Source organism: Zingiber officinale, chromosome 8B (genome assembly GCF_018446385.1).
Source record: "Zingiber officinale cultivar Zhangliang chromosome 8B, Zo_v1.1, whole genome shotgun sequence".
Classification (NCBI taxonomy): domain Eukaryota; kingdom Viridiplantae; phylum Streptophyta; class Magnoliopsida; order Zingiberales; family Zingiberaceae; genus Zingiber; species Zingiber officinale.
In genome coordinates this window covers 2,307,727-2,379,815 of record NC_056001.1, presented here as the reverse complement: position 1 = coordinate 2,379,815, position 72,089 = coordinate 2,307,727, and the positions used below count along the sequence as shown (strand labels likewise).

The following is a 72,089-nucleotide window of genomic DNA, read 5'->3' as shown; positions in this document are numbered from 1 at the left end:
GGGATAGATTTTTATAAGTTTCTAAGTGTCAACCTTTAGACTTTTCTTGCAACCCCAATTTTTTTATGTGATCAAAGGGGGAGAAGAAAAAGTATAAGTCTAGGGGGAGGTAGAAATTGAGAAATTAAAAATGGAATTTAATTTTTTTTTTCTATCTTGTTGCACGTGATTGCAATATTAAAATGTTTAATTTTCATATCTATTTTGTCTCTAGCTTAACTTGGGTTGATCACATCAAAAAGGGGAAGATTGTTGGAACCCCAAGGTTGTTTTGGTGTGATCAACAAGTTAAGTTAGGTCCTGTGTTGTTTTAACCTTGTGTCTAAGTGTGCAGGAGCTTAGGAGCACAGGTACTCGAGCGGAAGACGCAGCTAGCGAGAAGGACGGCACGCGATGCGTCCGAGGGACGAGGTGCTGCGGAAGAGTACCCCGGTGGACGAGAAGGAAGCGTGCGGTGGTTCCGAGACACGAAAGCCGGAGCGGAAGATTGCTCGGGGAGCAAGAGACGCAGCTAGCGAGAAGGTCGGCACGGAGTGCGACAGAGGGACGAAAACTGTGGATGAGTACGTTGGTGGACGAGAATGAAACACGCAGCGATTCCGAGAGACGAGAAGCCGGAGCGGAAGGCTGCTCGAGAAGACCGGAACTTGGGTTCGGGTGAGCCCTTTTTCGGATGGCAGAGATCACCCAAGCGAGCGGATCCGGAGGAGAAGAACCGGACCGAGGCGGGATTGAACCAGAGAAGAGGTCCCGGATGAAAAAGTCAACATCTGTTGACTTTGGGCTCCGGGGCGCCCGAACCGTGAAGTTTGACCAGATTGAGTCAATCTCGCCCGGAGCCCGGAGGGCCCTCCGGGGCGCCCGGACCGTGAAGTTTGACCAGATTGAGTCAATCTCGATCTGGACGTTGGGGGATAAGGTTTTATCCCCCCCCCCCCTCCCCCCAGGCGCCCGGAACCCTTCCAGGCGCCCCGACCAAGGCTATAAATATAGCCTTGGTCCAGAAGCTTTTTCAACGAACTCTGAATTGTAATTCCAACGCTTGTAAGCTTTAGTCTAGAGTTGAGTTTCTGTTTTCTACACTTCAACGATGTACGAGGCTTCTCTGCCAGAAGGAGTTTTTAAGTAAGCTTAATCTTCCTTGGATTAACAACCACATCGATTGTAACCAAGTAAACCTTTTGTGTCTCGTCTTTTTAATGCTTTATTTATTTGCTCTGCTTTATTTATGCAAGTGTTAGCTTAAAGAGTTCGAGAAGGGTTGTTTTGTTTTTTATTTTACAGGATTATAACAACCCCCTTCTAGCCGGCCCAACGGTCCTACAAACTGGACCCAAGCCCAATTTCCTCCCTCTCGTCTCTTTTACTAGGGTCATTCGAAAAATCACGTGCTCCTTCGTGCCTTAGGCATTTAGTAGTGTTTTTTCAAAAACTACTTGTTAGTGGTTAATTGTCCAAGAGTGATTACCGAGGATGCACAGAGAGGTATTTAGATAAAGGAATAATTTGGTTGTCACCTCCATCATAAATGCCTATTTATAGGTGAATGTCACGTGGCACCCCTCCTCATTCTCTAAAACGGCCTCAAACGCACGTCTTCTCGTATGACTCAACAACACATTTCCCCTTGCAAAATCAACGATTCTCTAGGAGCTTGCCATTTTGATCGAACGACTGTGATTAAGATATACTTTATAAAAATAACTCATCCTCTCAGTACTTTGCCTTTCATCTTCTCTGATCTCCTTTCCTGCGACCTCTCGTTCACAGTTTCCTTCTTTCCTTCACCTTAAGTGACTAGTAAGTCATTTGTTCTTCACTCTTTTTATATTTTCTCATGGCTCAAGAATCTTTCGCCCCCTAGTATACTCTAACACATTCAGCTTTTGACACTACTGATAAGGCTTACATATGTTCTTGATATGAAATCCCTATGAATTATCATATCATCATTCCTTCTTCCAATGCTTATCCTCATCACCCTCCTGCTAACCACGTCACCTTCTTTAAGGACCAGTTAGCAGCTGGCCTTCATTTTCCTATCCCCCCATTCTTGTCGGAGGTGAGTCGCTACTTCAACATCCCTTTACAACAGTTCACTCCCAATGTCATCCGCGCCTTGTGTGGCACGTTCATATTATTTCGTCTATACAGTATTCTCTTGACCCCTCAAAATTTCTTTCTATTTTCTTATCTTAAAAAAATCAGAACCAGGGGTCTTCCTTTTCAATTCCCATCTGAAATCAGTTTCCTTTGAAGACATGTCTTCTTCAAACAAGGACTAGAAGTCAAGTTTCTTTTTTCTTGAAATACCTGAACCCGCCACTTGGTCGGCTACATGACAAACTTCCCTTCCTCCCCTTCCTAATTTAGGGAATTATAAGCATAACCCTTCTTTTATCTCATACTTCACCAAACTGAGCAGCTGACGTTTCAAAATCCACAATTGGTTACGTGAAGGCCTTCTGCATTTATTTGGCTTGAGCCCTATCAGAAAGAATCTTCCCGACTCTTTCGGTAAGTTTTGATAACTTGGTTGCTGCATTATCCCTAGCTAAGATATTTTTTATTTTATGCAGTGAATGCCATTTTTTCATCTTTGGTTGACGAGGAGATTAATCTGGAGGAGGAACAACTCTGTGCTAAGGAACAATCACTATTGACCGAGCGAGGTTTACAATTGACCATCCCTTCCGATGGGGCATCCGGCAGTCCTACGACTAAGTCCAGCATGGCCGCTACCTCTGGGGAATTGCCTTCTGCTCCAGTTCTAGTTCTTGAGGGTTCTCCTTTGGAGGGGGAGGCTGCCCCCCAAATGAGACAAAAATTGCGTAAGCTTGTCTACGCCCAAGTCCCCGAAGGACAAGCACCCTCCGTTGATGTACCCTCCAGTGAGGTGCCTTCCACTAAAGTATCTCCCGCCTAGGAAGAGCTCGTCCAGGAGGAGGTACAAGAGCAATCTTCTAAGCAAATCTTGTCCTCTCTTCCGTCCGCTAGGCCAATGTCAGATCCTGCTCAGACACAGGAGGTTATTTCCTTGCCAGACGAGTCAATAGACTCTGCCTTCTTCGTATCTCCCTGTGTGAAAACCCTTCGGCCTCTGCCATGCCGAGACGGCCCCATCAATTTTCAACCGCTTTTGATATGCTATCCACCTAGGCCATAGCTTCTCCCTCGATCGCCCTGACCAGCTAGATACTTCTAAGGGGTCGTTTAACAAAGGCTTAGAAGAATGCTGGAAACCAGCTTAGCGAGCTAACTCTTATGGAGTTAGCAGACAAATACGCTTACGAATAGACTAAGGTAAAGTATTTTAATATACCATTTACTACACTGGATATTTCTAATGTTGTTTGTCTTTTCTTTTAGTGTTGGGAGATCGAGATGAGTGTCGCACAATAATTGTACTCCCTGGACAGGAAAATGAGTTGTTAAAGCAATAAATTTCTGAGGTTGCTCCTGTACCCTCCTCTGAGTGGCTGAGTGGGCTAGAAGCTCAGCTCCAAAAGACTTAAGAATTGGCGAAGGTTGAACTCGAAAAAACGGCTAGCTTAAAGACTACCGTGGAGACTTCTAAAGCTAAACTCCAGTCGGTGATAACCCTTCGGGCGAACATGAAAGTAGAGATGGACGTAAAGACTGCAAAAGTTGATTGCCTCTCTGCTTAGCTAAAGGAGAAAAAAGTCACCTATGACATCGAGCTAGCCGCCAAAGTTTCTGAATTGGTGGCTCAAGATACTGAGATGGATGCCTTACGCTCAGATTTAACGATCACCCATACCTTACTGTCAGCTAAAGAATCTGAACTGGCGAGTCTCTCGGCCGAGCTGATAGTTGTCCGGGTGGAGTGGGAGGCCTACCGAGAAGAAGAAGATGTGCACTTTGTAGCAAGGAAGAAATCCCTTCTCCAAACGTGTGAATTCAACGCACCCATCGCCCGCTCCATCAGCAAAGTGTTGGGTTCGGAGCGCAGCGGAAGACATATATTGAATCATGGATTTTTCGTGGTACATATAGTTTTACACAAAAACAATATAAAACATACCTCGAGTCCTCGATAGGTGTGAATGATATCACAGACAGATAGACAGATAAGAGCCCCACATGTGACTCCTCTAGCGGTATCCACGCGCACTAGATCACGAACTTGATACGATCCGTTAGGTGCTAGCCACTTGGATCGACAAAGTCTTGGAAGCACTACCGATCTCTTCCGGTGGAAGACGAAGTTGACGAAGGAGAAACGGAGAGAATGAAATCCTTTTATTGAATCTTTCCGAGGATGGCTATTTATAGTTTCCAAGGAATACGAAGAGTTAAGCCTTCAATTAATTCATCATTTATGATCTTCATTAATAAGGAAGATGAAGAGTTATAGGCTCCATAAATTCTTCATTTATGACCTTCATTACGATAACTCTTCAAATTCTTCATTAATTATTATTATGATGACTTTTCGAATTCTCCATTAATCATCATGATTATGGCTATTCGAATTCTCTCTTCTTTGTATCAAATAAATCCATATTTGATCTTGATCTCGACTCGCTTCCGATACTCTTGTTCATGTCTACGTGCTATGCGTGCGACCCTCTAGGTTTTATACACGAAGGCAGTGTAAATTCATACACAGACTAAAGTAACCGTCTATCAACAGTTTTTAGCCACCCAACGTGATAAAATTAATATCAGTCATAAACTGTAAACCACTATAAACCGATTACTGTGTAATTCAATCTCTTCATCTAAAGCCTACATCCCAATTAATTCGATACATTATGCATCATTATCAAATTAATTGTTTTACTTGATTTCCAAGATATAATAGACTCCTCTTGAATGATAAATCATTCCTCCCATGGCCATGGATTTTGAGTCACTAATATCTCTATCAAGCGGCCAGGATGTTAACTCCTAATCCAAGAGAGCGATGAATCCTCTATTGACTCAACACTATTCTCTCTACGTTTTGTCATACACCCAACTACCGTATTAATCACAATCCGATTAAAGACTGCTTTTAACGGCGTCAAAGTACATAACTCCACGCATAGAATAAATAAAGGTCTCAAGTCAAAAGATTAGTTACACTCGTTTATAAGAGGAATAACCAATGATGCTTAATATGTGGTCTCCTCTTGAGCGGATTGTGTCCAGTGTACCTCTAAACTCAAGGCACCCCCAAGTACAACTTGGATATCCATCCCTCCGGTCTATCTCGACCTAGTCATACTCAACGTTGATCTAGATATCCATGTCCCCTCTAGATATCTATCCAATCAAGGACTGCTTTCAGATTAATATACCCATTAATCTATGGGACTTTATCATTAATCATATACATACAGAAAAGTAAATAATTAATGATAAATTCTTGCATTTATTAAATAATTATTATTTATCCACAAAATACATAAGTAGTGTCTTGGCACATAAGTGCATACACTAACAATCTCCCACTTGCATTATTGCCAAATACTACGGACTCTCAGTCCTAGGCTCCTCACATGGGTCTCATGTTTCTGTAGAGGTAAGGCCTTTGTGAGTGGGTCTGCGATATTCTCGCTGGTATCTACTCTGCTAACCAACACATCACCTCTCTGAACAATCTCTCTAAAGAGGTGATACTTCCTTAGTACATGCTTGGATCGTTGGTGAGACCTTGGCTCCTTTGCCTGTGCTATGGCCGCATTATTGTCACAGTATAGCACAACTGGATCAACAATGCTAGGAACCACTTCAAGCTCCGCTATGAAGTTCTTGATCCACACAGCTTCCTTTGCTGCCTCTGAAGCTGCTATGTACTCGGACTCAGCTGTTGAATCTGCAATTGTCTCTTGCTTGGAACTCCTCCAGCAAACAGCTGCACCATTCAGACAAAACACATATCCTTGTTGCGACTTTAGATCATCCCGATCTGTCTGAAAACTTGCGTCAATATATCCTCTGACGACTAATTCCTCGTCTCCTCCAAAAACTAAGAACACGTTCTTTGTTCTTCTAAGATACTTGAGGATAGTCTTTACCGCAGTCCAATGACCCTCTCCAGGATCTGACTGATATCTACTCGTCATGCTTAATGCATACGAGACATCTAGTCGAGTGCATATCATAGCATACATTATGGACCCTATAGCCGAAGCATAAGGTATCTTGTCCATTCTACTTCTTTCCTCTTGTGTTCCTGGACACATAGCTTTGGAAAGATGCACACCATGTGACACTGGTAAATATCCTCTTTTGGAGTCCTGCATACAGAATCTATTCAGCATTTTATCAATGTATACACCTTGACTCAACCCTAGTAACCTGCTTTGTCTATCTCGGTATATTCTAATACCTAAGACATAGGTTGCATCTCCAAGATCTTTCATTGAGAAACACTCTCCCAACCAAGTCTTGGTAGATTCTAGGCTAGGGATGTCATTGCCTATAAGAAGTATATCATCAACATACAACACTTAGGAACGTAATCTTGCTCCCACTAACCTTCTTGTAAACGCAAGGTTCTTCTGGATTCTTGACGAAAGAAAAATCTTTAATGGCTTCGTCAAATCGCAGATTCCAACTCCGAGATGCTTGCTTTAGTCCATAAATGGACTTCTTGAGCTTACATACTTTATTGGCGTTCTCAGATTTTATAAAACCAGGAGGTTGTACCATATATACTTCCTCCTGTAACCTTCCATTCAGGAAAGCAGTTTTAACATCCATTTGCCAAATCTCGTAGTCCTTGTAAGCTGCTATAGCTAGCAAAATTCTAATGGACTTAAGCATTGCAACGGGCGAAAATGTTTCATCATAGTCAATTCCATGACGTTGATTGAAACCCTTTGCCACAAGCCTAGCTTTATAGGTACTTATGTTCCCATCCATGTCAATATTTTTCTTGAAAATCCATTTGCACCCTATGAGTTTTACCCCAACTGGCACATCAACCAACTCCCAAACTTGGTTGGTGTACATGGAGTCCATTTCAGATTTCATGGCTTCCAGCCATTTCTCAGAATCATTTGAAGCAACTGCTTCCTCGTAAGTCGACGGTTCATCATCTTCGATGAGTAGCACTTCCTCATCTTGGGTTACCAGCCAACCATATCTGTTTGGCTCTCGATGTATTCTTGTAGACTTACGTTGATCTCGCGTTTCTTGAGCAGCCCCGGATGAAGGAGACACTTGTGCTTGTGGCACTATCTCATTGTCCAACTGTTCATCTTCCAACCTGTTTGTAGAGTCTATAATTTCTTCAAGACTTACTTTACTCCCACTATTTTCTTTAGAAATAAATTCTTTTTCCAAGAAAGTAGCATATCGAGCAACAATAACTTTGTGCTCACTTGGGAGATAAAAATAATATCCCATTGTAGCTTTGGGATAACCTACAAACATACATTTTATGGATCTTGCTGCAAGCTTATTAGAATTTTCATTCTTCACATAAGCATCACAACCTCATATCTTTAGATAAGACAAATTTGATTTCTTTCCAAACCATGACTCATAAGGAGTCTTATCTACTGTCTTAGTTGGAACTCGGTTAAGTGTGTATGCTGCTGTTTCTAAGGCATAGCCCCAAAATGACATTGGAAGACTTGCATGACTCATCATTGATCTAACCATATCCATGAGTGTGCGATTCCTCCTTTCCGAAACACTATTCCACTCTGGCGTCCTAGGAGGTGTAAGTTGAGAAATTATCCCACACTCCTTTAGGTAATCAATGAACTCTTGGCTTAGATACTCGCCACCTCGATCACTCCGAAGGGCCTTAATCTTCTTACCAAGTTGTTTTTCTACCTCATTCTTGAACTCCTTAAACTTGTCTAGAGTTTTAGACTTATGTCTCATTAAGTAGACATATCCATATCTACTTAAATCGTCAGTAAAAGTCACGAAGTAGGTATACGCTCCTCTAGCTTGAACTTGTAATGGTCCACAAACATCACTATGTATGAGTTCTAGTGGTTCCTTTGCCCGTTCACCTATCTTGGTGTATGGCTTCTTGGTCATTTTTCCTTGTAAACACGCTTCGCATGTATCTATGGGCTCTAATTCAAAGGAGTCCAAATACCCATTATTGAGTAGTCTAGCGATGTGTTTCTGGGTTATATGACCAAGTCTACAGTGCCAGAGGTATGTTAAGTTTGAGTCATGTAATTTCTGTTTCTTACTTTCAATACAATAGATCGGTTCATCTAAGTTAAGAACATAAAGACCATTATTCAATGAACCATTCCCATAGAATATATTATTCAAATAAAAGGAACATAACTTGTCCTTGAATTGAAATACAAATCCCTTGGTGTCTAAACTTGACACCGAAATGATATTCTTTGAGAAACTAGGAACAAAATAAAAATTTTCTAAGTTCAAAACAAGTCCGCTAGGCAAATTTATTGAATATGTTCCTACAGCTAACGCAGCAACTCTCGCTCCATTAGCTACTCGTAGGTCCATTTCGCCCTTGGACAACCGTCTGTAGTCACTTAGACCCTGCATGTTAGCACAAATGTGAGAACTACTTCCAGAATCTATGACCCATGATGAAGAAACAGAAAGATTGCACTCTATCATAAAGATACCTGAAGCATCCGCTCCACTGGCATTCTTCTTCATGAAAATATAGCAGTTTTTCTTCCAGTGGCCTTTCTTGCCACAATGGAAGCATATTGCCTCCTTCTCATCAGATTGGGGTACCTGCATCCCTTTCTTAAGCTTCTTCTGAGCTTGATATTTAGGATTCTTCACTGTATTAGCCTTGGGATTGAACTTCCCGGTGCTTGGACGCTTGTTGATCTTTCTGACCATCATTGCATGCAGTGAAGGATTTACCTTCATATCCTTCTCAGCAGTTTTCAACATTATCATCAAATCAGTCAAACTCTTGTCCATGTTGTTCATGTTGAAGTTCAACACAAACTGAGAAAATGATGGAAGTAGTGACGATAAGACTAGGTCAACAGCCAAGTCCTGGTCTAACTTGGAACCTAAGCTCTCGAGCCTCTCTATGTACCCGATCATCTTGAGTACATGAGGCCCAACTTGGTTTCCTTCCTCCAGCATGGTACGAAACAGTGCTCGAGAGGTTTCATACATCTCTACTCTCGCACTCTCTTGGAAGAGCTCACTCGAGTGATGATCAATCTCCCTAGCACTCATGTTCTCATGCTGTCTCTGTAACTCGGGAGACATAGAAGACAGCATGATGCATTGCACATCCAGTGCATCTTCCATATACTGAGAATAATATGACTGATCTTCCTCTGAAGCATCGGGTGTAGGCTCTTTCAGTGGTTCGTCTTCAAGCACATAAATTTTTCTCTCATGTCTTAAGACGATTTTTAGTTTCCTATACCAATCTAGGTAGTTGGAACCGAGGAGGATATTCTCTTTCTCGAGAATGCTTCGCAACGATAAGGTACTTGTGTTTGCCATCTAAAATTTAAAGCAGAGTTTTAGTATCTGTGGAATTATTTAATAAAGGTCTTTTATAACTCCTATTATTTTATTCAAGTCCAACAGCCCTCACTGTCAGAATCGGGAATTAGTTGGTAATAATTCCTAATAGGACCGAAACCCTGAATCATATAGAATGCACACAGCTGAGCTGTACCTACATGCTACATTCATCAAGTAGGCCTTAACTTGCCAATCACAAATCTATGTGACTTTCGATATATTCTTGTCGAGCCTTATATTCTCAACTCTCGCCCCTCAAATCAGTTAACCTTAGCTGAGCTAAACAAGTCAATGAATTTGAGTTAAGTCGACCCACTAATAATTATGATAAATTATAGATGTTGTGACACAAGCCCACAACTGAGCTGTACCGACTTATGTAAAAAAACTCTAACTATCATCATAGTTATTAGTGGAGGGCATTTAACAAATCTTGACTTTAATATATTTAAGGGATTTTTGTAATTATTAAAATGTCTCACCATAATTAACTACTTGTGCATTTGCACAATCTCATTACGAGATTTATCTCCATTAATCCTTATAGTCTTTTAAGACAATAGGTCTCGGAGATTTTTAGCATGTTAATCTACTTATGCCATAAGGAATTTATATCTAAATTACAACATGAATTACTTCACATGTTTTTAGATAAAATTAATTTCTATCATGAAATGCTACGGCATATAACTTGAAATAAAGAAATTAAGATTTCTTTGAAATCTCTTGAAACACTGATTCTTCAAATAAATTTTGAAGAATCGGCTTCGTACTATAAGATCCAACCACGAAACTGCTCTGATACCACTGTTGGGTTCGGAGCGCAGCGGAAGACATATATTGAATCATGGATCTTTCGTGGTACATATAGTTTTACACAAAAATAATATAAAACATACCTCGAGTCCTCGATAGGTGTGAATGATATCACAGACAGATAGACAGATAAGAGCCCCACATGTGACTCCTCTAGCGGTATCCACGCGCACTAGATCACAAACTTGATACGATCCATTAGGTGCTAGCCACTTGGATCGACAAAGTCTTGGAAGCACTACCGATCTCTTCCGGTGGAAGACGAAGTTGACGAAGGAGAAACGGAGAGAATGAAATCCTTTTATTGAATCTTTCCGAGGATGGCTATTTATAGTTTCCAAGGAATACGAAGAGTTAAGCCTTCAATTAATTCATCATTTATGATCTTCATTAATAAGGAAGATGAAGAGTTATAGGCTCCATAAATTCTTCATTTATGACCTTCATTACGATAACTCTTCAAATTCTTCATTAATTATTATTATGATGACTTTTCGAATTCTCCATTAATCATCATGATTATGGCTATTCGAATTCTCTCTTCTTTGTATCAAATAAATCCATATTTGATCTTGATCTCGACTCGCTTCCGATACTCTTGTTCATGTCTACGTGCTATGCGTGCGACCCTCTAGGTTTTATACACGAAGGCAGTGTAAATCCATACACAGACTAAGGTAACCGTCTAGCAACAGTTTTTAGCCACCCAACGTGATAAAATTAATATCAGTCATAAACTGTAAACCACTATAAACCGATTACTGTGTAATTCAATCTCTTCATCTAAAGCCTACATCCCAATTAATTCGATACATTATGCATCATTATCAAATTAATTGTTTTACTTGATTTCCAAGATATAATAGACTCCTCTTGAATGATAAATCATTCCTCCCATGGCCATGGATTTTGAGTCACTAATATCTCTATCAAGCGGCCAGGATGTTAACTCCTAATCCAAGAGAGCGATGAATCCTCTATTGACTCAACACTATTCTCTCTACGTTTTGTCATACACCCAACTACCGTATTAATCACAATCCGATTAAAGACTGCTTTTAACGGCGTCAAAGTACATAACTCCACGCATAGAATAAATGAAGGTCTCAAGTCAAAAGATTAGTTACACTCGTTCATAAGAGGAATAACCAATGATGCTTAATATGTGGTCTCCTCTTGAGCGGATCGTGTCCAGTGTACCTCTAAACTCAAGGCACCCCCAAGTACAACTTGGATATCCATCTCTCCGGTCTATCTCGACCTAGTCATACTCAGCGTTGATCTAGATATCCATGTCCCCTCTAGATATCTATCCGATCAAGGACTGCTTTCAGATTAATATACCCATTAATCTATGGGACTTTATCATTAATCATATACGTATAGAAAAGTAAATAATTAATGATAAATTCTTGTCTTTATTAAATAATTATTATTTATCCACAAAATACATAAGTAGTGTATTGGCACATAAGTGCATACACTAACACAAAGCACTTCTTATCAAGGCGGAGGGTGTGGTGGAGTAATTAAAGGAGGGTGGTTATTTAACTTCTGATCCCCCGCCCATTTTCTGGACCGCAAGAGGATAATCCATAATCCTCCGCCTGACTTGTTTCCCGAGTTACTATAATTTGATTTGTATTCACCTTGTCTTCTATTAATGAATCAGAACTTCATGTTTGTGTTTGCAACATATATAATCAAATTTTCGTTATGTGTCTTCTCCCAAATGTTTAATCGCATAATAACTCATGTTTTTTTGTTTTTCTTGAGCGTAGGTGATATACTAAGGACAACATAAATCTGTTTGGGCAAAAACCCAACCGGCTACGTTGAAATACAGATTATCCGAGGCAAGGGTATTCTTTAAGACAAGAACCATCTATACAAACTTTAAGGCCGAGCGAACTATAATGATTGGGGTCTTTAGTTTTAGCATAATCACATTAAAAACCATCCAAGACTAAAAATACTTTAAGCTTATTTCCACTTAGGGTTACACTTGTCTGTACTTTATGACTAGACCGGTTATGACTCATAAAGCCTGCAAGTTAAGGACAACAATATTGGGACCAGTAAGGACGAAACCCGTTCGATATTAACTTCGCTCAGAATGAAATCAGTCTAGCACAAATTCAGTCAACTTTTCCTTGATTACTTTATTTGTTATCCTCTCGGGTGGTCCCTAAAAAATCGTTCGAGCGTAGGGCTAGTCGAGCTTTTAAAAGAGTTGCACAAAAAATAAGACTTGCCTCGATAAAAATGCCAACTCTTCAAGATGACTACTCGTCAAATCAGTTATCGATGCAAGCTTTTCATTGGTGACACATGTGTGTATGTCCTTATGGGTATACGTATTTTCCTATACTCATCGTTTTGTCTCAGCATCTGACGGTCCAAAATTTAGTTCGCCTATTTATTATTATGATCTGATGGCTCTGCTTGAAAAGTAACCTTCGAGAATTTTAACTCCGTCATTTCTTCTTCTTCTTCGTTGCTTCTTATTCGCCGCTCCCTCATTTTCCATTTTTGTCATCTTCTCTCCCAAAAATGGTTGAGGATAGCGCGTGGTATATGTAGGATCGTAAAGACGCTAGAGGGGAGGGGTGGTAAAATAGCGATCATCGAAAATCTTGAATTAAAATGAGTTATGCAGCGTAATAAAGAATATGGAGAAAGAAAAACCAAGCACTAACACAAGTAGTTTTTTACTTGGTTCGGAGGCTTGGATGACTCCTACTCCAAGGCCCGCACTCGTCGAGTGCTCTCGTTGGGCAATCTACTAATAGTTTGAATGATTACAAAATTCAAGTACAAGAACTATATAAAAAGGTTACCGACAACAAAGAAAACAAACAGATCTTGATCACCGGTTGTCGGAGGAGCTTTACAGCGTCGGAGGAGGTTTACAACATCGTAGGAGCTTTTCTGGAGCACTGCGCAGGAATGAAAGTCGGAGCAGATTATGTTTTGAAGCTTCTAGTCGAAGGCTCTTATATAGGTCCATTCCGGGTGTCTGGAATCCCTCCGGGTGCCTAGACCGCTGATGATGTGACTCTTGTCAAAACTTCATCCATAAAGTTTATCCACTTTCGGGCGCCCAAACCCCCTCCAGGTGCCTAAACCGTTGATGTGGGCTCGGCCAGTCGATGCGCTCCAACTCAACTTCGGGATAATTTTTCTAGTCCGAGCGCCTGGACCAACTTCAGGCGTTCGGACAGTCCGAGTGCCTGCGACACTCGACAGGGCCACATTGGTTCGACCTCCCTGTCCAACTCCGGGCGCCCGGACTCCCCTTTGTTCAACCTTTGAATTCCTGCAAAAAGAAGTTAGTCCAGGCAAATAAAAATATATTTAGCATATAAAATAGGATTAGCACAATATGAATAAAATAAGAGTAGCAATTAGATCCTGTTTCCCTGAGAACTGGATCTAGTCAATGTCTCAACTTAAGTTTTTTAAATGGACATAAGTTGTACCGACGCCTACAGTTCCCTCAACCGGGAATACGTTCTCACAGGATCTCTTCTCCAGTTGCTTATCTCCACTTACCAACTGTAGTCGCTTGACTTGTCTTTAACTAACCAGGTCTTCCCGCCAGTTGTCATGTCCACAGACCCAACTAGACTTCGATCGGTTGTCAGATCCCGCGGACCCAACCAAACTTCCTGCCAGATATCAAATCTCATGGACTTATCTAGACTTCCCACCAACTATCATGTCCCCCAGACCTAGCTGAATTTTAGCCTAGTGTCAGATCCTTAAGATCTATCAACTCCTACATACTTGGTAAAACAATTAGCTTACAAAATAACTTTAATCCACTTGTGATTCATCAAAATATCAGTTAGATCATTAGTGCAAATTGCACCAATAGTATACACTCTGTTCCTCAGACTTCACCACCGTGGATGCTCATGATCTTAATTTTAACTACAGACCTCCTTCCTACATAGTTATACGAACCAGTGAAGATCGTCCTCATCTTCCCCTAGTAGAAAGCATTGTTGTCTTTAGGGAGCAGGTCGTAGCAAGGTTTTGTTTCCCGCTTCACGCTTTCTTTGTCGCCGTCAGCCACTATTTTGGTATTTCACTTCATCAACTCCTCCCCAATTCCATTCTCATCCTAAGCAATGTTAAAATTATTTTCCTTCTATTCAATATCCCTCTATCTTCTCGCATGTTTCATCATTACTTCTTCCCTCAACAAGTGACAAATGACCTATTTCATTTTTGTGTCCGTCCTAAGACAACTTTGCTTAATAGAATTCCAGCCTAGGACGAGTGGAGAGATAAATACTTCTTTATTCGACTTTCGCCCCTCTGCCTTGTCTCACAACCTGGCAACAACATCTTCTCCCTATTCTCGATTTGGGAAATATCCACACAAATTCGATCCTTCACAAAGCTTTATTGAAGCTAAGAGGCCTAAAGTTCAGCTTACCCGAGTTAACTATAAAGGGCTTGTTATATATTTTTGGGCTTACTGATTATGACCCAATTTTGTCGTGAAATGGAAATCAAACAATGAAGTACCAAACCCCTCCTACGCTAATGTAGCATAGAAATGACTCAGGCCATCCGCCAACAAAAACAACGATAGGATGGTAGTCTAGGATTGTATGTTATTTCTATTTTTGAGATTTTTAATATGGAATTGGAGGTTTTGGATTCTGATTCTAAATCTAACAAATGAAAAGCACAACAAGTAGGAAACTAATATAATGCTGGAATGAAATCTAACTAAGTGTGAATAATTAATCCACATTGCATTGTCACACTACGCTATGGATTAACTATCAACACAATTAAACTAAGAAACGAAATGACAAAGTATTAAATGAAACCTAATCTAATAAATAAAAGGCAATGTAAGTAATAAAGCTAAATCTAACTTAACTACAATTGCAGAAATTAAGAGGCAACATGAAATAAAGTAAGCATTTAATGAACCCTAAAACATTAAAGAATAAGACAAAGCAAGAATTAAACAAACTAAAATGCATCAAATTAAACCTAACTATTAGTTGAAGCATTTGATTGAACACGTTGCGTGCATGAAACTAATTAAGCATAATACGTGCAATTTAAACATGAGGAATCAAGTTTGATACAAGCATTCAATCAAAAGCATCAACACAAGTAAATTGACAAAATTAACATAATTAAACTAAGCTAATCCATCCACAATTCACACATCAACCTCCAATACCAATGACTACCCTCGTCGTCACACGAAGACCTGACTCCGGAACCCCCAAAGTCGGTGAACAATAAGTAGCTTACTGCCGGGGCTGCTTGCTTCGACACGATGATGGCGAACGAATCTTCCAACAAAGAACCCCTTCGCTGGAAGTTGCTGGAAAATCTGGACTGCCGCACACTTCTCTGCCGCTGCCGCTTGAACCCCAAATGGTGAAACCTTGGAAAAGTGTCGAAAGGTGAAGGATCTCACCGGAGAACCCCTTCGGTGAGGTGGATGATCGGAAATCGCTTCCAAGCTCGCCACTCCCGCCACTTGTGCTCGCTGTCGTCGCCGCTGGAAATCGCAAGGAGAAGGGTGGCTGTGGTTGGCCGACCAACGACAAGGGAAGAGAAGAAAAGCCGTCGGCCGATTACTAAGAGAAAGGAAGGAGGTGTTGTGGCGTCACGATCCCTAAAACGCGAGGAAGAAAGTCGCAAGCGGAGAGATGGATTATGTGTTGTGCCATCGCATGAGTGATGAAGGGGAGGGTTAGTTTTCTTAGTGGATCGGGTTTGGGTTAAGGGTATCCGTTAGAGCTTAGATCCGAATTCAATAAGAAACTGAAATTGGGTTTTTGGAATTGGGCTTGAAGAGTGGCCTTTAAGAGTTGAATTGTTGGCTTAAATTGGGCTCTTCTCTTGATCCAAACTGGAGATGAATTGGACTTGGATGAGGATGATCTCTATGGACGGTCCAGATCTCTTTAAATCAGGATGGAAGGCTGGATCACTTGATCTAACTAAAGGGGCAAGATTTCTCCTGATCTGGATCAACGGTTCACACTGATTCAGCTCGATCTCCTCCGTCTGACCACCAAATCAGGTCAAATTCGATCCGGATCGACCTTAATCCATGACTCTTTGAATTTCCTATAAAATCACATAAAATATGAAATTAAATTTCATAATTTGTAGAAAAGTTATAATTAAGTCCAAAATAGATTCTCCTCACAAAATGTAATATAACCATAAAATTATGCATTTGAGAAAGTAAAAAATGTTAATAATAAGAGCCAAAATAATCAATAAAAATGCTAGTTATCACTTACCCTTGTTGACCTTGGGCTAAGCACCATCTTTGGTAAGAAATCTTCATCTCTCCCTTAGTTATTTGTAAAGGTTTCTAATACTCACTTATTTTTGTAGCAGAGACTATTATCCTAGCCTTCCTTTTCAAGAATACTTGGTTAAAGAAAGATGTTTTAAAGCAATGGGGGAGACTCTACTAAAGGACCTTGAGGTCGGGCAAGCTTCATCCTCTACCGGCCATCTTCTTCCCCTAGATCCTTCATAAGAAAACTCCTTTTCCAATTCTTATGATTCGGATGCTCTCCTCATGTTTAAGCGTAAAAGACCTCGATCAGAGACTAGTGTTACCTACGCAACCTATGGCTGAACAGGCTTCCTTTGATGTAACCGAGGTTTTTTCTGCTGGGGAAAGGAGCTTATGTCGCCCAAGTGTCGTCAATATAAATTTGGTAGACCGATCGCTACCATACTTGCACCCGCTGAGGCTATGCAGGCTTCCGGGTTAATCGAGCTAATATCAGAAACTTTGCCTGCCCGTCAGGCCTCACCACCAAAGGTTACGGGCTCATCTTCTATCACATTAGGAAGTTCGAGGTTTACACCTGCCCTGAAGCAGGTCGACCCTTTGCTTGCGCCTTCCAAGATTGTACAAGATGTTGAGCTGGTTGAGACGATACTTTCTTCGTTCGTTCGTTCAGCATCACTATGGGTTTCGGGCACCCATCCTTCAAGGCCCAGCTCTCCGACCGACCCTCATTGCTATTTCAAATAGTCTTATATATTACCAACTCAACAAGGGATGAAAGCTACTACCTCATCTTTGTACATGGTATTAAAACTAAACAACCTATTAGGCAAATCTTGGCTGAAGGCTCGTGAACATTCAAAAGGATCTACCATATCGGCATGTGTGGATGAATACGCTTTAAATGCTACTGTGGTAAGCTTATAACTTAGCTTTTCTTATGACTATCCTACTTTACGAATTAAGTCCCCCTTATCATTGTTCCTTTCAGTTTTGTGCTTCGAGGCTATATTTAAGCCAACTAGTTGTGGATTTGGAGCATGATAACAAAGTTTTGAGAGAACAAGTAGAGGAGTTAGAGACTGCCTCATCTGCTCCAAACACTGAAGTGGCTAATCTGCGAGAAGATATTAAAATTCAAACCAAGCTTCATTTAGACATAAGGCAGACCTTGAAGGAATCCCAACAATTAGTAAACTATCACCAGATGGATAAGAAAAGACTAGAATTATTGCTACAAACTAGTAAATCCAAGCTTCGAGTAGAAAGTGCTATGAGGGCCAAGGTTGTTTCAGACTTGGCTTACAAAATTATTCTGCTAAGGGATCTGAAATCTTCTCACCCGCCCAGCCCCTCTGATCGAAATGATGAATTATCTTCCAAGACTTAGTAAGTATGGAGCAACGGAGGGGATTGGATGCACAAGAAGCCCAGCTGGGATCATTACAAGTTGAATTAGACTTTACGAGGGCAAAGCTGGAGATGTATAAGGTTGGGGCAAGCGTTTTGAAGCTAGACGAAGAGCTTATCTCGATTCTCCCAACTTCAGCAAGAAATTTGCCAAGCGAATCTCCAGGACACTCACTCATGCGACCGAAGGAGCTATCTAACAATTAATGAAGGGCAGCTATTTATTAGCAGAATCTCCTTAACGTTTTATAGACTGTCATCGTCTTAATAGAGAGCTTCCACCGGACCTCTTAAGTAGGTTTGAATGTTTGATTAAGGGCATGTCCATATTTTTCATGTGATATTCTCAGTGTATGTAATTGTTGTAATGAACAAAAACTAAGACACATATTAAACATTGTTAAATCGCACCTATCTTCTTGTATATCTTTAAAACCACAAGTACTTTAAAATATTTATTAATCCACATAATAGATTTGGCGTGATAATAATGCCAATCCGAGTATCCAAACTAAATAAAGGAATTGTATCACTTCAGGCTAAATAATATGTCGAATGATATATTGGTACCGAGTGGAATAATCAGACCGAATGATTATAACCATTTATGGCCATTTAATAATGGATTCCCAAATGGATCCTTTATAGCAGATTTCTCAATTGAACAATAAACTAGGCAGTATAAACTATCGAGCATACTAATCTGGCTAGACAATCTAATAATACCTTTATACTTGAAATTCGCTCGGAGACTTAAGAATTTGGGATTTGAAGGCGCGAGATCATACTCGCTTATAAACCGGTCGGTGGCTCAGGAGTTTGGGACATACCCTATCTAAAACACAGAGGCTTATAATTTTGAGGTGTGAGAGCATGCTCACTTATAACCTAACCAATAGCTCGAGAGTTTGTGACAGGCCTGGTCTAAAATCTAGGGGCTTATAATTCTGAGACACGAGAGCATGCTTACTTATAACTCAATTAGTGGCTCGATAGTCTAGGATAGGTCCAGTTTGAAATCCGAGGGATTATAATTTTGAGGCACGAGAGCAAGTTCGCTCATAACCCGGGCAGTAGCTTTAGAGTCTAGGACATGCCTGGTCTAAAATCCGGGGGCTAATAATTTTGAGGCACAAGAGCATGCTCGCTTATAACCCGGCCAGTGGCTCGTAAGTCTAAGACAGGCCCGGTCTAAAACCTGAGGGCTTATAATTGTGAAGCGCGAGAGCATGCTTGCTTATAACTCGGTCAGTAGCTCAGGAGTTTGGGACAAGCTCGGTCTAAAACTCGGGGGCTTATAATTTTGAGGTGTAAGAGCATGCTTGCTTATAACCCGGCCGATGGCTCGAGAGTCTGGGACAGGCTCGGTGTGAAACTCAGGGGCTTATAATTTTGAGGCGCGAGAGTGTGCTCACTTATAATCCGACCAGTGGCTCGGAAGTCTAGGATAGCCCCGGTCTGAAACTCGGGGGGGCTTATAATTTCCTGGCGTGAGAGCATGCTTGCTTATAACTCGGTCGAGGGTTCGGGAGTCTGGGACAGGATTGGTCTGAAACCTGAGGGCTCATAATTTTTAGACATTTTCTGGATGAACTCACTTGTATTCTCATTAAGTGTAAAAGTTTAACATAACACATGAGTAAATTACAAGCGTACTTTTCAGATCCTATAAGGTTGTAGATGATTTGCGTTCCAGAGTCCCTCCAACCTTTTTCCTTCTATATCTTCGAGGTAGTAGGAGCCCGAGGTGAGCTTTTGCACCATTTTGTATGGTCCTCTCCACTATGGCTTCAGTTTATTAACATCCCCGACAGACTTGATCCACTTCTAGACCAGATCGTCAACTTGAAAGAACTGGGGTATAATCTTTCTATTGTAATTTTACCTCATCCTTTGAAGGTATGCCATTAGCCGAGTCACTGCTTTGTCTCTGATTTCTTCTATCAGATCAAGCTCCATGAGATGTCGACCAGCATTGTCTTTGTCGTTCAATCACCTCTGATCGGACTCCACACCAATTTCAATTAGGACCACTGCTTCACCATCATAAACCAGATGGAAAAGAGTTATACCTATCGCTTCTCGGGGAGTTGTACGATATGCCCATAACACACTGGACAATTCATCAACCCAACTTCCTTCGACGTGGTCTAGTTTGGTTTTTAGTCCTATGATGATTTCTCTATTTGTTACCTCTGCTTGGTCGTTACTCTGGAGATAAGCCACAGATATGAATGCTTAAGTGATACCATAGATTGAACACCACTTATAGATTTTCCTATCCTGGAATTGGCTTCTATTATCTAAAACTAGTTTGTGTGGAATTTTGAACCTGTAAATAATATGCTACCAAAAGAATTTGATAACCATACGCTCGGTTATCTTAACTAATGGCTCGACCTCCACTCATTTGGAGAAATAGGACACTGCTACTGGCAAGAATTTCTTTTGGGCAGGGGCTAAGGGAAAAGACTCCACTATATCCATACCCCATTGATCGAACGAGCAGGAGACAATGGTAATTTTCAATAATTCTATGGGGTGATGGGGGATTTCTAGTGCTTTTGACAGGATAGACAGGTTCTTACTGACTGAGCCGCATCGGCCTTTAGAGTGGGTATTCAGCCAGTAATATTTTCTGAGCGAGAGATCGACCGTCCACATGACTTCCACAAGAACCTTGATGTACCTCTTGTAAAGTATATTACACATCGTCCGGGCCAATGCATTTGAGTAAAGGACATGAGAAAGCCCTTTTATAGAGATGGTCTCCTATCATAGTGAATTGACCGACTTTTTTCATAATCATGCATGTCTACTCTCCTTCTACTAGTAAGATGCCTTGTTGTAGAAATAACATGATGGGTGTTCTCCAATCACACTGCAATTCTAGGTTAGTTTCTCGCTTGATACAAGCCACCAATAGTGTATATTCTACAGGCTTGTTTAAGGTCCATGAAACTATAGCGGAAGCTAATTTAGCCAAGTTGTGTGTTGTCTGATTTTCTGCTCGGGAACCTTCTAGATAATTACCTCCTGAAATTCAACTCTAATTTTTCAAAAGCTTTTGCCTAGAGCTTGAGTCGTTCATTATTAATTTTGAAGTTGTCGGACAACTACTGTAGTGCTAACGAGAGTCAGAATAAATTAAAACTCGGGCGGCACCTACGTGTCAGGCGGCCTATAAGTCCGCTATCAATACTTCGTATTTTGCTTCGTTGTTAGTAGACCGATAATTTAGCTGAACAGATAACTGTTGGAACCCTAAGGTGTTTTGATATGATCAAACAAGTTAAGTTAGGTCCTATTTATTTTAACCCTTGTGTCTAAGTGTGCAGGAGCTTAGGAGCATAGGAAGTCGAGCAGAATACGCGGCTAACGAGAAAGACGGCACGGGAGAGAGATGATGGGATCGGTGCGTCCGAGGGACGAGGTGACCATGGAAGAGTACACCGGTGGACGAGAAGAACATACGTGACGTTCAAGGGACGAGAAATCGGGGAGGAAGGCTGCTCGAGGAGAAGGCCGGAACTTGGGTTCGGGTGAGCCCTATTTCGGATGGTCGAGATCACCCAAGCTAGTGGAGCCGGAGTGAAAGACCCAGATTGAGACGAGCTGAACCGAAGCAGAGGTCCCGGATCGAGAAAAGTCAACCGTGTTGACTTTCTCGATCCGGGCGCCCGAAACCATTCCGGGTGCCCCGACCAGTCCGGGGCGCCCGGGATGCTTCCGGGTGCCCGGACCCGACTTTTTGACCAGATCGAGTTTTGACTCGATCTGAACATTAGGGGATAAAATTTATCCCCCCCAAGGCGCCCGAACCCTTCAGGACGCCCTGAACAGTGCTATAAATATAGCACTGATCTGCATAGTTTATTAAATTCACTTGTAATCCATTTCTCTGTGCTTTACTTTTCTGTCTGTGCTGTTAATGTTATAAGAGGCTACTCCGCCCGAAGGAGACATCAAATAGTGCGCCATATTTTCCTTGGTTAGCAATCACCTGATTGCAAACCAAGCAACTTCCTTGTGTATGTTTGCTTTTTATAAGTCTCTTTATTTTAATTACAAGTGTTATTATTTAGTTGAAAATTTGAGAAATGGTTGTTTTATTTTGTAGGGCAATTCACCCCTCCCCTCTTGTCGGCCTCCAAAGGGACCAACAATAACTGCATTCTAACTTACCTAGGTGATATCATGAGAATACCTATCCTGCTGTGCTGTCGAGTTGAGGATCCATCTACATATATTTTTCAAGTTTTTTCAGGTTCATGGTTTTGTACCTCAATGATAAAATTAGCTAAAGTCCGGGCTTTAATGGTCGCTCGGGGTTTATATTATATATCATACTCACTGAACTTCGTGGTCAACATAATCAACCTCCCAGAGGCTTCAAGGTTGACAAGTAGTCGGCCTAAGGTTGTGTTGGTCAATACTATGATTGGATACGATAAAAAATAAGGGTGTAACTTTCGATCAGCTAAGACCAATCCATACACTAATTTCTCGAGTGCGATATAACGACACTCTGCTTTTTTTAATAAATGATTTTAAAAAGTACACATGCTATTGATCTTTTCCTTTTGCCTTACTAATACTGACCCGACTATGTGTTCATTGGTTGATAGATACATCCACAAAGATTCACCCACCACGAGCTTAGCAAGTACAGGTAGGATGGACAAGTGATTTTTTAGCTCCTCAAAAGCTTTGTCATAGTCAACATTTAGGGTTGTAAATAAATCAAGCTGAACCGAGCTTTAGGGTGTTCAAGCTTGTTTAATAAGGTAACTGAGCCGAGCCGAACTGAGCTTAAAATGAACCAAGCTTTTAAAATGATTGTTCAAGTTTGGCTTGGTTTATTTTTTATGAGCTTGACCTTGTTTGAAGCTTGACTTGAACTTGGTTCATTTAGATGTTACCGTGCTCTCAATTTAAGCTTGGCTAAGCTTGGTTCAAGCTTAGTTCGAGCTTGGTTCATTTAGATGTTATCAAGCTCTCAATTCAAGCTTGTTTTATTATTTAAAACTTTTAGTTGTTTGATTGATTATTGAGCTTGATAATTTAAATTTATTTTATTTTTATTTATCATATTGAAAAGAGTTTTATTAATAAATATGGTTCATGAACATTGTTCATAAATATTGTTCACGAACGTTAATGAGCTAAACATATATGTGTTCAAGCCTATTTGTTTAGCTTAACGAGATATTCGAACTTGTTTGTTTAAGTAATATTGTGTATATTAAATGAACATAAACAAGCTCTTACCAAGTCGAACACCAAGCTTATTCATTAACGCTTGGTTCATTTACAGGCCTATTAGCATCCCACTAGAATTTGGTCACCCAGTGGAGGATCTTGAAAAAAGGCAGGCTTCGATCAGCCAACCGAGAGATGAAGCAAGACAGGGCGATGATCCGGTTGATCAGTTTTTATGCCTCCTTCAGATTGCGAGGGGGAGCCATGTCTCGAAGAGCTTGAACTTTGCTTAGGTTGGCCTCTATCCTTCGCTTGGCCACAATGTATCCCAGGAACCATCCTCTCTTTGCTTCGAACAGACATTACTGGGGTTAAGCTTTAGTCTATATTGCCTTAAGGTCTGGTAAGTCTCTTCCACATCAACACATAGGTCGGTCGTTCAGAGGGACTTGATAATGATGTTATCTACATAAACCTCCATATTCCGCCTAATCTGTTTCTGGAATACTTTGTCCATAAGCCATTGGTAAGTAGCACCTATATTTTTTAATCCAAATTATATAACATTATAGCAATAAGTGTCTTCAGCGGTGATGAAGCTAACCTTCTCCTAGTCATCCTTGGAGAGCGGTACTTGATGGTACTTGATAGGCATCCATCATGCAAATTATCTCCCATCCAAAAGTCGAGTCTACTACCTGGTCAATCCTTAGGGCACGCTTTGTTGAGATCCCGGAAATCAATGCATATCCTCTATTTATTTCCTGGCTTAGACACCAAGATTACATTGGCTAGTCATCTCGGGAACTGTACTTATCGGATGTAACCAGCCTCCAACAGCTTGTCCACTTTTGCTCGGATGATTTTGTTCTGATCTGTCCCAAAGTCTCTTTTTCTCTAGAGGTAGGTCGGCCACTACTTGAGTAGTGGCTTTCGACCGACCTGGTCGAATTTGAACCTCCTCTTTCTCCTCATAGACCAGGGTGGGTGGTGCCTCCCGGATGAAGTTGAAATCTATCCATTGTATCTTTCTAGCAGAGCTGGCCTCAGTCTTGACAATTTCCACGTAGTACTTACGTGCTATGAGTTGATCATCCTTGTCTTCATCCACCTAGTCATCCACAGGGAATTTTACTTTATGGCAAAAGGTAGAGACAACCACCTGGAATTTATTAGAGTCAACATACCCAAAATGACATTGTAGGCCGAGGGTGCGTCCACGACTATGAAAGTCAATCGACACATCCTCATTAGGAGCTTCTCCTCTAAGAATATGTCCAACTTTATTTTATCGAGTGGGTGGACATCATTGCCCGTGAACCCATATAAACGGGTGGCCATGGCTTGGAGTTCGCTAGGGTCTATTTGTAGCTACTCGAATGCCTGTTTAAAGATGATATTAACTGAGCTTCCTGTGTCAACGAAAGTACAATGAATATTATAATTGACTATAACAGCTGTAATTATTAAAGCATCATCATGGAGGATTTCCACCCCCTCTAGGTCTTTTGTCCTGAAGATAATTTCAGGGTCGACTGCTTACTTTGCACTACAACCAACCGCATAAACTCCAATCGATGAGGGTGTAACTTTTTTTCTCGGTTGGAATCTCCATTAGTTGGACCTCCGGCAACCATGTCAATATCACCTCGGGCGATGTTATTGTGGTTCTCCTCCTACCCCATTGGGAGCTATGGCTAGACCCGAGCAGGAGCTTGTGCTCGGTCTACTGGAGGTGGGGGGGCCTTCTTCAGCATCGCTTGGCTTCTCGCTGGTCTCTTCTGGGTGAGTCGTTTGGCCTTTGATAAGGGCATCGATTGGGAGATGGTGAACGTTGAGGGAATCTTTGATTGTTGTTTTGGCGATTTGCCAGACTGTACCAATCCTCAATGTCATGGGTAGTTGACTGGTAGTATGTTGATCATCGCCACGGGGCTCCTCGAGGGGGCTCAGGGTATCCTTCTCGCTCGTCATCCACATGTTGCATGACCTAAGGTTGTGGTTCTTGATGTCGAGGCTGAGGACCCATCCGAGATCGTCTATGTGGAGGAGTGAGTAATGCTTGGCATTCGGGCGCTGGAACCGCAGCTAGTGCGGTGACTTCCTTCTTGCAGGCAATCAATGTCTCCTCAACAGTGATAAACTTAGTCACCCGATCCAATAGATGATTAAAGTTCCTTGGAGGTCTTCTCACCAAGGAACAGAAGAAATCATTATCGGCAAGGCCCTGGGAGAAGGCACTCACCAAAATTTTAGTGGTGGCCGTAGGAACATCTATAACCACTTGATTAAATTTTTTAGGGGGTGTTTGGTTGATGGGTTTGGGAATGGGGGAATAGAATGATAGTAAAAGATAGTGTTTGGATTGTGGGTTTGGAAATGATAATTTGAAAATGATTACTAGATTTATGAGAATCAACCAAACTCATATAACTAGGTGGGTTTCATTTTCATTTTCATTCTCATTCCATCCTACTATCAAACTCATACCTATAGTCATTCCCATCATTTAACTAAACGTCACCTTAATGTAGGCCCTGAGCGTCTCTTTGGACCCTTGCTTGAGCGAAAAAATCTCAGGGGGTGTCTTCTGATAACGACGACTATTGACGAAATGATGAAAGAAAGCCTTACAAAAATCCTTAAACTATGAATGGATTCGACCAGTAGTCGCTTAAACAATCTTTGTGTTGAGTCGACGAGGGTGGTGAGAAACACTCAGTACTTCACACCGTTAGTAAATTAATGAAGGAGGGCGGCGTGCTCAAACTTGAGGATATGATCCTCAGGGTTAGTTGACCCTGAATATTCTCCTATCACCAAGGATTGATAATGTTTCGACCGTTTAATTTTGAGCACCCTCTGAAAGAACCGGATGCTAATTTACTCAAGAGAGCTACAAGTTGCTGGAGCTTTTCCCCTGTGTCCGTCTCGAACAGGTGCTTCTCCAGAGGACTCTTGGTGTGACCCTTCTTGACTCATGTGCTCTTGCAGCGGAAGAGTGCCCGATGGAGTGGAACTGGGGAGTAGGATGACACCGACGACAACTGAAATGGGTCTTCCCCCTGGCTCTTCTCTCCCTTTGAAGGGTAACGGTGGTGAGTCGTCTGGTTTCTTCCATCTTTGATCTTTAGATTCAACCAAAAGTTTCCATAGACTATACCAAATTTGATCCTGTCTAAAAATTGCATAGATGATGCTCTGGGCACGGTGGCATGATGGTTGACTGGTAGAAGACCTCTTACTTTACTAAAAAGTTTCCTTTCAAACTTGCGCGTATGGAGACAAGCCAACAAAACATCAGCACCTAGAAACCAGGATAGAAGTCCCTGGCGAAGGCCCTCAGATGCTCAAGTCAGTACAAGTTCGGACGAGTGAATGAAGAACAATAGTGAATGTGTGCAAGAGTATGTTGTATATATTCAGAGACCGTACCTTCGTCACAGAGAGGACTCCTCTATTATATATCACCTCACATAACCTCCATAATCATGAGGTGGAGCAGTATGTCAGAGTTTGTTAGGTAAAAGAAAGTGTACATCCTAGGCAATCGGCGATAATTATCTGAGAAATCTTCCCTTTACCCATATGCATACTTCTTTTTTCGTTTATAACTTCTGTTATTGCTGGTGTTGCTAAAAGAATGTGTTATAAATGGTCGGCTAATGGGAGACACAATGGTCTTTAAAGAAGTTTCCATAAGAATATTCTTTGACACATGTTTGTTATTTTGACAGGTTGTTAAGATTCTCTGAATATACTGTCGGCTGAATATGTCCAGGCCGACCTATAAGGCTAGTCGTCTTTATGCGGATCTTTGTATTAAGATGTCTTGTTATGTATTGAAGGATATGTAGAAATCCACTCGAGCAATAATAGAATGCCTTGAATATGTTGGGAATATGTTTAAGAAACAGCATGATAACCTGTGCGCATTGGAAATCACTCTGATGACATGCGCATGTTATATATTCGTCCGGGCAGTAATATGAAGATAAGCGTCTTAGGCCCAGTCGATCTTTTGTCTGGTCGGCCGTACAATGAACTTCTAGAGAAACAAAACTGTGTTCTGAGCAGTCCGATCGATATTTTGAGCCAAAGTGCCTTAGGACCGATAGGAACCTTGTCCGACCGGGCGTAACCTAACTTGTGGTTAAAGTGCACTTGGCATTCTAACCGAATGTATAAGACTATCTTATACTTGGGCATTACAGAGAGAGTATGGAATCCTATAAATCCGTTTAGTTTTATTATTGAATAGATTGACCGGCCGTATGTAGAAAGACTCATACAGAGTAAAGAGTTTGACTCTCCTTCCGACCAGATCTATGGTTGGTCGAATGTGAGGTGGGTCGATCATTCCAGTCGGCCTATAAGGACGATCGTCCTTAAACTCGATCGACTATTGAATCACCGGGCGCATTGTCTTTTTAGTTCAAGGACAAAACACTAAATCAAGCCTTGACATTCGACTATTCTCCTCTATTGACCTCGACTGTCATGTCCTTTTGAGTTTGACCACTATGTCGTCTCCGGGGTCCGCTCCGGGGTCCGCTCATTATAATCCGTATCAATTATTATTATTATTATTATTATTATTATTATTATTTTGATGTTTTCTTTAAACCTGTATTATTTGCTTAAATAATCGTGTACCAAAAATAAAGGTATTTAGTAAAAATGAGAAAAACAAAAAAACAAAAACAAAAACAACGTGCGCCCGGTGAATTTGCCTCCATCAGTTACTTTTCTGACAGGGTAAGAATTAACGATTCTTTTACTCTTTTGAAAATTTTGGTTTAAATTTGATCAATGTCTTCCTCAGATTTTCCATTCGCCTTCGATCCAGTTGAGATGTTAAGAGAAGTTGGTCTTTGCTTAGTTTATTCGTGGGAAGAAGATGGCGGAGTGAAGCAAAGCTGAGCGGATCATTCTCCTCGAGATCGGACGGATCCGATCGACCTCCCGCTCGTCGTCGACTGGTTCGGGGATTTGTTCTTCTTCCATGCCTTGGCACAGATGATGAGAGCTTTGTTTGAGAAAAGCAGAGAGGTGGACGTCAGGTTGCTGCTCTCAAAGCTAGGTTTTGCCGTCTCTGTTCCCATTGCTGGGTATTTGGCGGTCAACCCTAATCTACCGGGTTCATCCTCTTCGGGTATTTGTTTTACCAATAGCACTTAAATCTTTCTTGTTTTACCGATAACGTTTTCGTATGCTTGATGATTCAACAGTAGCAAGCTCTGAAGCAGGCGGCGTTGGCCAGTCTACTGTTTTCTCTGGAGCTAGCAGAAACTTCAAAGATGAGCTTCATATCCGAGAAAGTGTAAGTGATTGCGATCGGAGGCAAGTTTCTGTGTTAGAAACATGGTCTGAATTTATTCATCTATAGGTTAAGATCCTCGACATGTTCATCTTGAATTAAGCTTGAACTATGAGACAAGTTTTGCAACCTAGCTCAAGCTGAAGATCATTTTGTTTGGAATTTATTCCTGTTGAATAGATAGAAAACACTTCGCAAGAATTAATGTTCTATTGTTATGTTTGGATTTGATTGGGAAAATGATAGTTGGAATTTCATTTCTAGTTTTTGCATTCATATGATAATGACATGTTTGTTAGTATGCAGCACAATCCTTTTTAAGGAGAAACGAGTTTTCTCCTGGGTTTTCTTTAGCTCATTGCTATTCACATAGTAAACACATTTAAGTTGGGTGTAGGCAGGTACCATGGGTTTGGCTATTCCTTTGGCATATCAGGTTGGATTTTGGGTAGAAGAAAAAGAACGCTAGTGGTAATTTTATTTAATTGGATTCAACTAACAGGACCTTGAATGGATTAAGAACCCTAGTGGCAATTTAGTTGGATTCAAATAGTTGGTGCCTGATCAGTGCCATCCCTGAACATTACAGTTCTTCAACTTTCAAGGTGTAACAACCTCTACGTTGGAGTAGTTCACAAGATTGCAAAAAGGCTGTGAAATTAGCATAAAGACGAACCATATCTGGCATATAACTTGATGAGCATCAGCTATGTGAGCAAGTAATGGATTACTAAGTTGGGGAGATCTCTAGATTCATAGTCTCTGGAGAAATCTCAAGCATAAATTGGACCAATTTTGATCAATTTTTTTGGGATTTTTTTTTTAAAACACTGGAACTTGGTACAATGTTAGAAATAAAATTCCAATTCTGTAAAAACCCGATGGTTCTAAGGTAGCTAGCTGTATTTGAATGATTCATGAATTATTCTGAAAGCATTGTCATGAAAGAGTGTAAAGTTCTAGATTTATTGTTGTGCATTTTGAAAAAAAAATAATTTTTAGATGTTAATAATTCTCAACAAAAGTGTGGATTAATGGAATTTTTTTATATGTTAAGGAGGGAGTCTTGGCAAAGATCATGCGTGGAACTTCAGATATCACAAATACCACCAGGGCCATCAGTGCCATCCAGAGGACTTCTCCAAGCATCATCAAGAGTTGGGTTGAAGAGGGTTGTCACTTACCACCAGTCGAGCAACTTCCAGTATACCCAGAGAGTATTTTTAAGCAACCAACTTATACTGGATCAGAAGCCAAGAAGGTGAAGGTGGAGATGGAGCAAGAAACTGCAGAAATTCAAGAACAGAAGAGAAGCCATTCACTTGATTGCTGTGTTTCAAATAATCAGCAGGATTTGATGAGAGAAATTGAGGAGCAGCTAAAAAATAATCTGATGAAGGCTAATAATCTGTACATAAAATTTCATTCACAAAATGAAGAAAATCATCATCTCGTGATTTGGAACCCAGAGTGCTGGGGAATGATCAGGGAGTTTGAGACTGTGATAATGGTTGTAGCTTGTCTGATCAGGGCATTGCAATCTGATTGGTGGCACCTGAGTCATAAGATGGCAGCTTTGGAGCCAAAAAGGATCACCATGATGGCTAATAAAACTGAAGACAAACAACAAGGTGATGCCAAGATCAAGGATAGCTCAAAGATGCTGGAGATGGAAACTGAGAAGGGAAATCTTACAAAATTAAACATGAGCACGGAAGTAGAGCTGGTTGATAAGTTGGAGGTTGCAGAAAATCTGGCCTCCTCCAGTTGCTCCTCAAATGACCAAGAGGTAATGCTGATCTATAGTTCACCTTTTCTTCCGTTTTGTTTTTAAATTTTAGAACATAACATATATTTGCAATTTTATTCTTGACCATCACAAAAAAATTATCATTCCCTTCAAATCTCTAAGTTTTGTTACTTGGCCTTTTGTCATTCAACTGTTTTGAAATTACTGCTCATCAATTGTTTACCCTTCCTTGATCATGAACTTCCACCCTTTTGTTTTGACACTAGAGTGAAGAGGACATGGTGATGAATTACCTAATAGAAGCAAACCAAGAAGAAATGGAAATTGTACGGCTACTGGGTGATCATATTGCAGAATTTACAAACATGGTGCAATCTTGGCAAATCAATACTTTGTTTGAGAGTGAGCAGTGGGATTCTGCAACATCCAGTAAGAAATCAGCAAAAATTTCTCCAATTGAAAGCTTGAGTACTGGAGCAGAGAAGAAACCAGAACAAACTGCAATTCTACCAGCAGATTCCGGCATCGATCAGAACAAGTACTTGAATGACGTGGACACTGAGAACTGCAATCCACCCAAAACCAGCAACATGTTGAAGCGTGAGCAAAGGAGTTCCGCGACTTCCATTGAGAAAGTTGCAGGAAGTTGTCCAAGTGAAGACTTGGGTGCTGAGACAAAGGAAAAACATGAAGTTGTGATTCAATATGGAAGTTTTGGTATAGATCAGAAGGACAAGAACTTGAATGATTGTCATTTATCTGACCGCTCTTCACAACAAGTTATCAACAAATATCCAAATAGTTCACCTTCTGTCTCTTCCATGATGAGTAACAGCAGTACAGGAAGATCAAAGCATCATAAATCATTTGGTTCAAAAGTCCTTGGCAAGCTGAAGATGGTCCTCAGAAAGCAAAACCACAAGAAGGCAAAAAACTTTCCAGATAATACTTCTGATACAAAGGCAGCTGTTTCATCATGTTGTTCAGGAGATATGAGAAGGAACTCATGCAATAGTGATCTTTCATGTTCTGAGAAGCATCCTTCAACACAAGAGTTATTCAAAATCAAATACAAAACTGATAGATGGAAGAGTGACACCGCATGGAGTGAGAGTTGTTTCAGATCTACATTTGAAATTCCAAGGGAAAAGATATCTGCTATACAAGAAGAGCATACAAATGCATTTTGAGGCAAACCCATCATATAGCATCACTTGGTGGAGTAACTAAACTCGAACAAGATAATTATGAAAATGAAGATCAACTTGTGGGTTTTGAGAATAACTTATGTGGTTTTTAATTCTGTTTTCAAGGCTTTGACCTGTATTTGTGACATCTCGAGTTAAATAATAAGATACATAAGTCTCGAAGCGCCATGTTGTGTGATTTCCTGCTGAGGTCTCTCAAAAAAAATACCCATAGTTTCTCTTAAATAAAAATGTTAAATACAAAAAAGAGATTTTTTTAAAAAAATACATTTATTATTATTTAAATCCTAAATAACATTATTGAGCCAAATATTATAATTTCATAAAATTTTAAATGCTTTTAGGAAATTGATTAATTCCGTAATTGTTGTTAATTTTTCTACGAGCATCTTGGAAACGAAAGGCCTGGCATTAAATAAGACAATTGTCTTGGCAAAATAATAATTGATTTTAGTGGCCTTTTAAAAAATTGCAAAAAAATATGCATGTATCGGACATAGATGAGAGGGTAACCATGGGATAGGATGTCCTTTTGCCGCATTGATTGGGGCAATAATTTTCTAAAGAATTTCAACTGCTTTTTCAATATATTCAATCAACTAAGGTTATCAAAAGAAACAAAAACACTGGGTTTTTTCGTATAACTTGCCTCATCACTTTGAAGAAATGTAAAAGTCATGAGGATTGATTGACCCTAGATTCTCTTCCGCTTGCGACTCTTCCTCTTAGCCGTAACTCTTTTCGTAATTTTTCCTTTGGTGGTGGTAGAAAGAGCAACAGTGCTAGATGGTTTGCCAGTTGATGTCCTACTTTTCCTACACGCCCATTTTAAGGGAAATTTGTTGGTCACTTTGGCGATATCACCAGTAATAGTAAGTTCCACAAGTCTCTGGGTCTTGTGCTGCAGTTGAGTAGCCCACGCATTAGATAGATCAAGTACGAGTGAGTCATCCATTGGTCTCTTCCAAAGATCGAGTAACACATCCTGAAATGAGAGGTATGACATTGAAGGCTGATACTCTTTTTTATGTTGGCAGAGCATGTTAACCTTTATAATGTGCTTGCATAGGTTCCCTTGCATTGACCACGAACAATCGCAGTGAGCAAACTCAGACCCAGGATTCCAGATGGTGCGCACTTGACCACTGTGATTCTTGCTTTGAACCTTAGCAAAGAGATGCTCTTTATCATCAAATGTAACAGCTTCATCTGGAATCAACATAGCCCTCTGCCATGAAGTGGAATATATATAGTCCTCTTTGACCGATTTGAAGGACCCGCTTTCGTCAGCATATAGATCAAGCCAGTAACCAGAATGAAGCTCAGTTGTTAGCTTGTGAACTAACCAATCCACCCGTTGGAGCGCATCAAGGTGAGAATCATCATAGACTTTCAGCTTCAACTTTACATGATATCCTTCGATAGCACCGCAGGCCTCCTGGCTAGCAAGTGGTAGACTCTTTACAGTTCCAAGCCACATCTCTAACATGATTGAAAATAGATTTATGAAAATTTAGAACCGTCAGACTATCATAAAAATAAGAAAGGAACTCACCAATTTTTGGAACCCAAAATGCCTTGAAATACTGAAGGAAGGCGGTCTGGTCAACGAAATCCTGAAATAATTCTTCCATGGTATCGATAGGATTGTCTTTAGTCCATATACTGTATATTATCTTGCCCAAGTGTTTAAATATTTCTCGCTGAACTTCAATGTGACCACATTTCTTTATCACATTCCTGAGCCATGATTTACGAATTCGCCATAGAGAGAAGAGAATGGGACAGCAAAAGATCTCCCTGTAGAGCACTAATTCTATTAGCGAGGAGATTATTCTAATAAATGATACCACAATAACAGTTTAATAACTGACAACTTGCCTAATGGGATCCATCTCTAAAGCTGGATCATCAATAATAAACCCCCCAATTCCCCAAGCTGAATCGACAGCATGAATCCTGTCCACGAGGGCTTTCATCCACTTAGCAACATCCTGCTTAGTGATAGTTCGGGTTATGACCCAAGCAACAGGTAAAGCATGTTGCCTGGAGTCAAAAGCAAGGAGTGTGTGTAGTGGATACTGCAAGAACAAAGAGGCTCATAGCATAAGATTCTGCTTGATTAATGGTTAAGGTATAATTACTCTACTTTGTCAATTGAATATTCATAAAAGCAGCAAGTAAGACGGGCATTTCCTTAACAATGATTTCAATTCTCAACATCCAGTGACAAGTGGAGTCATTTATAGATGTACAAACTCTTAGAAGATACCAACATATCATTGAATGCAAGGGTAGTAACTGCCTTACTTCCTTTGATGAAATGCATCCATTTAACTGGCTTGTAGAATTGCTGTAATCTAATAAGTCTGACATACTACAAAAATGCTAGAATGCATCTGAGAAACCAAACACAAACCTGATAAAAAAATCAGGAATGAATTATCAGTTAAATACCTTGAGCTTGCTTATGCCGAACGATGAGTGACATGCTAAGATGCTTTGATGACAGAACCTAATCATCTGCTGCAACTGCCAATGTGTTTGGATTCCCAATATGAATGGATCAGTCTCTGAAGAATCCTGGTAGAAGAACACTGATTTTTTATTTCTCTCAACCCACATGCGAATACTAGCTTGGTCATCCAAATCTAGCTCATGTGTGGACCTCTTGATGATCATTCCAATCTTCTGGACATACTGAGAGGCAAGACTATTTGCACTTGCATTTGGACCACAATAACGTTGGACACCCTCTATATGAGCTTGCAATATATTTTCTTCTGGGATGCCAAGATAAATCAAGGACATGGTCTGTTGTTGGATTTCACTGCAAATGTAGGGAACTTTCTTAGCCCCTGGGCCAATTGCATCTCGATCAAGAGGACCATGGCATATGAAACCAGATTTGTTCACATGTCTCCTCTCATGATATATGATAAGAGCAACCGATGGTCGTGCATACAAGCGCTTGACAGCAAAATGGCAAGTGCAACCACGCATGGATTGTGGTCGGGCAGCACGATTTCTTGTGTTGAGCCTATATCTTCTGCTTGGTAATATGGTTCCTCCCTCGCCATAGTTCTCAGGTCCAAATGAACACCAGTATCTTCAGATGTTAGGGTAATTGGAAAAAAAGGACAAATTAGAACATGCATACAGATCTAGCAAGATTGGAAATGATGCAAGACGAAATCAACACAACAAGAACTCACAGCCTGTATAGGAGATATTCATCATTTTTGTATTCCTTTAGGCTGCCCTTCTCTCTCTTTCTTCCTCTTTCAATATGGAATCGAGTAGGGTGCTCAGCAATTGAACATTCTCCGTTGATAAAGGCTTCAACTCGTTCATAAGGAATGAGTGCAACATCATCCAAATGATGCTCGAAGCTTCCATACTTGGTCCAAGTGAGGTCCGAGGCAGAGAACTCCTCTGTTGGAGGATCCTGGACCATGATATCATCAATTGAGTACTTTATCTCCATTTTCTCACTCCTATTTTCAAGCTCTATACAACCTGTAAAAATAATAGATTACACCCATAATGCATACCCAAGATGACCTTGTTCCTTGAACTCAGAGGACACTAAATATATGCCAACAATAATTAACAAGAAACTTGCAAAATCTAAGGAAGGACAAGGAAAACACAAGGTTTTAGTTTTTTTTTTTTTAAATCTTAATTGAGATATTATCAATAAAACAAGAGACGTCATTTGGAAATCTGGCTAATAACTTGAATTGCGTACAATTATCAGTGAAATATCTACAAAGAGTAGGTTGAAGAGAGGGGAAAAAACTCTAAAATGTAAATGAATAAAGAAGGGAAAAAGTGGGCACATGCAGCATGTGGAATTCGGAACAAGGCAAAAGCCGAGAACCATGTCCTACTTAGTAAAACATTAATAGAGGAGGAGAAAGCAACAGACAAGAGATATCCATTAAGGCTTTAATGCTGCAGACTTACTTAAGAAGATAGCTTTTTTTTCAAGAAAGAAAGACTTCTGGCATTTCAAGCGATAAGATAAAGAAGAAAACTTGCTGGCCTACGCACTCTCCAAGTGTAGCTGCCACGAACTTGGCGGTGGGTGGAACTTTGTAGTACCGCCATAGATCGCGGCAGTAGAGAGAAGAGAAGAAACTGATAGTTTCAGGTGCAGAGGCAGTGACACTCGCAGAAGAGAAATACAGAGAGAAAAGAACTGCGAGAAGGAAGAGCGCGGACCTGAGTATCGGAATACAACAGAGCGGTCACTTCCGTGGTAGGCGGCGACGTATACGACCGTCGAGAACAAGGCGGCGAGGGAGGCATAGCGAGGAGGGGAAGCTGATTTAGGGTTTGCGCAGGGCTGTCGGGGTTTTGTTAGAAGCGCCGCTTGCTTGGTGTCGTCAATTGCTCGAACAGGTGCGGGGCAGCACAGTTTTAACTCCTCAGAAGCACCCCTTCAATATTTCAAATTTCGATTTCACCCTCCCAAGTTTTCAGATTATTTGTTCGCTCCCCTAATGTTTTCAATTTGCATTCACTGCCTATGTTTCACTTTGTCCCATAGTTTTCCAATATATTTAAATTTGACTAACTAATTTTATAGGTTGAAAGTTAAATCCATTAAAATAAAAAATACAGGGGAAAAGTATTCTGTTTTTTTACAATAAAAAAACTAAAAATATTTTAATATTAACAATTTCAAGTAATATTTGAAAATATTTGACCATTCCTTTTCATTTTTCATTTTTCATTTATTTTTGATGGTTCTTGACTTATTTGAATGAATGAAAGAAGGTATAAAAAATCAAAATGACGCCTCCAAATTAAGAGAAATATTATATTAATATTAAAAAGAAAAGTCAAATAGACACTCCTTTCATGATTTTCTCTAAAAAAATCCCTTCTACATTATGTAAAAATTACTAGCTAACTTCTACGTGTAAAAGTTAACAAGTAGTTGTTACATATTATAGAAGCTACATGCTAGTTTCTACACGTTCAAGTCAAAATTAGATTATATTCATTTAAAATGTATTGAGTGTCATGAAATCTACATGTTGTTTTACTCATTGAAATAATATTTTAATCAGGTTATCAATTAGAAAATTAAAATCAAAATGATATTAAATCACTTTTCTAGAAGCTAAGCATATAACTTTTATAACGCTAGCTCCTATACGTTATAGAAGCTACATGCTAACTTTTATACGGTCGATCGTAATCATCATTTGAAAAATAGTGAGTGTCACTTTTATACGGTCGATCGTGATCATCATTTGAAAAATAGTGAGTGTCATGGGACCCTTATCATTTTGTTTTGCACGTTGAAATGTTATTTTAATCAAGTTATCACTAGAGATGCAAATCAAAATATACAAAGTCACTATTGTAAAAATTAGATGTTAGCATCTACAACGTGTAAAAGCTAGCTTCTACAATTGTAGAAGATAATTGCTAGTGATGCGGAGGTATGAAATAGACTCTACGTCGACAGAGAGTTTTCCGTTTTTTCCTTCTTTTTCCCCCCTTTTAGGGTTGAAATTGAGGAGAGAAATGGATATTAAGGGGAGTCACCAACTCCCCCTTCCCTCTCTCCAACGGCCTCTCTCTCTCTCCCCTAGCTTTGTAGTCACCATCGCCTTCGACGAATGCCCCCTCAACCACTCTCACGCTCACGCATGACCTCCTCTTCTCACATACGCTGCACTTATGTGGCTCCCTTGCCACCGACCACGACCTCTCAACACTAATGTTGATACATGTCAAAGCTCCCTCTATTAGGTTCTCTCCCTTTCTTCTCATCGCCACGCATCGATTGCCCCTTCGGTTCACGCTGTTGCCAGCAGGTAGTCATCATCTCCTCACCTTTCTGCCACCTCCAGCCATCGATGTCGTTCCATCTAATCTCAGGCCAGCCCTTCGCCAATCGATCTTGTTGCCTGTCGCCTTCTCAGTCATTGTCGTGGCTGTCGTCGCTTCTCACAGTTGTTGTTGTAGGATCGAAAAGAATTTAGATATCCCCATAATGGTATGATATTGTCCACTTTGGGCCTAAGCTCTCATGATTTTGCTCTTGGGCTCTACCCAAAAAGCCTCATACCAATGGAGATATCTTTCTCTTATAAACTCATGGTCTTTCCCATGTGTTTTCAATGTGGGACTATGTTTGCAACCTTGCAACCCTAACAGTTGTCACCTTCTCAGCCGCTACCATGGCAGCCGCCTCTTGTTGCCAGTATTGCTCTCGTCATCGCTGCTGGCCTCTCCACCGCAGTCGCGATCTATCGCTGATGGGCCATGCCTTTGCAACAAATCTAGCCCCCGAGGCATTGATGTTGTATGCCTATGTCGTGACTCCGTGCATCTTACTTCCGGCTCAATGCCCCTAATTGGCTCCCAGTCAGCCTACGGCTCCGCCTCTTACTCCTGGTTCAACACCTATCTCATCTTCTATCGACCCTGTCTTTCGGGCGCCTCGACTCACATTCCACTCCGTGCTATAAAAATTCCTACCCCTATGGGCCAAGGTACATGTATACTTTTACACATACACACATTTATTACTATTTCTATTCCTCCTCTACCATCGGAGATTGAGTTGAGCGTTGGAGTGGATGAGCCGAGGTACCCTCGACCTTCATTCTAACCCTCTCTTACATTCTTTTACTCCCTGTAAGTTCTTTGGACGATTTGATTCTCCCTGTAGAGCACACTGGCACCCTTCTATACTCCACGGATATCTCTGATGACCCCACTTCCCTCTAACTCACTATGACTTCGTCAACTTCAACTGGTGGGCCCTGTTGATAGAGGTTCTTTCTTCATCTTCTTTAATGATCTCTGATGAGAGTAATGTACGTCAATAGGCTCGTTGACTAGTGGCTTGACCATCCACAGTATATTGGCTAGAACAAATTGAGGTAGTCTGTGGGAAACTTTGAGTCAAGACATTGCGATGGTTAACACTAGAACAACTATTGACAGTCGTAATTCCGATGGAGAAAGAAGATGTGATGGGAAAATGACCATCACGTAAGAGAATGTTAATGTCACCAGCAGGATCAAGTCATTCTCTACCTCAACGAGATCGAGTTATTCTTTCAATGTAATCGAACCATTCTCTATTTCAGCCTGATCAGGCTATTATCTCCCTTAACGGGATCAATATTACTCTTCTCTCCTTGACTTTGAGGATACTTGGGAGCGAAGGGATCAGTATATTATTTCCAGACAATGACACATCAAAGTTGTGCATTAGATTCGAGTACATTTAGTTCTATGCTTTGAATATAAATTATAGCACGCCCTTATATTTTTACTTGAAGGTATATTGTAGTCGACGACTATTTCTCCTAGTCTCATACTAGCGATCTATATCAACAAATGTCCTTTTTAAGGCCTAGACTCTCCTAACTCGGATATAGTTAGGGTCGAGATCCTTCAAGTTATGGTAGTGGACTCCTCTTCGCTCAAGAGTTAAGCGAGTACTATATCACTTTGTCATGTCAGGGCCCAAACTTCACAAACTCGGACATAGTTGAGATCGAGATCCTCTAGGCTATAGTAGCGGACTCCCCTTTATACAAGGATTGAGCGAGTACCTTATTGCCTTATCATTTTAGGGCTCAAACTCTCCTAACTCAGACATAGTCAGAGTCAAGATCTTCCAATATATAGTAGCGAACTCTCCTTTTTGCACAAGGGTCAAGCAAGCACAGTATTGCTTTATCCTTTTCAGGGCCTAGACTCTTTCGACTCGGATACAGTTGGAGTCGAGATCCTTTAGGATGTGGTAGTGAACTCCCTTTCGTACAAGAGGATCAAGCAAGTATTGTATCGTCTTATCCTTTTGAAAATCCAGACTCTCCCGACTCGGATATTATCGGGGTCGAGATCCTCCAGACTTTAGTAACAGACTCCCCTTCATACAAGGATCGAGTGAGTATCATATCACATTGTCTTTTTTATTGGGATCTTCTGTATAAAACAACATATAATGCAGTGAAAAAAGAATCCCTCCAAAGATCCTTGCGAATACGATATACTCATTTTTGTTACTCTATTAGATAGAATAGTTATCTTTGTTGCATGACCAGTACTCCTTACAGTAACTTTAATTCAGATGCAAATCTTAGTGGGATCAAAATGTCAGCGTCTCTACGGTATCCACACGAACATGTTCTACATTCATTACATGAGCACAGCTTCGAAGAAGAACCATCTTCATGGTGCTAGCCACAAGAGAGATTTGGCAAAGGCAAGAAGTAAAGGAGGAAGAAGATCAAGAGTATCATCAAAAAGACAATGCCAAAAACCTTTTATATTCATCCAATGAATACCAAAGGTTTTTGTCCTTTAGTCTTCCTCTTAAATGTATAATTAATCTCCACTAACTATCTTTAATGGATTAGATTTTAACATATTAGATTAATCATTAACCCAGTAAGTCAATTCATATCCATTAACTCAATAAGCTTAATCATCTTATATTCTTATAATTAGCTCTTAGGGTTAATACTAACACTAAAAAGCACAAACTCTCTCGACATGGGCATAGTCAAGGTCGAGATCTTCCAGACTACGGTAGCGGACTCCTCTTCATATAAGGGTTGAGTAAATATTAATTGCCTTGTCCTTTTTAGGGCCCAGACTTCCCCCGACTTGGACATAGTAGGGATCGAGATCTTCTAGGCTGGGGTAGCATACTCCTCTTCATACAAAGGTCAATTGAGTATCATATCGCATTGTCCTTTTTAGGGTTCAAACTCTCCCGACTCAGACATAATCACAAATTGAGTTATTATCTTTCTGACTCGGCAGATATTTAGGAGTCATGAGATCGACAATTATTATTTTCTTCCGATTCAGACATAATCCCAAAATGAACTATTATTTCTCTGACTCCGTGGATATTTTGGAGTCATAAGATCAACCATTATTATTCTTTTCTGGTTCGGACATAATCATGGATCGAGTTATTATCTCTCCAACTCTATGGGTATTCGCGAGTCGTGAAATTGATCATTATTATTTTCTACCTGCTCGGGTATAGTCATAGATTGAATTATTATCTTTCTGATTTTGTATGTATTCGGGAGTCATAAGATCAATTGTTATTATTCTCTGCTGATTCGGACATAGTCGCGGATTTAATTATTACCTCTCCCTTATGCCGCAAACACTTAGAAGTCGAGAATCGAGTACGATGTTACTTATGCTGGTTAGCCTCCCTTCAGTACTATGCCGGTAAGCCTCTATCCCTGACTCCTCAGTCGGAAGTCATTAGCCTTACTACAAGCTTGTCGATTCTTTCCTTCAGTCGAAAGTCATTAGCCTACTACAGGCTTTTCGATTCCTTCTCGACTCATCAGTTGAAAGTCATCAACTTTACTACAAGCTCATCGATTCTTTCTTGACTCCTCGGTCGAAAGACATCAACCCTATGACAAACTCATAGCCTTATGACAGACTCAACGACTCTTTCCCAACTCCTTAGTTGGGAGGCTCGACGACTTTTCCCTAACTCAGTCGGGAGTGATTCAGCTTTACGACAGACTTGACAATTCTTTCCCTTATACAGCCACAACATAACAGTATAGTCAGTCGGACTCGTATCTCTTGCGATTAGACTTAAAGAGGAGATTTGTGATCGGAGGTATGAAATAGGCTCCACATAGAAGAGGGGTTTTTCATCTTTTTTCTTCTTTTCCTCCCTTTAAAGGTTAGGATTGAGAAGAGAAATGGATTCCTCACACAAGGGGCGCCGCCAACCCCTCTCTCTCTCTCTCTCTCTTTCTCCAACTACCCCTCCCTCCCTCTCTCTCCCACGACTTCAAAGCCTCCACCAGTTGTCATCGCCTTCGGCAAATTCCCCCTCTCCTACTCTCACGCTCACGCTCACGCTCACGCTCACGCACAACCTCCCCCTCTCTTTTTCTCACGTGCCAAGACTTCCCCTTGAAGCGTAGCTCCCCTTTTTTTACCTCCCTCACCGCTGACCACAACCTCTCAACACTGACGTCAATACATGATGAAGCCCCCTCTGTCAGGTTCTCTCTCTTTCTTCTCGTTGCCACACATCTATCGCTCCTTTTGATCACGTTGTTGCCAGTTAACAATCGTCGTCTCCTCTCCTTTGTCGCCACCTCCAGCCATGGCTATCGTTCCGGCCAGCCCTCTACCAATCAATCTTGCCACATCCGGCATTTGAGTCACAACTAATTGTTGGGACCTTGACGTCCGCTAGAGGGGGGTGAATAGCAGCTCACTCAAATCGTTCGCTTCCTACGTTGTTAGCTTGCACAGCGGAATAATACAAAAATAAACAAGCTAAAAAAAATATAAGACAAGAAAGAATGCAAACCAAGCTACACGATCATTTACGTGGTTCGGAGATAAAGCTCCTACTCCACGGCGTGTCCGTAAGGTGGACGATCCCTATCCGTCGGTGGATTACTCCCCGGAAGACCTCCGGCTAGCTCAAACTCCTTGTGGGTGGAGAAACCTCACCACAAACTCACCAAGACCTCTTGGACACAAGAAAAACTCTTGAGCACTTGTAGACTACTAATTAGACCTTAACCAAGTCTAATTTCGTCAACCCAAACCAAGCTCCCAAGCTTTGGTTTTATAGCCCGCGGGTTGAAAACCCCGTCTACCAGTCGACTGCTAAAACATACAGTCGACACCGAATCGAACAGAACCATTCTGTTCACACCCAGTCGACTGCGCGATCGACTGCACCAGTGGACTGCTAAAACATGCAGTCGACTGCTACAGTAACGCTACAGTACTGCTACAGTAAACCCTAATTCTAGTATTTTACTCCGAGTACAATCTCTCAGCACTCGTCTCTGCCCGACCAACCTAGACCTAGCCTTCTAGCCTCCTCCATCAGCCTTGCGTCCCTCGGATGTCTCCCCATCCTTCACGTCTTGCCTTCTGGAGCTTCCATTGGCCTTGTTATTGTTGTCGGGTCTTCCTTTGCCAAGAGGTCGCGCCTCCGGGACTTCATCAATTGTCAAGTTACACTTGGACTTATGTTGCCAAGACTACATGCTTGGACTTACACCGCCAAGACTCATCCTTGGACTTTCCTTCTTTGCCAAGATCACACTTGGACTTCCTTGTTGTACCTGTATCCTGCACACTCACAATGCATATCAAATACAACAATAAACCTAACTTAAACCATTGCCCAAACATCAAAACCTAGGGTCACTAGATTACTCCAACACTAACTTCCTCTATCGCAGCCTCTCATTAGCGCTAACACCATCACCATCCCCATCGTCGCCGCCGCTTCTTCCTGTCATTGTCACCTTCACCGCCACTGCTTCTTGCTGCTGCTGATGCTTCAGTCATCACGCTAGCCTCTCCACTGCACTTAGATCTTTTGTTGCTGGGCCTCGCCTCTACAGTAAATCCAACCCTCGAGCTATTGTTGTCGTGTGCCTATATCGTGGCTCCATGCCTCCTACTTATGCCCTGACCAACCCCAGTCAACCCTCAGCTTTGCCTCTTACTCCTTGCTCAACACTTAGCTCATCTCTGATCAGCCGTGCCATTCAGACGCTTCGACTCACATCCCACTCCGTGTTATAAAAAGTCCCCCCCCTTGTGGGTCAAGGTAAATGTTGTTGGGGTTGCAAGGTTATAAATATAGTCTCACATTAAAAACATATGAGAAAGATTATGAGTTTATAAGAAAAAGACATATCCATTGGTATGAGGCCTTTTGGGTAAATCTAAAAAATAAAATCATGAGGGCTTAGGACTAAACTGGACAATATCATATCATTATGGAGATTATTTAAATTCCTTTTGGTCCTAATAAGTGGTATCAAATCGAGGTCGCTCTTCATCAAACTAACCGTCGGAAGAAGCACGAGCCAGAGCCATGATCCAAGATTGAACCATGTGGGTGAAAACTGAACAAAGTAAGTGACCTAATGTTTGAGGGGAAGCCCTGAGCAGGTCAAGAGTGACCCGATGCTCGAGGAGAGACTCTGAGCAGGTCAAAAGTGATTTGATTCTTGAGGGGGGGTCTGTGGTCCTTTGTTTAAGGAGAGGATTGTTGGGGTTGCAAAGTTACAAATATAGTCTCACACTGAAAATATATGAGAAAGATCATGAGTTTATAAGCAAAAGATATCTCCATTGATATGAGGCCTTTTGGGTAGATCCCTAGGCCCAAAGTGGACAATTTTATTCCATTATAGAGATATCTAAATTTCTTTTGATCTTAATATATACACTTTTAAATAATGACTACATACATGCATTTATTACTATTCATATTCCTCCTCTCCCGTCGGATACTGATTTGAGCGTCGGAGTGGATGAGTCGGGGCACCCTCGGCCTCCATTCTAACCCTCTCTTATATTCCTCTACTCCGGCAAGTTCTTCGGACGATTCAGTTCTCCTTTCAGTGCACAGTGATGCTCTTCTATAACTCTATAGATATCTTCAATGACCCAGGCCACTTCCCTCCAGTTCACCATGACTTCGTCAACATCAATTGGTGGCCCTTGCAGATAGAGGTCCTTTCTTCATCTCCCCCAACGATCTTCGAGGAGTAATGTCTGTCAGCAGGTTGATTAACTAATGACGTGATCATCAATAGTATATTGACCGAAATAGCTAGCTTTTAGATAACTAATTAATCAGATATAATATAAAGAATTTTGAGTTGTTCAAGTTAAATAGGAGGGGGTGTCCATTTAACTTTAATTAAAAATGAGATGTAGATGATTTTATAAATGATGAACGTCATTTTAATTTTTACCTAATGAAAAATAAGCTAAAAACTAATAAGAGGATATATTTATAAATTCATCCATCTATTATTTGATAACAAATAAATAGTGAAAATGATGAATAATCTATTCCGCCTCATGGAATAAATACTGAACATCTGTCTGTGTGAAAACTTTCCTATGTTTTCAAATCCAACCTGAAGTAAAACGAGAATAAGAGAGAGATGAAGTAACAAAACCACAACACTTCAACAGAATAGCAACTAGTGGAGGATTACAGTACGCCTCTCGTCGATCTTGATCTGTGTTCCTTTGATCGAGAGAGAGGACAAGGGGAACACCATGGACGACATGAGTCGAAGTCATTCCGCGATTGGATGATGCAGCTGGATGTATACAACAATCGATTAGCGGTGGCACCCCCTCTAGGCCTGCCTGATTTCAGGAGCTATGGTGCTTCCTACACATACTCCTATAAAGGAGGTGGTGGGTATGACCTTGATGACTTCAAGTCCAAGCCAGACCGTGGGTCATCTTCTTCGTCCAACAAGGGCAGTGACCGATGGAGCTTTAGTGATCCCGACTTTCAGCAAAAGAGGCAAGTCATCGGCTACAAAGCCTACTCTGTGGGGGCAAGGTGAACGGATCCATCAAACGAAGCATTCAGTGGCTCAAGGATAGGTATTTCTTGATCATGTATGACGGGTGATTAGCTAGTGCTCGCTTTACCTTGCGTATGCCGATTCTTCACCATGTTTCAATCTTTTGGTTCAATTTTACCTCTTCCCTCATATTTGTGTCTTAATCTTTGCACTTGTCTGCTATTTTGCTGATTAATGCAACTTGGGATGGTAATCAGGGCTTTTGATTGTTTTATTCATGGATTGCATCATCTATAATTACCATTGTTGGTGTTTTTTTTTCTATTACATCTCAATTAAACATGGATAAACCTGTTATTATTTTTTGCCGTTTAATTACTAGGTCTAGAATATTTAGAATTCTTGCTCTTCATATTGCACATGGAATTTCTATAGAAAGCTCTAAACAAGAACAATTATTCCAAACATGTGATTCATTAAGTCATCTTATGTTTATGATTCAATAGATTTAAGTACAAATCCAAAATATGATTAAGGAAAATAAAGATGTTCAGAGAACTCTCTTAGTAGCTGATCTGGTGAATAGGGAAGGGGTGAATAAAAAAGGGTCCCTAGTGGGATCCACATGTCAACTAGCCGGTGTGGAAGATAGTTAAAGTCCAAAGCAGGTCAAAAGTTGAGTAACTGACCTAGCGAGACCATCATCTCCTGATCGACTAATGCCGATTGGACATACCTTCAGGGGCCAGCTCCCTGGCTCTGCAAGACACCTATGGGCCCTTGCTCCCCATCTTCTTTCGATAGGCTAACGCCAATAGAGCAGGCTCTCAAGGGGCCCACTCTCCGATTCTGTCGGATACCCACAGGATTCTATTCTCCGTTCTCTCCCGATTGGCTTAACATGCTCTCAAGGGGCCCCACTCTCGGCTCTATCGGACACCCACAGGTCTTTGCTCCCTATCTTCTCTGATCGGCTAACGCCGATCAAACATGTTCCAAGGGGCTCCACTTCCCAGCTCTATAAGACACCCACAAGGCTATGCTCTCCATCTTCTCCCAATCAGTTAATGTTGATCGGATATGCTCTTAAGGGATCCCACTCTCCGGCTCTGCCGGACACCCACGGGGCTCAACCGATTAGACAGGCTCTCAAAGGGTCCCACTCCCCAACTCTGTTAGACACCTACGGGGCTCTGTTCTCCATTTTCTCCCGATTGACTAATGTCGATCAGAAAGACTCTCAAGGAGCCCCACTATCCGACTATGCCAAATATTCACGAGGTTCTGCCCCCATTCTTTTCAGATTGGCTAATGCTGAATGGACTGATGCTTAAGGGGCCCTACTCCTTGGCGTTGTTGGGCATTTACGGAGCTCTACTTCCTGTTTTCTCCCATTGGCTAACGTCGATCGGAAAGACTCTCAAGAGGCCCCCCTCTTCGGCTCTGTGGATATATACCCACATGACTCTGCTCCTCATCTTCTCCTAATTATCTAATGTCGATCAGACAGACTCTCAAGGGGCCCTACTACCTAGCTCTATCAGATATTCATTGGGGGGGCACTCCTTAGCTTTGTCAGACACTTACGAAGTCTACTTCTCGTTCTCTCCCAATCGACTAAGGCTTATCAGGTAGATTCTCAGGGGACTAGTGCGGTAGTTTACTAGTTACCTATAAAGCTCTACTCCCTCTTGGGATATTACCACAACCCATTTAAACCTTATGAGAACATGGAATCCTTATACTGAGCCCATCTTCTAAACTAGCAATCCAATAGGCCTCCCTGCCCATGAGCTCATTTCGCCATTAATATAACACGTGTGTTTGTCAGAGAGTTAGAAGATCGTATTTGTGTATAGATATGCAATACGCCCTCCCCATACTCATGATGTGGGGACAGGTTATCTGACAGTAAGATGATATCTCATTAAATACGGAGATTGTGAGAGGTATTATAAAAGTGATCCTTCTCCACTGTTATAGGTATACGCATAGTCTCATACTTTTTCCCATTATGCCACTACTTGGCTCCCTCCATTTTTCTAACTTGATTGTCATAGAAACTGCGCCAAAGATCCCCTGGCCCGCTTAGTAACTATTTTCCTCCCTCTTTTTGCTGGTATTTGCAGTCCACTGAAAAGCTCCGGACAGTAAATTGACATTAAAGTTGACTGGGAGTAAGATTTTTGCTAAAGTGTTTCAGGAATCACTCCCAATCAACTTCCATCCCAGTTCACCGGTAGTCCACAACTCATTGTTAGCCTTCAGCCTTATAAACTTTATGACATTAGGAGTTAAAATTCTGACTGTTTTAACTCCTAATGTGAAACTTATCCATTAGACCAACATCCATATTAATCTAATATTTTTAACAATGAGTAAGCTACTTTTAACACAAATCTCGATTCTAGATTATGCCCTCAAGTTTTTCCATTGGTGGTTGAATTCATCCCTTTTGGTTAGGAAAAAGTCACTTCATTCTCCACATGGTTAGCAAGATTGGTTTCATCTTGTTACTCTATCAAACTATTATATCATTTTCTAGCAACCTTTGGTCTTCTTTCCCTTAAGATGGACTAAACAATGATTCAAATACAAAACTACTTCACTACCATACAAATTAAGGGCATTTTCTTCACATTGTCTTCATGGACATGTGACATGTGTCGTTTATAAATTGACTTGTCCTGAGTATATTACTGATAATTATGCCATCAAAAGGTGCTTGCTGACTAGAAGAATGGCTATGATAGAATCTCAATTTTCTATATTTTTATTCTTATATTGACAATCTAATAGATGTAATCCATGCATTGCATATTTACTCATGCTATTCAAATAATAAAATTTAAATATTAGGTAACGCATCAGTATCACTCATATATTTATATTAATTATGTTGTTATTTATGTTGGCTATATCAATTTCATCCCTTGATACATAATATATTTAATATTGTAATTATGATTTTTTCTTGTATCTACATATCATACTCAAATTAACATATTAATTATGTAAATAATTATTGATTAAATATTATGTATGTCGTGGATTAATAGAGGAAAAATAGAAAATAAAAACAAAGGAGCCCATTTAATATTATGATTTTTCTAAATTGCCACAGTTTAATTATTATATTAAAAAATGAATATAATAAAAAAGATTATTATAGAATATAGATTCTACCTTTCTCTCTTTTCTCTTTGTTTTAGTATATTATCTTAAATTTATTTTTTGAACTAAAAAAGACAATTATAGATTGAAAAGAAATTTAATAATTATACCATATTTATATATCAACTCATTTTTTTTCTTCTTTTAGAATCAATTTTTGAACACAATTCAAATCGAAGTAAAAAGGAATTTGTTGTATGTTTTATCTTTGGAAAAATCTGTTTCACCTAGCAATAGTACTTCAAAAATAGATATTTTTTTGAACAGATCTGAAGAGTTGACCAATGGAGGGAGGCAATCTGGCAGTAGATGTCAATCGGATCTCAAGGAGATTTCTCGGAGAACCAGATAATCACCACTGGAAAACAGCAATAAAATCGCATGAGACGAGATGATGGGGATTGAAGATTCAAAAGCATGCCGTTATTGCTTCCCCTTTCCCGAATCTTGCTTTCCCTTTGTGCCTTCCCCCTTTGTTCGATCCGCGTCACGGCTCACTGCCTCTCCGCCAATTGTTGGATCGCGCTGTTCGCCTGGAGGTCCTGCTCCAGCTTGTCCCATCCGCTGCCGAGGTGGAATTTTGCTGCTGGATTCGGTGCTCCAGGTACTCTTTCCCTTCCCCACTGCCGCATGCTGTCCAAAATCGTGAATTTTCTTGGCGAAATTAGCAGCTTTTGTTGATAGATTGGTTGTTTATCTGCATCTGTTGGTTTTTGTTTTTCCCAACTACTGTCGATAATTGTTTTCTTCTCAGTTTGTTAACTAGGGTTTCGCCGACGGCGATGGGTTAACTCCACAAGTTTTTCGGGTGTACGAGATTTTGGGAATCGCGTGGTATGAAAGGCGAGGAGGGCGATAAGATCATGGGGCCTCTCTTCCCGAGGCTCCATGTGAATGACACCGATAAAGGGGGTCCGAGGGCGCCTCCGAGGAACAAAATGGCGCTATACGAGCAGCTCCGCGTCCCTTCTCAAAGGTTTAACTCGAGCTCCTTTGCCCCGCCATTTCCTCCTGACCATTCCAACGATTTGGTCCCTTCCCTTTCCTCTAGCCAGGTTGGAACATCTTTCGTTTTTAACCACCTTCTTGCCTTTTTCTGTTTGTTGAGCTGCTTATCTTCCTGCTATGATGCATCTATTCCTGTATGTTTTTCCTTGATTAAATCACGTATTTTGTGTGACGATGGAAACTAATTAGATTGTTTTCATTAGCAGCTAAAATGAATGCAGTAGGTAAAATCACAGAGATATGCTCAAAATTAATGATCACTTCTGCTGCATATCAATAAGATCTTGAGTTCCAGATCAAGGGGGGTAGGTGTTCAACATGACATCCCAAGGTCGTCTAACTTTAATGCATGTGTTAGGTTAACCAAAATTTTTGAGTTATAAATCTTGTTGTACCTTCTATTTCACCTCTTCTAAGTGGAGACTGGAAATAAGAGCAGAGACGAGGTGATAAAAAAAAAAAAAAAGGAAAACAGAGAGAATAAGGATTGGAGCCAAAACCTTAAAAAAAGAAAGAATAACAGCCAAAAGAAAAGAAAAACAACCATGTTGGATTTCAAAGATAAATGCAACATATAAAAGAGCGACTGATCAAAATTATGTAGATTTTGAAATCTTTGTTCATTGCATCCCAGTGTTTCCTAAACAAATTTTGAAGTCAACTATCAATTTCAAGTAACAATATTGATATTGAGCTGCAAAGTAATCATTCTCTCAATTTAGTGAGGTTACTTTATGTCTTTTCCAATCTTCTTTCTTATGTTGGAGAATGCCAAAATCATACTTTATGGTCATATCCTTAAATTATACATACCAGGGGGGCCACAGTTTCCAACCTATGGTGTAATATTTGAACTTGTTCTCATGTTCCTTGTATTTTTACAATATATCGAAAGGTGATTGTTGTATACTTTTGACTCTTAAATCTCAATTATGACTCTTAAATCTCAATTATACTGTTGATTGTTGACAAGCATTTATCTTTTGGGGATTTGGTCAGCAGAGGAAGATGCTTTCTCCTTTTCATATGACCTGTCAAATGCCGGTTCATTCTGCAGAGAAGGCTAGAACGTCTGATGGAATGAATCTGGTTGGGAAAAGTATGGAATTGGAGAGAAAACCTATAAAGCATGTAAGTTCTGAGAATATGTTTGGCACAGGATTAGCTTCTGAATGTAGATTACAGAGACAAGAAAACTCCAGCATGAAACTTTCTTGTGAGAAGGTTTTGGATGATGCAGATGATATTGTCGTTCATACCTTTGATCAGTTGGAAAGTGTTGCATACTTGAAAAAGGATACACATAAGACAACTCCAAAGATAACTACCTCCATTTCACACAAGATACAGAAGAGTCTTACTTCTGGTAATTCTTCAAGTCGAGGCACAAATTTGGACCAGAAGCTTTTGGAAGATACAGAAATGTCAGGAATTAGATCAAGAAGTTGTCATGAGACTTTTATTGGAAATCTTAAAGAAATTTCACCTATTGAAAAGACAAAGGAAACCAAAGAAAAGTCTCCATTCAATAGAATCATCAATCTGCATAACAGTTCAAAAAATTCTTTTGTTAGAACTGACACAAATAGTTTTGGTTTTGAAAATTTTGTGAATGGAAAAATGGTATTATGTCAAGAAAATGGTGATCTAAGCAATTCTCATACCTTGAATGGCATTGCTATTCCTATTAGTGATAAATCTTTGGAGGCCAAAAGTGAGCTATTTCCCAAATTGTCACCTAGAAAAATCCCTGGAACTATCAGTTTGTCTAGGAACTGTTTTAATGAGGACAATGCAAAGAAAAATGGGTTACTGGTATACGGTGATGCAGAGAAGCAAGATGATGCTTATGAGCCCTCAATGGCAGACACAGTACCGAGCTTGGATATGTCCCCACATGATATTATTGCAGTAATTGGTACAAAGAACTTTTGGAAGGCTCGAACAGCTATTGCCAAGTATGTATACCACTTAGTGTTACTATTTCCTCAAAGTGCACATTTTATGGTATTATTTATTCTCAATCTACTCTTGAGCATCTGCATTCCTTTATTTGGGATTTACTTTGCTAATTGGTAAATTTGGATTGTTTATCTTTCCAGATTATCAGCAAAAAAACTTATATGTTGCTAGACGATCCAATTAGGTATTTAAGTTACTCTTGACCATAAGAAAACTTCATACAGTTTTGGTATTTTGGTTACTCTTGACCATAAGAAAACTTCATACAGTTTTGATGGCATGATCAAATTTTAGGGTCAGAATTAACTCTTTTATGAGCAACCAAATTTTTATGATCAATCCTGAATATATTATGGGTCAACCTGTGAACCATAAGTTGTGGCATTATTTTAAGTGTCTATAAAATGGGTTTAACGAAGGCGAGCCTTGGCGCAACGGTAAAGTTGTTGCTTTGTGATCTAAAGGTCATGAGTTTGAATCCTGGAAACAGCCTCTTGCAAAAAAACAGGATAAGACTACGTACATTAGATCCTTTCCCGGGATGGTGCACCGGGCTGCCCTTTTTATAAAATGGGTTTAACTTGTCCAATACAAGTAGATTAACGGGGCAACTTGAAGCTTCAAAGAGTCTTTACATCGATTGGGTTATTAATTGTTGGACCTTTTGTTCTGGGTCCAGAACACTTTTTTACTTTTGCTATATCATTTTGGTGAATTAATCTTTATATGCTTTGCTTCAATTATGAATTTATCTTTCCAGTCAGCAAAGATTGTTTGGAATACAAGTGTTTGAGCTTCACAGATTAATAAAGGTTAGTTTTAAAAGCTTGTAGTGTTTATCGACCGTCATATATCCTTAGTTTATTAAAAGGACAGTCTGGTAATATTCTACCTAAAACAGGTTCAGAAGTTGATAGCTGCATCGCCTCAATTGCTTCTTGAAGGAAACAATTATCTAAGCAAACCCTCAGTAAAATCTTTGCACGATGCCAAAGAACCTCAATGCAACAAAAATTCACAGCCAGTGGAATTTAAGAGACAAGATGATCTTCGTAAAATAAATCATAACGTGGAGCAGCCAATAGAGGTTGGTATTGCTCCGGTTCTCCCTGTTTGTGTGGAAGGGTCGAAAAGGGGCCCACAAGATCAAGTGCCACAAATTGGGCCACATGCTGTTGTGCCTTCAGCTGTGCCATTTTTTCCTAATGAAAAGCCAAGTCCTTGGTGTTTTCCTCCCCTAGCAAATCAATGGTTAGTTCCAGTTATGTCACCCTCTGAAGGCCTTGTGTACAAACCCTATTCCGGACATTGTCCACCAGCTGGTGGCTTCGTGCCCCATCTTTCCGGAGGCTGCACTCCCCTTGGAGTCTATCCTCTGGCTGGGGACTTTATGAACTCTGCTTATGGCATTCCAGTATCTCATCAAGCGCCAAACATGATTTTGCCTGGACCATCTGCAATGGTTCCTCACTATTTCCCTACTACTTATGGCCTGCGACCTTCAAAACCAATCATCTCAAGTTCTGCAGTCGAACAGGTTAGCAATCTGTCTGGTTCGCATGCAAATGGGAAGAACATGTTCCATCATTCAAGGAAGGAAGCAATTCCTGGCAATCTTGGGAAATTTCAGGTACTGAAGAACAGCGAACTGCAAGGAAGTACAGTAAGCAATCCCTCTGAGAAGACGCATCCTGAAGGTGGCAGCCAAGTCCCTCCCATTGCTGCAGCTCCAACAGCGAGTAGGGATAGCCAAACACACGTTATTAAGGTTGTGCCACACAACGCTATGTCTGCTACCGAGTCAGCAGTGAGGATTTTCCTATCTATTCAGAAAGAGAGGCAACAACACGAATCGTGATCAATAAAGGTGATTACGCTTATCCGAAACACCCTTTCCATTTCCAGATTATATGAAGAGGAGTAAATTACGGGATCATCTCATAGCTGACCGTCAAATAACTAAGAGGTGAGAGGTTTTTTTTTTTCCGAGTACATGCGCTCGTCGAGAATTAATCCCTTACTTCATTATAACATATTTGTCATCTTCTAGCCAATTGAGGATCCCGTGGAGGCAATCGTGATCGTGATCAATAAAGGAATCGAGTTCAGTTTGCTTATGAACGTGGATGGTAATTTATTGAAGAAGGTTTACATGTCACTTTGTCATGCTTCTGATGTGTTGATCATGCGGTCAAACTTATGCATAAACACGATAGTAGTTTACAGGTTTTGGCTTTTATCTTATAGGTATTATTACTTGTATAATTCCATGTACATACATGAAAGTTTCAATAGTGACTAATTGTGGTATCGGGAGAGGTGGAATGACCTCGGTCACACATTTCTACACCGAGGGATGCAGAAAGGGAATAGAAGGAAAGAGAAAAGGAGATCATTTATCATGGTTAAGTTGTTCAGGGAGCCGAGAAAAGATGAGCCAATCATGTATATAAATTATTAATTTTATTATTGAATATTTCTTTCTAGCAAAATTAATAACATGGATAATAATATTGTAATTGATTCAATTTTTTTCCTGTTCTGTTTGCAGAAATTGCCCGGGAGTATTATCTGTTTTTCTTCAGTGTCGATCGATCGATCGAGGATACGGCGGAAGAGCTGGGGAGAAGGAGGAGCGGCGTGTTGTCAAACGTCAATTGCGATCCGATAGCGGATATGCGCATATGCTAAAGGGGGATGGATGTGATGCTTTAAAACATACCCCTGAGCAAACGGAGGGCTAGATCTGTGCCAATATTCGTGCGATCGGCCAGATGCGCCTAATTAACGGCGAGGTTGAGTAGACGATTAGGATGATGTTGATGTTGATGGTACAAGAGGTCCATGAAGTGGATGATTAAAGAGCCTGATGATCATTTCATTTGTACCGCATTATTTTTATTCGTATAAATTTATGCAAAATGAGATAAATACTCATTTTTAAAAAATAATAAAAAAAGTATTTTTTTTATAGCATTTTAAAAATCATTTTAAAGATATTTTATGGTTCGTTGGCGCAACTGACCGCAGCTTAGATATATACGCACACATGCACACACTCGGGTTCGTGTTCTCCCTCTCCGCCCGCTTCTCGTTTTGCCACCCCGATCCCGTCGACCAAACCCTAAAAATATCTTCTTTCCTTTTTATCGGTACCTTCCTCTTTCCACTCCGCCGACGCCGTCGCCGCTCTCTCTCATCCACCCACGGAGTCATGAAGCGGTACCGGTTGCTGAGCTTCCCTGGCGCGCCTCAACCCGCCTCCTCCTCCGGCCTCGCGCAGGACCCGGCGGACGATCCCTTGCATCCGACGGAGAAGCAGAGCATCTCGCCATCGCCGCCGCCGCACAAAATCATGCGGAAGGAGAGAGATCAGGGAGCGCCCCGGTCGCGTGCATCGCCGACGCCGGATCGGAAGGATCAAATCTTGACGGCGGAATCCGTGGCTGTGGTGGATCCGATGTCTCGGCTCCCTGCCTCCGGGGAGACGACGTGGAATGAATTCTACAGGGTTTGCTTCCGTTGCAAGAACAAGATCAGAGACGAGAAGCCGGTGTTCATGTTTGGGTATGATTCTCGTTTTAACTACAAATACTTGTTCCATTTTCGCAATTTCTTTTAATTTCTTGTGTTCGGCCGTGAAGTTTTTTAATATCTTGCCAAGAAGCAAAGAACTGATTATTATAAAATGTGCATAAATTATTTTGATCGAGATGTAAATAATGTGTTGATGAATCCTTTAAATCATTCTAGCTACATTGTTCAAGCATTCCTATATAACAAACATATGCTTATTTAATGTAAATATAAGATGGATTTATTGTAACTGAAAGAATAGTAGATATATTTTATGATAACTAATTAATGTCATAATATGATTAATTAACTACTTATTATCAGAGTCAAGATACATGCGTGATGATCAATTGTAACTAAAAAGAGTGCCAAACTGCACCATTAAATTAACTGTCTTCAACCGTAAGCAATTTTTTTTTTTCTAATTAAGATGTTCAATGTATTTTATGATAGTAAATTCAAGTATCTGATAATTGAAATATAATATATGTTAATATCATACGTGCACTTCTGATACTGATCATGACATATGCAGATTCTTGCATGAAATCCCTAAACTTCATTTTAGAGTATGAGATGAGTTTTCAGCTACATATTAGCAAATGTATGTGAAATTTCGTAGCTTGTAAAAGTCGACGTACGTAAATTTTGTTGTGAAAAGAACTATTTAACTCTATTGCATTCGTGATCTATTCATCTTTCAATTAACTTATTTCTAAAATGGATATATTGTTGATCCTGATGTCCCCAGGTACTTGCGTGCATTCTGCTCTATTGAATGTCGGGAAGAGCAGATGATCATAGAAGGCGTAGTGCTAACCAAATGAGCAATTATATTGAAAGGGCTATGGATCTCACTTTTACTTTTAATAAAGTGAGGATTAATTGTGTTTAAAGTTAGGTCCTTCATCAACTACATCGTTCTAATTCATTCAACTTTGAAGCTTCAGTATTTGCATGGAGCTGCTTTTAGCTTTCTTTTTTTCTTTCAGTCCATTGACATTGACAGTGAATTAACTAGCTAATTCTTGTTCTAGTTTGTTCTGAGTCATTGATGTTGGTCTAGTTTGTTCTAATTCATTAGACTTGATTTTATGAAGTTTAATTAGATTCCTTTGATATCTGCCAAATTCAATTTGGACGGGAAAATTTGTCCGTAAACCTATTTTTTTCCCATAGTGTTTCTCAAAATTATTATGATGATAAGAACTTTTCTATCCATCAGTTATTAATTTTTAAAGAGAAATCGATTCGATTGATTTATTTTTGTTATCAGCCAACTGATTAGGGGTAAAATAAAAAATGATTACGTGATTTGATAATTTTAAAATTATCAGACATGATTTGATATTTTAAAAATTTACCTGGTTCGGTAAAAAGCTGTAAAAGAAATCATCAACAAAGTAATTGATTTATGATTAGATGAGAGTATGGATATAAATACGTGCGGACACGTTTAAAGGGGAAATTCAAATGCTAAACTTAAATTGATGAGCCAAATTGGAAGTCACTTGTTCATGTAATGGTAAACTCAGTTAGCCTCTTTGACTAGCTTTGATGACCTGTTCGGTTCCATAAATTTTTCTATCGATCATTAGGATAAATTGAGAAGCGTGACGAACAACCAAGAAGCTCAGTATCCTTTAGTTGTGCTTTTCATTCGGAGATAAAATTTATCATAATTAGGGATTAAACCGTGAGTATACGAGAATTCTTATTCATGTAGATTAGGCATTAGGAAGGTTTTTTATTCATGTAGATTAGGCATTAGGAAGGTTTTTAATTAGGACTGAAGTTTTTAGAAACGATAATTGTATATGTGAAGGATAATAATTACCTAAGATTTCCAAAAAAAATTAAGCTTAAATTTTTTTCTAATTTCTCCCTTATAATATATTTCTTAAAAGATATTTTTAAAATTGTATTTCCTAATAAACTAGGATTTTTTTTTCAAAATCGAATTGGATTAGGAAATAATTTTCTTATATAAAATTTTCTAAAATTTTTAAAAATAACTTTAGACAACTTATGCATAAAAACAGTATATACTATCTATGTTGAAGTGCAAGTAATTTTGATACCACTGTTGAATTTCTGGATGCATATTTGAAAATTTTATTTCGATAAACAAATAACGAAAGTGTAATAATAAATTAAATTATCACAACACACACATCATACACATACAGGATATACATATGCGTCATACATAACCATAAATCAAAGTGTTCATTTAGGAAGTATACCTGCGAGTTCGTAATTGAACCTTATAGAGAGTGTTTGTCAGCCTTGCAAGGCTAGCCTCTATTGGAATCAATGAACAAGCATGATGAAGCTTGCCTCTATCGATATCCATGTCGAGATATCGTCAAGACAGCTTCGCTAAGCCACGAGTTTTAGTCTCCAATCTTGTACTAGCCAAAAGAGGGAGACGATGGATCCGAGAGAGAGAGAGTCTTGGCTCAACTTTGTATCTGGTGGCGAGGGCAACCCGGTGGTACAAAGAGAGGGAGACAAGCAATGATGAGGTTGTGGTTTGGTACGGAATTAGACGTTGTCCGGTTCGGAATTAGTCATTGTCCGGGGCTTTTTTCACTACCCGGCTTCTACAAAGTCGCTCCTAATAAAGGGACAACATATCCTGATGTGTCAGGGTTCCGGTAGCAACGTTTGCTCGCTTCTCGTCCCTCGGAAACACCGCACGCTTTCTTCTCGTCCGCCGATGTACTCTTCCGCACTGCCTCATCCCTCAGACACACTGAGCCCGTCGACTCTCTCCCGTGCCGTCCTTCTCGCTAGCTGCATCTTCCGCTCGACTTCCTGTGCTCCTAAGCTCCTGCACACTTAGACACAAGGTTAAAATACCATAGGACCTAACTTAACTTGTTGATCACATCAAAACAACCTTGGGGTTCCAACAATCTCCTTCTTTTTAATGTGAACGACCCAAATTAAGATAGGGTAAATAAACATAAAAGTAAAACAAATAATATTGTAATAAAGTGCAAAAATTAAAAACAAGTTAAGCTACCTCCCCCTAGACTTAATCTTTTCTTTCTGCCCCTTTGATTACATAAAAAAATGAGGTTTTAAGAAAAATCTAAGGGTTATAATTTTAAAAATTTTGAAAAAATTTGAAAATTATTTTTGATATCATCAAACATTTGCAATAAGTTTAGAAAAAAAATCTTAGTAAAATAATTTTTTTTTAAAAAAAATATTGAGAAATTTTCTAAGCAGAAATTATTTTTGAGAATTTTCTGAGTTAAAAATTTAAGTAAGAAAAATTTTCTAAGTAAAAAAAATTCTAACTTAGGTAATTTTGCAAAAAAAACTATTTTTGAGTAATTTTTAAAAAAAAATGTTTGAAATTTTTTTTAAAGCATTATGTAATTTCAATTTTAATACTTTATCAGTAAGTTAACTAAACATTTTATTTCAATATTTTGACTTCCAGACAGTGGCGAGGCACTAAGCCTTCTTGGTTATTAGAGCAACAACCACTTTCTTAGACAAAGCCTCATAAAGAAATGAACTGTTTAATTTTCTTGCTAAAAGCGCTAAATCTAATTAACAGTTCAAATTAAACAAAACTTTGGAATCCAATATAGGTTCCAGCCTACTGAATTAACTAAGAATTTCTTAGGGGCGTATTTCTTTGAAATATTTCTAATCTATTCCTTGTGATATCTAAAATACCAATTTAAATTATTGAATTTTCCGAAACTTGTATTTAATGAACATGTATGATTTTTCAAGTTATCTACTTGTACTTTTAAAATTTCATTTTCTAATTTTACTTTGTCATTTTTTAATTCTAATCTTTTAAAATCTTCTAACAAACAAGATTTATCTAGAATTAATTTCAATTCTTTATTTTCTTTTTCTAGTATGTGGTAGAGAACGTACCTAACTTACCTTGTCAGCTGCTGATGCTCCCCCTATTGAGTTGCTTTCTTCCGAAGATTCTCCCCCTTCATCGATGCTCTCGATGTTTATTGAGGATGAGCTTGCTTCGTCTTCTGGTAGGTACTCGGCTATTAAGGTTGTTCCGACGATTTCCTCGATTTCAGATTCTTCTGAAGATGACTTGGTGTCCATCGAGGAGTTGGATTTGGCTTCTTTTGGTTCTTCATGGAGCTTCAAGAACTTTTCCCAAAGTTCTTTTGCACTTTGATAGTCGTTGACTTTGTCGAGATCGTCAACCGGTAGTATGCTTAAAAGGTGAAATTCACCTTACCATTTGATGTAAAATCATCACGCTGCTTTTTGGTCCAGAGACATTTTTCGATTTCTTCTTCGTTCGTATTCTTCGGTGCTTCATAACCATATTTCATAATTAATAAAATACTAAAATCTGTTTTAAGAAATACCTCCATTCATCGCTTCCAAAATGCGAACTCCCCCTCGAACGTCGGTGGGTAGATGTTAGCTCCGACCATTTTGTTGCTTCAGTCGGCGGTTAGTCCTTCTGAGGCGTCCTGGCTCTGATACCACTTGTTGGGATCGGTTAGCCGGCTAGAAGGGGGGTTGAATAGCCTGCACAAATAACAAACAAACCCCTTCTCGAACTTTCAAAGTAACACTTGCATAAATTTAAAAAGTAATAAACAAAAAGGAAGATGCGCAAGAGTTTACTTGATTATAACCGGGAAAATTGTTAATCCAAGGAATGAATCGCACACTAAAGATCTCCTTCAGGTGGAGAAGCCTCTTACAATAGTGAAAGCTCAGAAAATAGAAGCTAAACTATAAATGGAAGCTCACAAGTGTTGTATTGCAAATTGCTTGTTCATTGTTGAGCTTCTGGACCAATGTTGTATTTATAACCTTGGTCGGGGTACCTAGAAGGGTTCCAGACGTCTAGGAGGGGATAAAACTTTATCTCTGACGCAACGGTCAATGTCCACATCGATCTTGATAAATTTTCGGTTCCAGATGCCCGGAAGGGTTCCGGGCGCCCCAAGTCAGGGCGTCTGGATTGGTCCGAGCTCCCCCAGTCCGGACGCCCGGGACTAGTCTAGGCGCCCCGAGTGGGAAAGTCAACAACGTTGACTTTTTCTGCTTGGGTCTTCTGCTCCGGTTCCATTCACCTCGGTCCGGGTCTTCCGCTCCAACTCCGCTCGCTTGGGTGATCTCGGCCATCTGGAATATGGCTCACCCGAACCCAACTTCGGCCTTCTCGAGCAGTCTTCTACTCCGGCTTCTCGTCCCTAAGAATCGTCGCGTGCTTCCTTCTCGTCTGCCAATGTACTCATCCATAGCTCTTCGTCCCTCGGGCGCACTGAGCTCATCGGCTCTCTCCCGTACCGACCTTCTCACTAGCTGTGTCTCTTGCTCCCCGAGCAGTCTTCCGCTCCGACTTCTCATCCCTCGGAAACACTGCACACTTCCTTCTTGTCCGCTGGTGTACTCTTCCGCAACGACTCGTCTCTCAGATGCACCGATCCCGTCGGCTCTCTCCCGTGCTGTCCTTCTCGTAAGCTGCGTCTTCTGCTCGACTTCCTGTGCTCCTAAGCTCTTGCACACTTAGACACAAGGTTAAAATACCACAGGATCTAACTTAACTCGTTTATCACATCAAAACAAGCTTGGGGTTCCAACATGTATTAGTCTCTATTAGACTAACTATATCACACCTAGCTCAAATTATAGTTCCTTATCCTATGGATTCAAATTACTCAAATACTTGTCTAAGAAGATCATCCTCTTGACGTGTTTTTACTTTGGCTAAAGACTTACGAGTAATAATCCTGACAGATAGTCATAGGGTATATGTCTCCTTATCAAAGGAGTGGTGAATCCTTGTGGGTTATTCACTTACAAGATGAAAGAATAAGTTTTGGAGGAAGAGATTGAGACTATGGAAGCTTGGAGATCACTTGGAGAGCTTAAGGATGTTTTAGCATGTAAGAGTTGTCTTTCTCCTAGCTCCAAAAACTTCTTTTATATTTTTCATATTTATCAGTCACTAGTATTCACATCAGTTGACTGATAATCTTCAACAACACTCATGAGTTTACGGGATTTTCTGTCATAAGCAGCTTAACGGTCACATATCAATCAACTGGTATTGACTATCAATCAACTGGTAGGCTGCATTAACTCTTGATAAGTTTTCGGATCAAATATCAGTCGACTTCTACAACTCAAAATTGAAGTTTAAACAATTCAAGTATGATCCTTTCATATTTGAAGCTTACCCTTAGCCTAGACTTACACCTTCAACCAACTTTCATCAGCCTTGCGCCTTTGTAATGCTTCCAAGCCCACAACTCCTCATCCTTATGCCTGCCTTCAAGTGTTTCCTTCGGCTTTGTCATGCCAAGTCTTTCTTTGCCAAAAGGCTGCGCCTTCTAGATTTCCTTGCCAAAAGCTACACTCCGGGACTTTATCTGTCAAGACTACAAGCTTAGACTTTCCTTGCCAAGTCTGGATACTTGAACTTTCCTTTGTACTAATCACTCAATATTCATGTTAGATCACCAGCATTACCTAAATGAAACTTATTTAACCAAACATAAAAAGTAAATGATACTTGGAGCAAGATTGCATAAACACTTTTACATATTTAGCACTATATCCAAATTCTGGAGATGTAGCAATCTTTGCCAAGTCATTACAGTCGGATCTTGCAACGCGTTTCTTCCGATGAACAACCTAGTATTAACATAATAATTTAATGAATCATTTATTGAATATTTTCTATAATTTTAACGCTGATTGACAATCTAACACGTCACTTCTCCTTTATCCAGATTTGGGACCGATCGTGATTGATTCGTCACAGACGAACTTATATAATAACTTATGCATCAACGAATTTATATAATAATTTTAATTATTTTTTTTTTGCTTTATAAAAAAACCTCTGAGTTTCTTTTTAATTGTAAAATTGTTCAAGGCATTTAATAGTTTTTGAACTAAATTATTAAATGGTTGTGTAAATATATACATCTACGTGCTTCATTCAATAGTCTTTTGGATTATATTTATAATTATTTGAACGCTCTTGAATTGAGATTTATATTTGTTTTTTTTCAATTTCATAGTAGTTTATGGCAATATAATAATTTTAAATAAAACAATTATATAGTTCTTAATTGAAACAAGAGCTGATTCTGTGAGTTGGTAACTATGGGTAGAATTGTTGCATCAAATAAGAATCGAATCTTGACCAAGTCATGTGACAATTAATACCTTCTCCTAACCAATTATAAATGTTAGCATCAATAGTACTTGATATTTCTCCCAAATATCTCAACTTCCACGTCACTCTTCAAATATTTTATTATTCAAATATCTCAACTTTCATAATAAAATATCTCATCATCCAAATATTTATGGATCCCACCAATTAAATATCTCACTCTTAAATATTCTCAACTTCATAATCAAATATTTATGACCATTTTATTAATTTACATATAATTTTATATTTAAATAAAATTAATATATATTTGTTTTTAATTTTTTAATATTATGAATTTAATTAAATTTAAAAAAATCTAAAAGTCATGTTAGCGCCATTTTTGGTGGGCCCATCATATTTAATTAAAATAAAAAACTAAAAATAGTGACAGTCCACCAAAATGATGAACCCCCACAAGAGGAAATCACCATATCCTCTACAATGGAGGATATGTTAGAGAGAGAGGGGGGGGGGAATATTTGAATGAAAGATATCATAGAGTTTTAAGCAAAAAAAAAAAATATCTTTATTAGCATAAAATTTTTTAAATAGAGTCTTAAAAATATCAAGAGAGCTTATACTTAAAATAGATAATATCATATTAGTGTAGAGTTATTTAAATTCTTTTTTGTCATAACAATTGATATTACAGCCTGAATGTCTAATCGTTAATTGTGCACAAGAGTTATGGTTTAATTGAGCTATGAGAGTAGAATATTGACCTTGAACAAAAGAAGTGGGGGCTCCTGTGTCCGAATCAAGACAACCTGACACGAAACAGGAAGTCCTAATAGGTCGGGTGGATCGAGGTGCAGGAAAACCAAGTGGGTTTATGATCGGACATGGGAAAAATCATGAGTTTATATGGAAAAAATATCTCTATTGGTATGATATCTTTTGAGTATAGCTCAAAAATAAAATTATAAAAATTTAGGTATAAAATGGATAATGTCATATTATTATGGACATATTTAAAAAAAAAAATTATCCTAACAATAATTTTATAATTTGCTCTCTCTCAATATGTGGGATGATAAACTTTACCTTTTATCGCATTAATTGAACCATCCAAATAGTCTGGATCCCATATATATTCGTTTCTGTCCAATTTAAAGCCGTTAATAAAATAATTATAAAATATACATACCTAGGGTTTAATAGACTTATTATTTATTTTTTTTAAGAATCCAAATATTTAGGTTTTGTCCGACTAAATTAGGAGGTAGATAGCCTTAATTCCCTCTTGATTTATTTATCCGATGAATTCCGAGTATAATTTATACACACTTAGATACCAACTTTTAGAATATTCGTCCTCTGATCTTTTGATTTGTTGATCTAAATCACAATCCTTTCAGCACTAGGGGAACTTGGCTCCAATAACCATAGATTTTAATCGTGTTTTATCGTACTCAGCTTCAGTTTTGAAGAAGTTACTGCAAGTTTATTCCTTTGTGGAACCGAAAATGGCGTAACATCTTGCTGTGAGTCTATGGCTCGCCGAGCAGAGCAGGTTTCTTTTTTATTTTCTAGCTTTTACTTCTGATGTGAAATTTGCGGCACATAACTAGCAAATGTCTTACAAAGCATAAAAAGGGTATTGTCATATGAATCATATTTTGGATTTTTGCCAACCAGTTTGACTTCCTCTTGGGAAATTCTTGTTGCTGGTTTTGAGCAAGGTATTGAGGCCGGACAAGTTGGTCTCAAATTGGTTAGCAAGGGTGATAGGTTGACAACTGTTGCCAGAGAATTGGAGTATAGGTTCTGCCTGCATCAAGGATGGAAGGTATGCACTGAAGCAAACGGGAACATGGGAACATATCCATGTTGCCCACTATTCGTAATAAAAAATGTTCATTAAATCCTTGGATTATTTCCTATTATAAAGAATGTGTCTAAGGAACATTCAAGTAGAAAAAATAAGAACGACAACGAAGGTTGTGGAGACGGAGTTGCAAGTCGGTGATCGAGTCGTTCGCTAGCGTTAACGCCGTTGCACGGCAGCGCACTGCCCAGGATGGAAAATCGCGACGGTTTCATGATTTCCACCGGAGACGGACTCGGGTAGCAAAGTATATGCCGATGACAACATTCTGGAGTCGGCGATGACATCCTGGCTGGCCGACGATGTGCTGATGGCTGGGACAAGCAAAGCCGCCGACTGATGACGTCATCAGACCTAAAGTCAGCCTACGTCCAGTGTCGGAGAGGACAGGTGACTGCCTGAGTAGGCCAAAAATCGGCCTACATGATCAACGACCGTGTCTGTCATGGTTGCCTTCATGGTTGCGTGGCGGTGTGCGCGGCGTACGTGCGTGGTATAGTACGGCGGAAGACGAAGTACAGTAGCTCATGATATTTTTTTTAATATTTCTTTATTGAATGGATAAGTTTCATTTAAATAAAAAAAATAAAAATATGCATCGTTGAAATTTTCCCGCATGTGCATACTGTAACATTAATATTAATGGCTGTGCATGCAGTAATGTTTGTGTGCATGTGGTAGTTAATTGAAAGATTAATTTACCATTTATGTTAATTGGGCTTAGATCTTAATCTGGTTCACTGAAATAGACCCACCAGGTTGGTATAATCAGATCAATTTTGGTTCACTTAGACCCAGTTCAAGTTTAAACTATTAGTTGACAGTTATAAAAAACGTCCGAATGTATCAATGGTTCAACACCTCAGGGAGATATCGAACATGATTCGGAAGCTTAAAACTGTGGGTCATGAGTTGATCGATGAACAACAGGTTCAAGCAGTTATTCATTCACTTCCAGATTCTTGGGAGACCATGAAACAGATCCTAACTCACAGTGAGAGTATCAAGATTTTCACTTACGTCTCATGCCATGTAGATTTGGAGGTGGAGATAGTTGAATATGCAAAGATTTCTGGACAAGCCTATGTGGCTGTAGGTTTTGTTGGATAATCTGGATCCATGAAAAAGAAATGGTTCAAGAAAGGGAAGCGAAAAAAGAGGGAAGTTGCTACTGTAGGACAGGGCCCAATCAAGAAGATAATAAAAAAGAATGGAAAGAAACCTAAAAACTTTTAATTGCGACAAGAAGGGTCACTTCGCTCGGGAGTGTACTGAGACGAAAAAGGTAAATCCAAATGTGTCTTATTTTCCAGAGCATTTTATTTCTAGTTCAGTGTTGTTAGCTGATTCTTATCTTTTGTGCATTATAGATTTGGGAGCAACCAACCATGTAGCTCGGGAACGAGTTACATTTGTTAGGTATCGTCGGGTACCAGCTGGCAACAAGTGGATCTTTGTGGGAAACAATGCAAGAGTTGAAGTCAAAGGAGTCGACACTTACAAACTCAATCTCCTTAGTGGTAGTGTTTTGTTTCTACATAATGTCATGTATCCTCCTAAAATTTGACGGAATATTGTTTCCGTTACATGTCTTCTTGATTTAGGATATTGTATTAACTTTCACAGTTGATGTGTTGAACTTAAGATTGATTCAGTGTCAATCAGACATGGTTTTTTAACAAATAGTTTTATGGTTATTGATGTAGAACCAGATGTACGTCAATTATGTTATTGATGGTTATTTTTTAAATATTACTCTAACTAGTGATACAGATATAACCGATGAGGTTTGACATGCTAGATTATGACACATAGGACAAGAACATATGAATCGATTGGCTAGAGAGGGTCTATTGGGCACTTGAGCTAAGATTCAATTGTCTATATGTGAACATTGTCTTGCTGAAAAAGTAACTAGGAAACCATTTGGTAAGACTTTTAGATCTAAATCAATATTGAAGTTAATTCATTCAAATATTTGTAATCCGATGAATGTGAAGGCTAGATATGGAACTTCCTATTTCATTACATTTATTGATGATTTCTCTCAATTCGGTTATGTGTATTTGATTTATTACAAATCTGAAGCATTGAATGACTTCATTCGTTATATAAACGAAGTTGAGAATCAAAGGGAAAGTAAAGTTAAGATTTTACTCACTGATCATGGAGGGGAATATTTGTCTGATATGTTCAAGACAATATGTAATGATAGAGGGATTATAAGACAGCTGACAATCTCTGGAACTCCATAGCAAAATGGGGTAGCTGAAAGAAGAAATATGACTCTTCTTGAAATTGTTAGGTTTATGATGGCGCAGACTAATTTGCCAATCTCCTATTGGGAAAATGCATTATTAACTACAGTCTGTATACTTAAAAAAGTGTCTTCAAAGTCAGTTTGATCTACCCCATATAAACGTCGGACAGACAGAAAACTAGATTTAAGTAATCTAAGACCCTAGGGGTCAAATGCTTATGTTTATGATAGTTCTTACCAGTATGGAAAACTGAGATCTAGAGGTAAGAAATGTATCTTTATAAGATATCATGAGACCTCCAAAGGTTATGTTTTCATAGGTGAGTAACTAGATGAAACCATCTCCGAAATAGATTTGAGAGATGCGACTTTTCTTGAAACAGAGTTCCCAATCAGAGGTGATGTTAATAAAAATGTTCCTCTATTTGAAGAGGATGAGATATTATTAACAATAGAAGTGTCAAAAGGAACACCTGAGTTACGACGAGTGGAAGCGATATGCCGAGTTATGAGTTGACTTCTCAACAGCCCAACTTACGAAGAAGTGTTCGTAAGATCAAACCTAAGAAGAGCTTTGATATTGAGAATGAGATATTGATTATACTTCCAATTGATGACGACGAACCTCAATCCATTGAGGAAGCATTGGGATGTAGAGTTAGAGAAAAATGGGAAGCTGCAATGGTTGAAGAGATGGAGTCCATAATTCAGAATTATATTTAGGACTTAGTCAATCTTCCTCTGGGTCGAAGGGTTATTGGGAATAAGTGGATTCTTAAAATAAAGAGGAAAGATGATGGATCGATTAACAGATACAAAGCTCATTTAGTTGCAAAATGATATACCCAAATGGAGGGTATTGACTTTGAATAGATATTTTCTCCCGTAGTGAAATTTGTGTCAATACGAGTTATTTTGGCCTTTGTGGCACATGATGACTTGGAATTACATCAAATGGATATAAAAACTGCTTTCCTTAATGGTGATCTTGACGAAGAAATCTTTATGGTTCAGTTAGGAGGTTTCATTGCTGAAGGATAAGAGCAAAAAGTATGTAGATTTAGAAAACCTATATATGGGCTAAAGCAAGCATTAAGACAATGGAACATAAGATTTAACGAAGTCATATTTTTTTTATGGTTTCGAGGTGATCAATGAGAATCATTGTGTTTTCTTAAAAAGGGAAAAAGGTAAGTATGTTATTTTATCATTATATGTTGATGATATGCTGATAGCTGGAAATGACATAGGATATGTGAATGAAGTCAAGAAGTGACTGTCATCACAATTTGATACAACGGATATGGGAGAAGCTGAATACATCTTAGGAGTGAAGATCATAAGAGATCGTTCTAAAAGACATTTGGGTCTGTCACAAAAGTCTTATATAAATAAGATGTTATATCATTTCAGCATGTTAAATTGCAACATAGATCATACACATATTATGAAAGGTATTATTTTGAGCAGAAGTATGTGTCCTAAAACTTCAGAGAAAATAGTTGAGATGAATAAAAATAAGCTATATTGTGGGCTTGATCAGTCGCTTCCAGTCAAACCTAGGACCGAGACACTGGAAGGCAGTGGAAAGGATATTCAGATATCTGAAGATTACAACAGATTATGTCTCTGTTTTCAAGGATCAGATATAAGTCTGAAAGGTTATTCAGATGCAGATTGGGTTTGGGATCTGGATGAGAGAAAATCCACATCAGGCTATGCATTCTTGCTGAATGGTGGTGACATCTCTTGAACAACAAGAAATAAGCTTGTGTAGCTTTGTCGACTATGAAAGTTGAATATGTGGCAGCGGTTGTGCAAGAAACAGTCTAGTTGAGAAGATTCTGTTGGTGCAGGAAGCATCCGACGATCGAACCTAAGTTTTGATAATGGCAAAGGGAGTCAAAGTTAAAATTCTTTGTTATCTAACATGTTGAATGAGTATTTCAGGAAAGTCCTAAATCATAGGGGTGGTAACCCTAGGTCCTAGGGGTGGTAACCTAGGTGGAGAAAAGTCCTAGGCAAGGGAAAACCCTAGGGGTGGTAACCCTAGGTCATAGGGGTGGTAACCCTAGGAAAGTCTTGGCAGGTTGATGACTTCAGGCAAAGTCCTAGGGGTGGTAACCCTAGGTGGAAAGTCCCGTGTCGTTAACTGGTGAAAGACTGACTAGAAGCGGATGTCAGTCGCGCCGAGTGTTGAGCAAAGTCCACGATCCGAGGATCGTGGAGTAGGTGAGGCCGCGTTCCCCGTAGAGTGTTTTATCAGATTCTAACACTGTCTTGTAGGGTATTTTGCTCGGACTAACCTCAAGATATAACGTAAGTGATCTTTCATCAACACGGAAGTGCCCGACGACCAAGCTGAATTAGCATTTCTTGTTGTTATAATTTTGATAGCTTTTATTTGTACTCTTAATTGTAATCTTTAACGAGCTTATAGTTGTTGATCGCGAGTAGGAGTCGACTTAGTCTCCGAACGAAAATCGACCTGTCTCTTTGTGTTGTCTCTTTATTTTATTTCCGCTTATCGCTTTAACTCCGATAGTTTTCCGATAATTGAACGAAATAGCCACGGCTATTCACCCCTCTAGCGCTTCTCGATCCAACAAGCATAATGATGATTGGTCTACTGTGACAATCAAGTGCAATAGCTTTTTCCAAGGATCCAAATATCACAGCAAAGGCAAACATATAGAAATTAAATATAATTTTGTAAGGGATATTGCGACTAAAAGAAAAGTAATTCTTGAGTATGACCCTACACGTGCTATGCTTGCAGGTCCTTTTACTAAGCTAATGACTAAAGAGTCATTTAAAAAACATGTAAAGTCTTTGGGACTTCGTAGAATGTAATACTATTGAAATAACAATCAGACTTTGTGATTTGATTGTGTCATTTGTCATAATTTATTCAGTATATATGTTATATTTGGTACATTCATATAAGATCTTGGTGAGTATGTTGGCAGGTTGAGATTGGTCCACTTACATGGACAATCATCTCTATTTGTTGAGTACAAATAGAGGTAACATTGTTACTTATGGAATAACTTATGTAGCTGAAATTAGAGACAAATTCATAAGTTGAGTTCGCCTTGATAATTGTATCAAGATGAGATCATTTATGTGTTAATAATGATCGAAATAAATGAACCCACCATTTACTGAACATATTAAAGGTTAGATTAGAAGTCATATGTTGAATTCAGGATTAGACATTAGGTATGTCTAAATCAAAACTATACGATGTTAAATTTGAGAAAAACATGCACTATTTTTAGTAAAGAGAATAACATCGTAACATCTGATTCATATCACATGTGCTAGTTTGACAAGAAAGATAGTAGGAGAATGGATCCCTGCTTCTCTATTATGTGAAACATTTAAAATTATAAGTTAATCTTAGTTGCTTGCCTTAGTGACTATTTAACTGTTTACTTGAAATTCTAATCAGTGTCTGATACTTTAACATGTATCCTATGACTATGAATGATTCGGTTTATGGAACATAACTAGGAAAGCGACTGATTAGTATGAATAGATTCTATCTAAAAAAGAAGATTAAATATATTTACATCATTAGATGTTGCTCACTTGTCGACTCATTTCTATTATGCATAGAAATGAATGTGAATATTGGAAATCGAACATGCTCTTGACATAATAATCATTATAAGAGATTAGAGATGTTCATATTGATGTACATGAAAATTATTTAATCTGGGTAAATAGCAAAACATGGATATCTCCAAGATAATGGTTGTGTGCCACTGAGAGATTGGATGAATCCTGGATAAAGGTTATGTGCCACCAGGAAAGAGGCTATGTGCTATGTAAAGTGTGTCTATAATTTATTTGAGCGACTAAGTAAAGTTTAATAACTTTGTTAGCATTGATCGCTCAGAGAGCGACCATGTAAGGTGTAACAATATTCTTAGCAACTATCGCTGAGTGTGTTTGCTGTCGTACGAACCATTTTCTCTAAGTATGAATTGGATGTTCTAATATGACCTATGTGACTAAACTCTCAAATAGTTTATATGATTTATTTAGTCTTTGTGACTAACTGGTCTTAGTGACTAACCTGAATGAACTAGTCTTAATGACTTACCTTGGACGAGTGGGAGATGAAGGAAATAGGAACATGGGAACATGGCCACGTTGCCTATTACTCTTATTGGAAAATGTCATTATACCCCTAAGTTATTTCCCTTTATAAAGGGTACGTCCAAAGATCATTCAAGAAAGAGGAAAATAAGAACGACAACGAAGATTGTGGAGACAAAGAGAGGAAAGTAAACATCCGAGACAGTGGAATTTAGTTCGTGGAATTGTGAAGAGCTTTTCAACTTTTAGATCATTCTTCCGACAGTAAGTCTAGTAAATTTAAAAATTACTATAAATCTTTAATTCATTTTAATTCATGTATTTTAAAAATCAACATGCACTACCAGTAAAGCAACACAGTCATTTTTTGGAATCTCAAATTTAATATTATGATAAAATAATCTTCGATACATGTAATTTTAGTTGTTGATTATTTGTATTAGCATATAGTCAAATACATGGTCATGATGCAAACTTAGAATTCCTACTGGTGGCATATTGTGGCAGTGACTTTAGATGCGGTGAGACTAGCTCCCATGTTGATGGAGGTTATGAAGGATGTCAAAGTGGCTTACCACTCCATGGGATTAATTGCATATGGGAGGAAGGAACCTGGAAGGTTTGACCATGAAGATGGAGATTCTAAGTGCCAAAAAAATGGATGCCTACCAGTTGGATAGGAACCTATATATTTTTATACATGTTTTCATTGTTCCAGCTTTGTTAATAAAAATATAAAAGTTCACATCTTTTGACTGATGAAAAAGGATGGAGTTAGATTGTCGATGTGAGCCTGGCTTCCCACTTTTACACCGTGTATTATAAACATTATTATGGTATCTAATGTTGGATCGAGAAGCGCTAGAGGAGGGTGAATAATGCTCGTGGCTATTTCGTTCGATTCGAATTCGTAAAACGTTCGAGTGTAATGCAGCGGAAATAACAATAAAAACAAACATAGAAAAAGACCAAAGTGTTTTTACTTGGTTCGGAGCCTTGGGCGATTCCTACTCCAAGGCCCTCGCTCGTTGAGTGATTACTGTGAGCAATTCACTATCAAATTATAAATTCGGTACAAGAAGAGATTACAATTGAAAGTACTAACAGTAACTTATACCAACAACACGAAGAGGAAAACTTGTAGCTTTGGGTTGTCGAAAACTCGTCGTAGCTTCGCTGGGTCGTTTTTGAGTAGCACGTTGATGAATAACAGCTTTAGAATTGATGTTCTGAGCCTCTGTCTCGACCCCCCGCCGAGTCACACGCGTGGATCAGGTCTGATCTGATCACGCCTTATCTCATTGAAGGCGCCTCAAGGCTGGTCCAAGGCGCCTCCAATGCCTGGTCCAAGGCGCCTTTAGCTTCCTTCAAGGCGCCTCCAGCTCCTCTGGACAGCTAGCTTCGGTTTGCACCCGAGGCGCCTCCAAGCCCCATGGAGGCGCCTCGGACACTATTCATCCGAGGTCAAATGTGTTTCTTTGTTCCTGCAAAATGTGTTAGTCCCAAACACAAAACCTTGCAAAACAAAGTTAGCACAGACATATTATAAGTGATATAATCGACAGTCATCGGACTATCCGGGTCTGACTTCAGATTTCCACTTAGGAGATTTACCTGTTGCAAGTGCGATCCTCCAGATCGACTGGACTTTTGCTCAGCGTTCGAAACTTCCGGACTTTCTGCTGGACTTCTGTTTCCCGGCCTGTCTAGTCTTCCACCTGGTTCGCGACACCAGGACTTTCCACCTAGGGTTACCCCCTCTAGGACTTTTGTCTGAAGCTCTCGACCCGTCAAGATTTTCCGCATAAGGTTACCACCCCCTATGACCTAGGGCTACCACCCCCTATGACTTAGGGCTACCACCCCCTAAGGTTTTCCACTTGCCTAACCGCAGCTAGGACTTTTGCCTAAGTATCACTTAGGACTTTTCTGCAAGTTCCATAAGCTTGTTAGATCACAAGACGACTTAACTTTGAACCCTTTGCGATTATTAAAATTTGGATTCGATCGTCTGATACTTTTCGCACCAACATCTAATAGAATGACTGGTGTTGTTTTTTTTAAGGTATTAATCATCAACCAATGGAAAAAGTGTTTTTTTTAACAAAGTACTATTGTTGCGTCTAGTGTGTGACATTCGATAAATTCTATTTTAAAATTTATA

The 72,089-nt window shown here is 39.6% G+C and overlaps 3 protein-coding genes across 6 annotated transcripts; 2 read left to right on the top strand and 1 right to left on the bottom strand.

Moving 5' to 3' along the window:
• The first annotated feature begins 28,002 nt into the window (after positions 1-28,002).
• LOC122014639 lies at positions 28,003-31,628 on the top strand. The gene is made up of 4 exons (XM_042570965.1): positions 28,003-28,343; positions 28,420-28,511; positions 29,566-30,297; positions 30,525-31,628. Exons 1-4 carry the CDS (start codon positions 28,208-28,210, stop codon positions 31,446-31,448), a joined length of 1,884 nt encoding a protein of 627 aa, XP_042426899.1. The 5' UTR covers positions 28,003-28,207; the 3' UTR covers positions 31,449-31,628.
• A 490-nt stretch (positions 31,629-32,118) lies between these two features.
• On the bottom strand, positions 32,119-35,865 carry LOC122014640. The gene is made up of 6 exons (XM_042570966.1): positions 35,694-35,865; positions 34,682-34,985; positions 33,924-34,575; positions 33,348-33,547; positions 33,022-33,266; positions 32,119-32,948 (listed from the first exon to the last, which is right to left on the bottom strand). The coding sequence occupies exons 2-6, from the start codon at positions 34,951-34,953 to the stop codon at positions 32,161-32,163; spliced, it is 2,157 nt and encodes a 718-aa protein (XP_042426900.1). The 5' UTR covers positions 34,954-34,985; positions 35,694-35,865; the 3' UTR covers positions 32,119-32,160.
• Positions 35,866-48,267: 12,402 nt separating this feature from the next.
• LOC122014906 (ELF3-like protein 2) lies at positions 48,268-53,272 on the top strand. 4 transcript variants are annotated; one of them, XM_042571415.1, is made up of 7 exons: positions 48,268-48,596; positions 48,747-49,047; positions 50,000-50,958; positions 51,723-51,774; positions 51,864-52,499; positions 52,593-52,928; positions 53,013-53,272. In XM_042571415.1, the coding sequence occupies exons 2-6, from the start codon at positions 48,829-48,831 to the stop codon at positions 52,818-52,820; spliced, it is 2,094 nt and encodes a 697-aa protein (XP_042427349.1). In that variant the 5' UTR covers positions 48,268-48,596; positions 48,747-48,828; the 3' UTR covers positions 52,821-52,928; positions 53,013-53,272. The 4 variants fall into 4 exon arrangements, with proteins under 4 accessions (XP_042427349.1, XP_042427346.1, XP_042427348.1 ...); XM_042571412.1 differs by having other exon boundaries at positions 51,864-52,928; XM_042571414.1 differs by having other exon boundaries at positions 48,269-48,596; positions 50,003-50,958; positions 51,864-52,928.
• The last annotated feature ends 18,817 nt before the right edge of the window (positions 53,273-72,089 follow it).

Coding starts and splice junctions, on each gene's coding strand:
- LOC122014639 (XM_042570965.1), top strand. CDS start 28,208: ATGATGAGAGCTTTGTTTGAGAAAAGCAGAGAGGTGGACGTCAGGTTG. Junction 28,512..29,565: donor AGCTTCATATCCGAGAAAGT/GTAAGTGATTGC, acceptor TTATATGTTAAG/GAGGGAGTCTTGGCAAAGAT. Junction 30,298..30,524: donor GCTCCTCAAATGACCAAGAG/GTAATGCTGATC, acceptor TTTTGACACTAG/AGTGAAGAGGACATGGTGAT.
- LOC122014640 (XM_042570966.1), bottom strand. CDS start 34,953: ATGGAGATAAAGTACTCAATTGATGATATCATGGTCCAGGATCCTCCA. Junction 34,576..34,681: donor GAATATCTCCTATACAGGCT/GTGAGTTCTTGT, acceptor TAACATCTGAAG/ATACTGGTGTTCATTTGGAC. Junction 33,548..33,923: donor TCGGCATAAGCAAGCTCAAG/GTATTTAACTGA, acceptor TTGTTCTTGCAG/TATCCACTACACACACTCCT.
- LOC122014906 (XM_042571412.1), top strand. CDS start 48,829: ATGAAAGGCGAGGAGGGCGATAAGATCATGGGGCCTCTCTTCCCGAGG. Junction 50,959..51,722: donor GCTCGAACAGCTATTGCCAA/GTATGTATACCA, acceptor TTATCTTTCCAG/TCAGCAAAGATTGTTTGGAA. Junction 51,775..51,863: donor AGCTTCACAGATTAATAAAG/GTTAGTTTTAAA, acceptor TACCTAAAACAG/GTTCAGAAGTTGATAGCTGC.